The following is a 71,609-nucleotide window of genomic DNA, read 5'->3' as shown; positions in this document are numbered from 1 at the left end:
ACAGGATTTGAATCAAGCAATGTCTCACCCTGATGACATAGTTCCTTAATACACAAGCTGGGATTCTCCTTTCCAACCAGGGACCACCTGCCCCATTCAAAGTCTCTGTCCTCCAGATGTGTTTCCAGGTGTTGAGTTGGGGTGGGGGAGTTAGACCAAATGATGATGTCACTTCCCCTCCTTTATAGGTTCTTCCAGCTTGCTGGAACGATCTTTTGCTATGACGAGAGTCAAGCAGTTTCCATTGTCTATGTGCTCTCTCTGAGAGGTCTCCGTTGTATACAGTTCCTGGGCTAGTCCTTGTGAGTGTAGATTCCCCTTAATGGGCCAACATCCATCTCTGGCTGCTCCATTGTTGTAACTGAAAGGCTGGTTGTGTGTGTTCCCAACCTTGCACCATATTCCAGTAACACAATCCTGGCAAACTGCATAACTTCCCATACAATGACAGCACATACAATCCAACAGGATATTAATGTTCAACAGGTCAAGACTTTTAAAATGATACCTCACAAGGCAGACTTTGTAGAAAACACATCATAATTATATCACCATGCGGCATATGGGGGAGCCAGGGTTTTGCTTTGGGATACAGAGTGTCACAGATAGTCAATCCGGCAGAGGAGGTGGGCAGGGAGAGCCTGGAGGGAGAAGTGTCCGGCCACCTCCTCTCTTCCCCTCTCTGGGGTCCTGGGATGAGCCAGTGGCTGAACTGGCGTGGGGCCCAGGGTTTCGAACCTACTGCCTTTCATAGAATCATAGAATATCAGGGTTGGAAGGGACCTCAGGAGGTCATCTAGTCCAACCCCCTGCTCAAAGGAGGACCAATTCCCAACTAAATCATCCCAGCCAGGGTTTTGTCAAGCCGGGCCTTAAAAACCTCCAAGGAAGGAGACTCCACCACCTCCCTAGGTAACGCATTACAGTGCTTCACCACCCTCCTAGTGAAATAGTGTTTCCTAATATCCAACGTAGACCTCCCCCGCTGAAACTTGAGACCATTGCTCCTTGTTCTGTCATCTGCCACCACTGAGAACAGCCGAGCTCCATCCTCTTTGGAACCGCCCTTCAGGTAGTTGAAGGTTGCTATCAAATCCCCCCTCATTCTTCTCTTCTGGAGACTAAACAATCCCAGTTCCCTCAGCCTCTCCTCATAAGTCATGTGCTCCAGACCCCTAATCATTTTTGTTGCCCTCCGCTGGACTCTTTCCAATTTTTCCACATCCTTCTTGTAGTGTGGGGCCCAAAACTGGACACAGTATTCCAGATGAGGCCTCACCAATGTCGAATAAAGGGGAACGATCACGTTCCTCGATCTGCTGGCAATGCCCCTACTTATACAGCCCAAAATGCCGTTAGCCTTCTTGGCAACAAGAGCACACTGTTGACTCATATCCAGCTTCTCATCCACTGTGACCCCTAGGTCCTTTTCTGCAGAACTGCTACCTAGCCATTCGGTCCCTAGTCTGTAGCAGTGCATCGGATTCTTCCGTCCTAAGTGCAGGACTCTGCACTTGTCCTTGTTGAACCTCATCAGGTTTTTTTTGGCCCAATCCTCTAATTTGTCTAGGTCCCTCTGTATCCGATCCCTACCCTCTAGTGTATCTACCACACCTCCTAGTTTAGTGTCATCTGCAAACTTGCTGAGAGTGCAGTCCACACCATCCTCCAGATCATTAATAAAGATATTAAACAACAATGGCCCCAGGACCGACCCTTGGGGCACTCCGCTTGAAACCGGCTGCCAACTAGACATGGAGCCATTGATCACTACCCGTTGATCCCGATGATCTAGCCAGCTTTCTATCCACCTTACAGTCCATTCATCCAGCCCATACTTCTTTAACTTGCTGGCAAGAATACTGTGGGAGACCGTATCAAAAGCTTTGCTAAAGTCAATGAATAACACAGCCACTGCTTTCCCCTCATCCACAGAGCCAGTTATCTCCTCATAGAAGGCAATTAGGTTAGTCAGGTACGACTTCCCCTTGGTGAATCCATGCTGACTGTTCCTGATCACTTTCCTCTCCTCTAAATCCTTCAGAATTGATTCCTTGAGGACCTGCTCCATGATTTTTCCAGGGACTGAGGTGAGGCTGACTGGCCTGTGGTTCCCCGGATCCTCCTTCTTCCCTTTTTTAAGATTGGCACTACAGTAGCTTTTTTCCAGTCATTCCGGACCTCCCCCGATCGCCATGAGTTTTCAAAACTAATGGCCAATGGCTCTGCAATCTCATCCGCCAACTCCTTTAGCACCCTCGGATGCAGCGCATCCGGCCCCATGGACTTGTGCACGTCCAGTTTTTCTAAATAGTCCCGAACCACTTCTTTCTCCACAGAGGGCTGGTCACCTTCTCCCCATATTGTGCTGCCCAGTGCAGCAGTCTGGGAGCTGACCTTATTCGTGAAGACAGAGGCAAAAAAAGCATTGAGTACTTTAGCTTTTTCCATATCCTCTGTCACTAGGTTGCCTCCCTCATTCAGTAAGGGGCCCACACTTTCCTTGATTTTCTTCTTGTTGCTAACATACCCGAAGAAACCCTTCTTGTTACTCTTAACATCCCTTGCTAGCTGCAACTCCAAGTGTGATTTGGCCTTCCTGATTTCAATCCTGCATGCCTGAGCAATATTTTTATACTCCTCCCTGGTCATTTGTCCAATCTTCCACTTCTTGTAAGCTTCTTTTTTGCGTTTAAGATCAGCAAGGATTTCACTGTTTAGCCAAGCTGGTCGCCTGCCATATTTACTATTCTTTCTACACATCGGGATGGTTTGTTCCTGCAACCACAATAAGGATTCTTTAAAATACTGCCAGCTCTCCTGGACCCCTTTGCCCTTCACTTTATTCTCCCAGGGGATCCTGCCCATCTGTTCCCCGAGGGAGTCAAAGTCTGCTTTTCTGAAGTCCAGGGTCCGTATTCTGCGTCTCTCCTTTCTTCCTTGTGTCAGGATCCTGAACTCAACCATGTCATGGTCACTGCTTCCCAGGTTCCCGTCCACTTTTGCTTCCCCTACTAATTCTTCCCTGTTTGTGAGCAGCAGGTCAAGAAAAGCTCTGCCCCTAGTTGGTTCCTCCAGCACTTGCACCAGGAAATTGCCCCCTACACTTTCCAAAAACTTCCTGGATTGTCTGTGCACCGCTGTATTGCTCTCCCAGCAGATATCAGGGTGATTAAAGTCTCCCATGAGAACCAGGGCCTGCGATCTAGCAACTTCTGCTAGTTGCCCGAAGAAAGCCTCGTCCACCTCATCCCCCCGGTCTGATGGTCTATAGCAGAGTCCAACCACGACATCACCCTTGTTGCTCACACTTCTCAACTTTATCCAGAGACTCTCAGGTTTTTCTGCAGTTTCATACCGGAGCTCTGAACAGTCATACTCCTCTCTTACATACAACGCAACTCCCCACCTTTTCTGCCCTGCCTGTCCTCCCTGAACAGTTTATATCCATCCATGATAGTACTCCAGTCATGTGAGTTATCCCACCAAATCTCTGTTATTCCAATTGCATCATAGTTCCCTGACTGTGCCAAGACTTCCAGTTCTCCCTGCTTGTTTCCCAGGCTTCTTGCATTTGTGTATAGGCACTTAAGATAACTCATCGATCGTCCCTCTTTCTCAGCATGAGACAGGAGTCCTCCCCTCTTGCGCTCTCCTGCTTGTGCTTCCTCCCAGGATCCCATTTCCCCACTTACCTCAGGGCTTTGGTCTCCTTCCCCCGGTGAACCTAGTTTAAAGCCCTCCTCACTAGGTTAGCCAGCCTGCTGATGCTCTTCCCTCTCTTCGTTAGGTGGAGCCCGTCTCTGCCTAGCACTCCTCCTTCTTGGAACACCATCCCATGGTCGAAAAATCCAAAGCCTTCTCTCCGACACCACCTGCGTAGCCATTCGTTGACTTCCACGATTCGACGGTCTCTACCCAGGCCTTTTCCTTGCACAGGGAGGATGGACGAGAACACCACTTGCACCTCAAACTCCTTTATCCTTCTTCCCAGAGCCACGTAGTCTGCAGTGATCCGCTCAAGGTCATTCTTGGCAGTATCATTGGTGCCCACGTGGAGAAGCAGAAAGGGGTAGTGATCCGAGGGCTTGATGAGTCTCGGCAGTCTCTCCGTCACATCGTGTATCCTAGCTCCTGGCAAGCAGCAGACCTCTCGGTTTTCCCGGTCGGGGCGGCAGATAGATGACTCAGTCCCCCTGAGGAGGGAGTCCCCGACCACCACCACCCTCCTCCTCCTCTTGGGAGTGGTGGTCCTGGAACCCCCATCCCTAGGACAGTGCATCTTTTGCCTTCCAATCGGTGGAGTCTCCTTCTGCTCCCTTCCCTCAGATGGGTCATCTAGTCCACTCTCCGCATTAGTACCTGTAGAGAGAACATGGAAACGATTGCTCACCTGTATCTCCATTGCTGGTGCATGGACGCTCCTCTTTCTCCTTCTGGAGGTCACATGCTGCCAAACCTCTTCACCATCCTTCTGTCCCTGCTGCACCTGCTCTGAATCTTCAGAACATTGTGGCCGTAGAAGCATCTCCTGACATCTGTCCAGGAAATCTTCGTTTTCCCTTATGCAACGCAGATTCGATACTCATTTCTCCAGACCTCGAACCTTCTCTTCCAATATGGAGACCAGCTTGTACTTTGTACAGACAAAGTCACTTGTGTCCTGTGGAAGAAAGACAAACATGGCACAACCTGTGCAGGTCACAACAGCTGATCGCTCACCTTCCATATCACTTTCCTCTTAAGAGCTTCCTCAGCTGTTGCAGGAAGTACTCAGAGAAACCTGCAGATGAAAGCCTCAGTGAGCTCTCCCCAGGCAAACTCCCTCTGCTAGCCTCTGCTGTTCGCCGCTCAGCTGGTTCGCTGCTGACTGCCCTTATATACCAGTCAGGCCCACTCAAGGCCCACCTGGAACAAAGCACTCTCAATTCACACTTTTCAAACAAACAAGCAAGCAAGCAATCAAGCACACGGTCAAACCGACAAACTGTCCCAGCAACAGACAGACACTCAGATACTCACCAACACAGCCCCCCTAATGCAGCACTTAGCGTACCTCCTCTCGGACAGATCCCAGGCAAACTCCCTCTTTCTTAGCTGCCAACACCATTTGTGGGAGCACTGGCATGATCTCCTGTGCCGGGGACTAAGGGGCAGGGCCGCCAGCCCAGCCCTTCAGACACAAGAGGTTGACCTGTTGTCGGCAATTCTTTCCGGCCGAAATGGAGCCAGCGGGGCCCGTGCTCCCCAGCAGGCGAAGCCACACAAGAAGGCTTAAGACTCGGGCTGCAGCAGAAGTTGGGGAGGCTTGAGTCAACACCTCCAGTTAGTGCTGAGGCTTAAACGTTGGCCTCTTCAGTGCCAGGTCAGGGATTGCTGGACCCCGTCTGCCCACCGCTCAGCAGCAGCGCCCCACACCTGCTAAGGCCAGAAAAGTGTGAATTGGGAGTGCTTTGTTCCAGGTGGGCCTTGAGTGGGCCTGACTGGTATATAAGGGCAGTCAGCAGTGAACCAGCTGAGCGGCGAACAGCAGAGGCTAACAGCGGGAGTTTGCCTGGGAGTTCACTTGGGGAGAGCTCACCGAGGCTTTCTTCTGGCAACTAGCAGAAGTTGCTAGATCGCAGGCCCTGGTTCTCATGGGAGACTTTAATCACCCTGATATCTGCTGGGAGAGCAATACAGCGGTGCACAGACAATCCAGGAAGTTTTTGGAAAGTGTAGGGGGCAATTTCCTGGTGCAAGTGCTGGAGGAACCAACTAGGGGCAGAGCTTTTCTTGACCTGCTGCTCACAAACAGGGAAGAATTAGTAGGGGAAGCAAAAGTGGATGGGAACCTGGAAGGCAGTGACCATGAGATGGTCGAGTTCAGGATCCTGACACAAGGAAGAAAGGAGAGACGCAGAATACGGACCCTGGACTTCAGAAAAGCAGACTTTGACTCCCTCAGGGAACAGATGGGCAGGATCCCCTGGGAGAATAACATGAAGGGCAAAGGGGTCCAGGAGAGCTGGCTGTATTTTAAAGAATCCTTATTGTGGTTGCAGGAACAAACCATTCCGATGTGTAGAAAGAATAGTAAATATGGCAGGCGACCAGCTTGGCTAAACAGTGAAATCCTTGCTGATCTTAAACGCAAAAAAGAAGCTTACAAGAAGTGGAAGATTGGACAAATGACCAGGGAGGAGTATAAAAATATTGCTCAGGCATGCAGGATTGAAATCAGGAAGGCCAAATCACACTTGGAGTTGCAGTTAGCAAGAGATGTTAAGAGTAACAAGAAGGGGTTCTTCAGGTATGTTAGCAACAAGAAGAAAATCAAGGAAAGTGTGGGCCCCTTACTGAATGATGGAGGCGACCTAGTGACCGAGTATGTGGAAAAAACTAATGTACTCAATGATTTTTTTGCCTCTGTCTTCACGAACAAGGTCAGCTCCCAGATTGCTGCACTGGGCAGTACAGCATGGGGAGAAGGTGACCAGCCCTCTGTGGAGAAAGAAGTGGTTCGGGACTATTTAGAAAAACTGGACGTGCACAAGTCCATGGGGCCGGATGCGCTGCATCCGAGGGTGCTAAAGGAGTTGGTGGGTGAGATTGCAGAGGCATTAGCCATTATTTTTGAAAACTCATGGCGATCGGGGGAGGTCCCAGATGACTGGAAAAAGGCTAATGTAGTGCCCATCTTTAAAAAAGGGAAGAAGGAGGATCCGGGGAACTACAGGCCAGTCAGCCTCACCTCAGTCCCTGGAAAAATCATGGAGCAGGTCCTCAAGGATTCAATTATGAAAGATTTAGAGGAGAGGAAAGTGATCAGGAACAGTCAGCATGGATTCACAAAGGGGAAGTCGTGCCTGACTAACCTAATTGCCTTCTATGATGAGATAACTGGCTCTGTGGATGAGGGGAAAGCAGTGGATGTGTTATTCCTTGACTTTAGCAAAGCTTTTGATACGGTCTCCCACAGTATTCTTGCCGCCAAGTTAAAGAAGTATGGGCTGGATGTATGGACTGTAAGGTGGATAGAAAGCTGGCTAGATCGTCGGGATCAACGGGTAGTGATCAATGGCTCCATGTCTAGTTGGCAGCCGGTTTCAAGCGGAGTGCCCCAAGGGTCAGTCCTGGGGCCGTTTTTGTTTAATATCTTTATTAATGATCTGGAGGATGGTGTGGACTGCACTCTCAGCAAGTTTGCAGATGACACTAAACTAGGAGGCGTGGTAGATACACTAGAGGGTAGGGATCGGATACAGAGGGACCTAGACAAATTAGAGGATTGGGCCAAAAAAAACCTGATGAGGTTCAACAAGGACAAGTGCAGAGTCCTGCACTTAGGACGGAAGAATCCGATGCACTGCTACAGACTAGGGACCGAATGGCTAGGTAGCAGTTCTGCAGAAAAGGACCTAGGGGTCACAGTGGATGAGAAGCTGGATATGAGTCAACAGTGTGCTCTTGTTGCCAAGAAGGCTAACGGCATTTTGGGCTGTATAAGTAGGGGCATTGCCAGCAGATCGAGGAACGTGATCGTTCCCCTTTATTCGACGTTGGTGAGGCCTCATCTGGAATACTGTGTCCAGTTTTGGGCCCCACACCACAAGAAGGATGTGGAAAAATTGGAAAGAGTCCAGCGGAGGGCAACAAAAATGATTAGGGGTCTGGAGCACATGACTTATGAGGAGAGGCTGAGGGAACTGGGATTGTTTAGTCTCCAGAAGAGAAGAATGAGGGGGGATTTGATAGCAGCCTTCAACTACCTGAAGGGGGGTTCCAAAGAGGATGGAGCTCGGCTGTTCTCAGTGGTGGCAGATGACAGAACAAGGAGCAATGGTCTCAAGTTTCAGCGGGGGAGGTCTACGTTGGATATTAGGAAACACTATTTCACTAGGAGGGTGGTGAAGCACTGGAATGCGTTACCTAGGGAGGTGGTGGAGTCTCCTTCCTTGGAGGTTTTTAAGGCCCGGCTTGACAAAGCCCTGGCTGGGATGATTTAGTTGGGAATTGGTCCTGCTTTGAGCAGGGGGTTGGACTAGATGATCTCTTGAGGTCCCTTCCAACCCTGATATTCTATGATTCTATGAGAAGGGGGCACCCAGCGAGGCACAAAAGCAGCAGCCGCAGAAGGCTCGTACCAGGCCTCAGGCATTTGAAGGCAACATTGGTTTCTTTTTCTCCTTCCCCTTTTTTCCTTAATTCTCTAGAGGGGAAAGCATGTCTCCCCGCACCACTGAGACAGAATGCAGAGGCTTCTACTGACTAGTAGCCATATGCACCTTTCAGCCCTGGTCTTAGGCCCCATTTGGCCACACTCAAGTGGCTGCCTCTTCTGTACATGCCACAATGGCAGGCAGGGAGTAGTTAAAGTGACACTTGTGGGATCTGCACCCACAACCTTTGAAAGATTAGCCTGCCTCATTCCACACCCTGCCTTTTAGAAGGCTAATATGCTATCCATTACACCACAGAACCCTTGGTTCAATGAAATATCTCTCCTCTGTCTACTTTGCAACACTGCAATTGCTGTGGTAAAAGCAGGGGAAGAGCTGAAGAAAACACTGCTCTGGCTGGGAATCAAACCCAGATCAACTGCTTAAAAAAACAGCCATGTCAAGCACCACACCACCAACACTCCTTTGCCAAAAGCCCTTGAGATCCAAGAACATGTATTAACTAGAACCTTCCTTCAGCCAGAGTGCAGCCAAAGAGACACTGGCCAGGTTCAGACATCTATTCTGCTGGTTTATTCACTTCCCCCGTGAGGCCGGGGGCAAGTCCCACTGGAGAGGTTCTGGCAGCTGGTTCTGAGCATCCAGCATAGCATGGCTGCTGCCTGCTGCGGGGACAGTCTCAGGTGGACACTTTCACTGGGCACTACCCCAGCCAAATCCAAACACAGGTGTCTTAAGGTCCGCTCTGATGGACAAAACCTTCCGTGGAGCAGAAGGGCTAAAGCTGGCTTCATCTTCACTCTCAATAAAGAGGGGGAAGGAGGAGCTTTGGTGCCAAGCAGAGCAACTCCCTGGCTGCAATCTCCTGAGAATCAGCCTTTGAGACAAGCCTTTGCCTTTCCCCCCAAGACCTGCGCTCTAGGGGGTCCTCCAGCAGGTTGGAAAAGGGCCCTGCAGAGCCTGGCAGAGGGGGCTTCCCTCCTCAGGCTCCCTATGAGACACATGGCTGATGACCCTAGTGGGAAGGTCCAGGTGCTAGAGGCGGGAATGGCCACTCTGATGGGAGGAGGGTCCACTGGCAGAGGAGGTGGGCAAGGTGAGTCTGGTGGGAGAAGTGTCCAGCTATCACCTCTCTTCTCCTCTCTGGGGTCCTGAGATGAGAAGATGGCTGAATGGGCCTGGAGCACAGGGTCATGGGCCTGCCTCCCTCTTCAGCTGCCTCCCCCACATGTGGGAGCACTGGCATGAACTGCTGGGCCAGGGACTAAGGGGCAGGGCCACCAGCTCAGCCCTTTGGACTCCAGAGGTTGACCTTCTGGCTGCACCTGGACCCTCCTGCCAGGTTACCGTCCCTGCCTTCTTTGGGGAGCCCAAGCAGGGAAGCCCTCTCCACCAGAACAATGAAGGCAAGATATTGGAGATTGTTGTCTCAGGTGCACTGCCAGGACAGTCATGATTTAAACAGTGGAGGTTGAAACCCAGGTGTCTAATATTGAGATATCTCTTTAAGAGACCTGTTGGAGGGGTAGGAATGAGTTGTGTTTGGGTCATTGTTGCTAGGCAGATTTAGTCCTCCATATCCAGAAGCTTCTGGAATTGGGTGTGGTAATTTTAGGTATTCTCTAATACTCCATGAGGATCCAAAGCAATCAGGGCAGCTGCTTTACAAAGAGCCATGTGCTCTGTGAGTTAGGAGAATCTGAGCCCAGGAGCAGAAAGCAGGCTGTTTTCCTTAACTCTGAAGTATTTTGCAGCAGGGGCTTTTTAAAAAAATTCTAAATACTTAATTGAGTGGTTGGTTCATCAGTTAGCTGACTAGCTAACAGTGATTTCAGCAGAGGATGGGTCTGCATTTATTCCCACCGGCGATTCCTACAAGCAAGTGGAGGGAAGATGTTGCTTTTCATTCAGCAGACTATACAGATTTGGTGATCCAAGTCTCTAACTGAGACTCAGATGAATTCAACCTAAGCTTTTGGGAACTATGAGTTTCTTCTCACTGTTTATCTGTGGGGACTGACCTGTTTAGATATAATGTGTTTTCTTTATGTATAACAGTGAAGACAAGGTATGTGGGTTATAAAATAGGTTATGTTGTAAAAAATAAATAATAATTATTATGTTTCTTCATCATAAGATTTTATAAAGTTGTTACTTAATTAAATTCATTTTTTTTCTTCCTTTCTGGACTTGAATGTGGGGAGCTTGACTCTGTGCAATCCTTGCTGAAAATCCTTAGAGGCTGAATTCTGGGCCTCCAACTGCTCGTCTATGGGAGTTGGGTTTTTTTTAAGGCCCTGAAGAAGGACAATGAAGTGAACTCTAGCCCACCCAAAGGTTACATTTACACAGCAATTTTAGCACTGTAGTGCTAAAAGTCCTCAAAGACATTTAAGTGCCTAACTCCCATGGGAGTCACATCACCTGAGACTGACCAGCCACCTAGTATCATGTGATCAAAACAAGCCATATTACTCCTGTAGTGCTATCCTATCTCTTCTTCTCTTCTGTCTGTTTTGTTAAAGGCAGGAAAGGTAACCACTACTCACAGCCATCAATTCAAATAAAACCCTTTCTTCCACACTACGGGGGATTGTTTGTCAAAATAAAAGATTCTAATCGCTATCCTCTCTGAAAAAAGGTCCTTTGAAAAGTTTTGGTTACGTTTGGTTTGCAAAACCAGCCAATGGCAGATTCAAACTGATGTATGTCTTGAGCTGAAATTCTTTTTCCTCTGGTACATCTGATTCAATACATTTCCAAGCCTTGGCATGAATTTTCTAGTATTTTGCCCATGGGATTGAGCTGGCTAAGGTCTCTGCCCTCAAAACTCTGAACCACGTTTCACTGCTTAGTGTTGTACAAATGACAGGGTCACACTAACACCTGAGAGTCTCTAAGTCCTCTTATTCCACTGAAATTAACACAAAAGCTCTCCCGCTGCACGTGGGACTCGCTCGAGTTCGGCTCCCTTTGAACTCACTTAGATTCCCTTCGGAATCTGGAACAGAAAACTTTGTAATGGCCCCACCAGGGGGCTCATCAGATGCCGAGTCGCAAATAGCACTTGTTTTTAATAACACCCAAAGTCCCCAATTGCTGGATCCCCCAGCTGGAACCAGGAGCCAAGACGCTAACAATGCCCAGAGCATCGCATCCCGAAGCCTAATGAGGAGCCCTGGGATATGATGTCTCCAGGCACTGATGCTGCGAGGGACAATTGGCACCGAGCCAATCCAGACTTTCCTCTGTAACAAGCAGGGATTGGATCTCTTGTCATGAGATCTTTGGCCAGCCAGACCAGTACTCAGGACCAGGTCATTGTTCAGTTACTATAGTGCCCCATACCCTTCTGCACCAGGTCATTGTCCAGTTACTCCAGTGCCCCATAACCTTCTGCACCATGTCATTGCCCAGTTACACCAGTACCCCATACCCCTCTGCACAAGGTCATTGTCCAGTTACTGTACAGGCTAGAACAAGCTGATTCTTCAGGTGTGAATGGAGGTATCCAAAGATTTGTTCTATGTGGCTGGACAATGATACAATTGTTCCTCCCCTCCCAGGTCTGGTTATAAATCAGGGTTAAGCTTTTATTTACCAGCCCTCTAGCCTGAATTAGCTTTTCCCAGAAAACCACCAACCCTGGTTCCTGGGGCTGCACAAACCTCGCCAGCTGAGTGCCAGCCCCCTGGGGAGAATGCAAGAGAAAGCCATCCCATCACTCCCCCGTTCTGACACACATAAAGGGTTGTTTTCTTCCCCCCACACACAGCCACCAGGGCATGGGCAGAGGTAGGGGCAGGTGGAGGTGTCTGGCTATCCAGCCACCTTTCCAGCCATTCACTGTACATCTCTCCATCTATCCAGCTCTCTCCTCTTCTGTCCATCTCTCTTTCTTTACTGTCCAGCCTTCTCTCTGCCTTTCTCTGTCCTTCTACCAATTCACCTCTGACTTCCTCTCTTTCTAAACATCCATCCTTCTCTTTCTCTGACTCCCCCACTCTATTTCCATCCACCCATGCCTAGCCTCTGTCAGCCCACACATATTCAGTAACTCTCTCTCTCTCTCATCTCTGGCTTTTCTAATGTTCCCAGCACTGCAGTCTCTGGGCTTTCAGGAGTCCCTTCCCAATGAGACAGGCTTTGGGCATCCCCGCCCAGCTGGGGCACATGTAGTTTGAGGCTCTGTCTCATCCTCAGACCTCTCACTTGCTCACAGAGCAGGTCTGGTTGCCTGGATGGGGGGACTCCATGACCGTACTATACTGGCTCTGAATGCCCAGCTGATGCCTGCATTTGTCCCATTCTCCTCCCAGTAAGACCCCTGGAACCCAGCAGCAGGTGGGGTGATACCTGTGTCCTCTCGGTTTCCAGAGTCAGAGGTGGGTGTGCTGCCCCCCCCCAACCCCGTAGGCATTCAGCCCCTCAGCCTGGGGCTGCCTCCTCCCTGGGCTCTGCAAGCACGCAGGGGGTCTCAGCACAGTGGAGTGGGGACCGTGGCTAAGACTCTGCCCTGGCATTGGAGGGTCTGATCTGCCCGGAGCTGCCCAGGCAGGAGCGGTCTGGGGAGAGCAGAGCCGGAGGTGAATGGAGGTGAGTCTGGGGAGAAGGGGGTTTGAAATAGGCAGATCGAGGGAGTGGGGAAGGGAACAGCGCAATGAATGGAGACAGACAGACTGACCAGGGGAGATATGATGATTAGGGTGGATGGATGTTTCCTGCCACATCTCCAAAATCTGGGTTGTTGCCAGCATGGGTTTATCGATAGCACAGACGCTGTGGCCCCAATCTGAACTTGGATTCACCCGCACCAATGGCTGGACAGAGCCTTGGAGGGAGTCCAATGGGTGCGTGGAACTCCAGTGGTGGATCTCACTGAAGGATCTGGACTAGTTCTTCTTTCTATCTCTGCTAAAGTTTTCTTTGTCCCTCACAATCTCTCTCTTGGGCAGTTCCTCAGTGGGTGCCAACAAATTATATTATGGTTGAACCTAGAAGCCACAACAGAGATGGGGGCCCTGTAGTGTCAGGCACTGCCCAGACACACGGGGGAGAAAGTCTCTGCCTCAGCTGAGATCAGTGCTCTGTTTTTGCAGGCATTGCACAGACTCAGAGTGAGAAAAAGTCACTGCCCCAGATGAGATCAGGGCCCCATTGTGCCTGGAGCTGCACAGACACACAGCAAGAGACAGGCCCTGCCCCAGCTAAGATCTGGGCCCCATTGTGCCAGGCACTGCACAGACACACAGTAAATGAGGGACACACAATCCATGCCCCAATTTAAGTAGGCAAGACAGATAAATGGCAGATGAAAAGGAAGATTATTGTTCTCACTTTACAGATGGGAACCCAGACTCAGAGAGATGAAGTGACTAGCCCAAAATCATTCGGTTAGTCTGTGTCAGTGCTGGGTACTGAAGCCAGCTCTCCAGAGTCCTCAGCCCAGGACTCCCCCCCCCCCGACTTATCCTTGTGGGTTAAGTCTCCCCCTCACTCTCACTCCCTCTCCTTACTCTCTTCTAGATTCTTCCCTTGTCATCATTCCACTTGTGCTCCCATCCCCTCCCAGGGCCATCACTACATTGAGAAGGACTGAGGGTAAATTGGGCAGACAGCAATTGCCACGTTCGTTGTTTTCCCATCACTCCCCCCCCAACCCCTTTCCAGTTCTCAATAGCCAACAAACGAATGAGTTTAATTAATGGCTCTCAGCTGTGCTGCTGAGGAGTCTATTTCATTTCCACTTATCTCCAGTCCTTGTCTTTATCTTTCTGGCCACAAGCAGTTTTTTAAAAGAACACCCAAACAGCATTGCTCTCTGACAACCATCACCAATTGTATCTTCCCCCCATCTTCTTTCTCACTCAGACTTCTCTTCCCCGCCTTCTTCCCTTCCAAGTCTCACATGTATGGATGTAACTACTTATTCAGAGGTATAAAAGCCTCAGTAGGTGCCCATGCTCCTGTCAGGGAGTCCAATGTATTTGTAAAATTCTTAACCCTTTTGGGTGACACTGATAGAGTTAGAGGAGGGAAGGAGAGAGGTGGGAGAACAGGAATGAAGATGAAAGTGAGGGTGGGGGAAAAGTTGAAAATGTACAGCCTGCGGAGAGAAGAGACTGAATGAGGATGTGATGAATGCTAGATACGTACAGTGTTTGGTATCATATTGACCAGTGTCTTAGAAATGCAGACAGACAAGGTGGGTGAGCTGATATCTTTTATTGAAGCAACTTCCGTTGGTGTGAGAGACAAGGTTTTGAGCTTACATAGAGCAGGGAAATGTACTCTGAGTATCACAGCTAAGTACAAAGAGGAACAGAAGCCTATATAGTTAACACATATTTCAAAGGACAGTTCAAGGTAAAGTTGCCAATTAACACCTCTCCCATTATGTAGGGGAAGGAGCAGAGGGAGAAGCTGGAGGAGGGGGCTCAGTGGATCACAGATTGCTGTAATAAGCCACAAATTCAGTATCTCTGTTCAGTCCATGATTTTTAGTGTCTAGCAAAGTTATGAATTTACAACACATACTTGATGGGGTCCACATCCTGAAAGAAATCCTTCCTGAGTCCCTTCTTCTCGTGCTCAACCTCCCGCCCCCAACCTCGCCAAGCTCAGCTTGAGAAGCAAGCTCCCCACTGACCTTGACACATCAACTCAAAGCAACATCAGACCCTGCCAGAGCAACAGATGCAAAACCTGCAGCCCCATCTCCACTGCAACGATGATCAAAATCCATGGGTCCTACACATGCCTATCACAACATGTGCTGTACCTCATCCAGTGCACTAAATGCCCCAATAATGGCTTTGTGGGTGAAATCAGACAATCACTATGCTCTCAAATGAACTCACACAGGAAAACAAGAAAAGACAAAAACACCCTGTCACTGGTGGGTGAACACATGATCACTCTATATCTGACCTCTCAGTCCTCATCCTCAACAGAAACCTGCACAACACCTTCAAAAGATGAGCCTGGGAGCTTAAATTCATAACTCGGCTAGACACTAAAAATCATGGACTGAATAGAGATCAAACCTACATCCCACTAACCACGCCCCCTTTCACTTATTTCCCTCTCTACTTTCCCCCCATGACTAGAGGCATGTTACAGGGCATTTCACCCTTAATGGTCCTTTGAAATATGTTTTAACTTCTTGTGCTAAACAATCTGTTCCACCTTGTATTTAGCTGTGACACTGAGTACATTTCCCAGACCTGACACTTTGAGTACATTTTCCAAACCTGAAGAAGAGCTCCATGTAAGCTTGAAAGCTTGTTTCTCTCACAAATGGAAACTGGCCTGTTAGCCTGGATTTGAGGGGTGTGTGTACCCCAGAATGTGTTCAAGCTAGTTGCAATCATATTATGTGCATTCAGCCACTCTGAATTAATACAATAGAAAACCACATAGTTAAGGCTTTTAGAGGCAAGGTGAAAACTAGCTGGTAGTTTCTTTAGAATGAGAATCAGGGAAAGAAAAGTCAAGAAGTGAGACTCAAAACCTTGGTGGATGGATGACCTGGAGTCTGGGAACCTCTGATATTAGAAGTTTATTGAAAGTTAGGAAAAGTGATGTTTTTGTAGAGGTCATTATGACCTATGTGTTTTGTAGAAGTTAGTTATAAAAGACCAGTGAATACAGTGTATTCTGGAGCAGTCCTCTGAAGCCATTTTGAGAGATGTTTTTCTTGACACCTTTTCTCCCCAGTGGATAAGGAACTGGCCACTGAGAACCCACTGCTAATTACTCAATACCATTCCAGATTTTAGGTAAATATCTGGGATGCTCTAAACCTATTGCTTATGTCTGTATGTGCTTAAATCTAACAAACTGCAGGTTTAGATAGTGCCTGCTTACTTGTATTAATCTTTCATCAGGCAGAAATGCTGTATTCCCATTGAGTGAAACAGTTAAGTTGCCCCTGCTGTGGGTTCTGAAAACCGTTGGTAACAGGTCCAAAAAAAAAGATATTACCTCATCCGCTTCATCTCTCCAATATCCTGGGACCAACCCGACTACAACAACACTGCAGACAGACAGATGAGAGATTTCCCTGACCTTTGCATAAATGTATGCAGTGCTGCAGGTGGGTCAGTCCCAGGATATTATAGATTCAAGCCTTTCCCTAATCCATTCACTTATCACTTACCTGTCTTCTAGGATTAAAGGCTACCATTCCAAAAATACCCACTGCCAATCCCAGCACTAGCACCTATTATCACAAGTCTCCTTGCTGCGGGATATTTTTCACCCTTATTCTTTCTGGCCACTACAGGTGATGAGTGGCAAAGGGGCATGGGAAGATGGAAACCAAAGCTCCTTGGGGCAATTCATCCTGCTAGGGGTGTCTGACCGGCCACAGTTGGAGCTGCTGCTCTTTGTGCTCATCTTAATCTCATACACCATGACCTTGCTTGGAAACACTACCATCATCATGGTCTCATGGCTAGACCCCCATCTCCACACGCCCATGTATTTCTTCCTTAGCAACCTCTCTTTCCTGGACCTCTGCTACACCACCAGCATTGGTCCCCAGATGCTGGTGAACTTCCGCAGCGCCCACAAATCCATTTCCTTGGCCGGCTGCGTGGCCCAGCTCTACATCTCCCTCTCTCTGGGTTGCACTGAGTGCCTCCTGCTGGCTGTCATGGCCTACGACCGCTATGCCGCCGTCTGCCAACCGCTGCGCTACACAGCCATCATGAGCCGCCGCCTCTGCCTGCAGCTGGCGGCCACCGCCTGGTTGTGTGGCTTCAGCAACTCCATGCTGCAGACCATCCTGACTCTGCAGCTGCCCCGGTGTGGGCAGAACCAAATCGAGCACTTCCTCTGTGAGCTGCCAGCCCTGCTCAAGCTGGCCTGTGTCGACACCTCTGCCAACGAAGCTGAGCTCCTTGCCAGTGCATTTTTCTTTCTGCTGGTGCCACTAGGCCTCATCCTGGTCTCCTACGGCTACATCGGCGCCGCCGTGATGAGGATTCACTCTGTGAAGGGCAGGCTCAAGGCCTTCAACACTTGTACCTCTCATTTAGCTGTGGTGTCACTCTTCTATGGCACGGCCATGTCCATGTATCTACAGCCTCCATCCAGCTACTCCCAGGACCGAGGCAAGATGGTCTCCCTCTTCTACACCATGGTGACCCCCATGCTCAACCCCTTCATCTACACGCTGAGGAACAAAGAGGTGCATGGGGCCCTGTGTAGGGTGCTGGGGAGGATCCCGAACACCCAGGGGACCTGAGCTGGGTAAACAATTGGCACAGAACCATCTGTACCTCTCATGACTACTGTAACCTCTTCTGTGTCCATGTGGAGCCTTCTGCCTTCCCTACAGCACCAGTCCTCTCCATCCACACAAACCCTCTGTCCTCTCCCACCCCACAGAACAAACCTGCCCTACCCCCACACCCAACCTGTCTGGCCTCTAACCCCACACAACCCTTCTGTCACCCCACATGGCCCTCTTGCCCTCTGCTTTGCAATACAAACAAGCACCATCCTAGCTGCACCTCTAGGAACAATCCCTCCTCTCCTGCCTGACGAGATTATTCTTATTGCTGTCTATTGCAGTAGCAAAAAGGATCCGACTGAGATTAGGGTTGTACCAAGTGCTGCACAGACACACAGCGAGAGGCAGTCCCTGCCCCAGCTGAGATCAGGGCCCCATTTTGCCTGGTGCTGCACATACACTGAGAATCAGTCCCTGCCCTACCTGAGATCTAGGCCATGTTCCGTGAGACAGGAAGATATATAAGTTCAATCCCTTCTGAAAAAAACTATTGGACATCACAATCAGGGCTGGTTCCAGGGTTTTTGCCACCCCAAGCAGGGAAAAAAAAAAAAAAAAAAAAAGCCGCGATCGCGATCAACTCTACCGCCGCCACTTCAGTCTTCGGCAGCAATTCGGTGGCTGGTCCTTCGCTCCGAGAGGGAGTGAGGGACCCGCCGCCGAATTGCCGCCGAAGAGCTGGACGTGCTGCCCCTCTCCATTGGCTGCCCCAGGCAGCTGCTTGCTGGGCTGGTGCCTGGAGCCGGCCCTGATCACAATTGAAGACTGGATTGAGTCAGTGAAGGCAGCTCTATGGGTGTTGAGAGTACCTGAAGAAGATCATGTGGATTTTGTGGAAGGCCAAAATCTCAAAGGCCAGGCCAGATCCACAGTGAAGTTCATGGCAACAGCTGATAAGCCAGACATAGAGAAGACATTTCAGATTCTCTTAGAAGTGTATGAGACAACGTAACCATTGGAACCAGACTCAAAGAATTCTATGAGCTGACACAGAATCCAGGTGGGACCATTCGGGCCTATTCATATAAGCTCTAGGAGAGAATGAGCCAGGTGAAACACTGGGACCTACAACAAGTTCTGGACATGGATATGGTCCTGAAAGTATAGTTAGTGCTGGGGCTCCAGGATGATTCCCTCCACTGTGAAATGAAGAAGAGGTTTAAAGAAGAGCCCAGTAAGAATTTCCATGAACTCGTGTAAGCTGCCATTACATGATCTGAATTAGAGCAAGTTCCAGTGGAAGAGATGGCCAAGCCCAACCCCCATACACAAAGTGGAGGCCTAGTAAAGGAAAAAGATTCTTCCCCAAACACAGTTAACGCTGGAAAGTTTGAAAGAAGCTGTCCAGAAACTGGCCGGCTAACAGGGGGTGATGCTGAAAATGATGACTGAGATGATGAAAGATAAACTCTCCCCTAGGACGCCAAAGTATCAAAAGGCACTGGGATCCTGAAAATCCCCACCTTAAAGGCACCTGATTTTCAGAAGGCAAGTGCTCAGGGCTCCCTGAAAAACAAGCATTTAAAAATCATGTATCATGCTCCAAAAATCGTGAGATTGTCTTTAAAATTGTGAGATTTAATTACATTATAACTGTTGGGTTCTTTTTCTTTGCCTTCCAGTTTCTGAGATTTAGATCACACTTGTGTCATGTTCTGGGGTTTTTCTCCATCTCCATGAGGGCTAGAAATGTTTCTTTTTAATTGTAAGCACATTCTTCCAGGCGCTGCAGCTTTCAGGAGAAGAAGTAGCACTGTGAGACTTTCGTTGGCAACACTGCATCAAATCAGATACCTAAAATCACCAGTCACTTTTGTAAATCTTGGTCCATATGCCTCTCTAGTAGCCTGACCCTCACTAACTACAACAGTTTGTTACGGAAGCACAGCCAAGGAAGTTGCGCTTTTGGTTCAATCTTCCCTTTATGCTCTGATACCTCTGGGTAGAATTGTCATTCACTGACTTTGCCTGTAGCAGCCGACCTCACCTCTGCAACCTGAAGGCTGAGTGCCTGAGTTAATAAATATGCCTCCAGCTTCACTTCATTCTCTGGGCTCTCCGTTCTGACTGAAGTTTTAGATAGCTAGACCAGCAGGTTAGGAGGCTGGATAGGTAGATATATTTTACTGAGACAAGGTTAGTGAGATAATATCTTTTATTGGACCAACTCCGAGCTACACGGAGAAGTTAGTCCAATAAAAGATATTACCTCACCACCTTCTCTCTCTAACATCCTGAGACCAACATGGCTACCACAAAACTGCAAACAACAGGTCGGTACATAGATAGATAGAGGGGGTGTATGGGGATAGATAGATACATAGATACATAGATAGATAGCATCCGGATTTAGACCGATAGGTATTCAGTTTATTTTTAAGTCTGGAAAGTGCCCAGTTATTTGCCCAGCACAGACACCTAAATGGAACAGAATGCTAGGATATAGACACATGTCTGAGCCAATCCCCTCAACCTGGGGCTGGATCGGAACCGGAACCCCCTAGAGAAAAAGAGGCCCCATATCGCATTCCTAGATCACTGCTGAGCTCGTGGTTTTGAAAACGTCTTGGCAGGAGGAGATTCAGCACCATTGCCTGATGGTTTCATCCCTGGTTTACACTGGAAGTGAGGGAGGGAAGGATCAGTTACACTGGACAGTGTGGGCATGTTTTTGTAGAGGTGTCATTTCCTAAGGTGTAAGTCAATCATGGACTGATAGGGGTTAGTGAGAAATTTCCCAGCTGTCCACGAAGCGTGTGGTGACACTTCATCTGAAGCTGGGACTGGCCACCGTTGACGATGGGGACTGGAAGGACCCACGTGGGATCCAGTCTGGGGACTGGTATGTTCCTGTTAGTTGTCTTTGTGCTGCGCTTCTCCCCAGCACATGTAACGCTCCCCAAGGTTGGATCCCTCTTGACACACTTCGGTTCACTTCTCAACCTGGCATTGAAAAAAATGTTAATGGCCTGTCTGGCCCCACTGTGGGCTTGTCACCATTTTGTCACAAATAGCAAGCGTTTTTAATAAGACCCAGAGTCCCCTCTTGATGCAGCCTCCAGCTGTGAGTGGGAGCCGATGTGCTAACAATGCCTGGCATGCTGCCTCCCGACACCTAATGAAGAGCCCTGGAGCAACAGCACCCCACACCGGGAGGCCTAACTTCTCAGGGGGTGCTCCCAGACCTTCCCCTGTTGCAGGCAGGGGCTGGATCTCTCTGCACGGAGCTGCCATGGAACTGATTGAGGTGACACAGTGGAGAGTCCAGGGCTAACCAGCTAAGGGCCGGGACAGGAAGGAGAGAGGCTTGACTGAGATCACAGTAATTATCCACTGGGGCAAAAGTCCTCCCCTCTGCCTGTGCCAGACAGATCACTGGCCAGCTAGTCCAAAACTCCATATCCCTCTGCCCCAGATCAGTGGCCAGCTAGTCCAGTACCCAATACACCCCTGCCCCAGATCACTGGCCAGCTAGTTTATTTACTCTGCAATGAATGAGGCCATTGGCCTTCTCGCCCTGTAGGTCAGCTCCCTCCAGCCTCCACACAAATTCATAGGCTCACAAACCCCTCCCGATAATAGCAGATCAGATTTGTTCTCCATTTGCTGTCCGAGAGTACCTGATGAAGGAATATGCAAATATTCTGCTCTCCATTGTATTGATGGGGAAACTGAGGCTTGGGGGGGGGGCAGATGAGACTTGCCTAAAGTCAGGAGTGGAAGTGGGAAGAGAACCATGGGGCCCTCATGCCCAGTCCATCAATCTAACCTCTAGACCACACTGCCTTGCAGAAGGGCACACTTATCGGACTCAGGCCTGGACTATCCAATGTGCACTTGGTACACTTGCCCAGGGCCACCTGCAACTCTATGTACCAGGTTAAAACATCACTCACTCAAATTTAGCCCATCCCTCCCACCCTTCATCACCCCTGTCACAATGGAGGGTTTGGCGTGGGATCGTGTGAGTGAGGGCTAGGTGATGGGAGGAAGCGGAGTAGGATGGCCAGGTTGGGGAGAACCTCCCTTCTCTCAGGATGGGAAAAAACTGCTGAGCCAGGGGATATGCCAGTGAGTGGCCAGGAGGTGCCCAGTGGCATTGAGTGAGGAGCTGAGGTGAGTTGGGAGTGTTGGGGAGGGGCAGGAGGTGAGTGGGGAATGCTGGGGGCTGTGAGGGGAGTTGTGGAGGGGAATTTGGGATGCTGGTGATAATGGGGTGAGTGTGGAGGCTATGGAGGGAATGGGGAATGTTGGGAAGTGGGATGAGTTGGGGAGGAATGGGGGTTTTGGGGGGTGGGGTGGGATGGGGGGCTGGGATTGTAGAAACTGTGCCCGGGGAGGGGCCTGGGATGTTTGGGGATGCAGTGAATGGGATGCATGTCAGGGCTGCTGGGTGTTGACAACAGGGGGCGCTATGACCCCTGAAATGGATCTTTAATGGCTTCCGGTGGAGCAGATAACTGTCATACCAGTGAAAAAGGTCCACAGTAATTATCTTCAGTAGACAGCAGTTTATTGAGACGGAATTACACAAGTGGTAAAGGGTTATATTAAGCACCTAACTCCTATATTAGACATTAAGAGCTATACATTCCTCTTAATGAGTCTCTCTCTCACAAACACACACAAACAGGCCCTGTATTAGCCTCACACAGTTCCTGCCTAGCAAACAAGGAAGGTGGTTGCCAATTTTATAGATGGCTTCTTCTCTCCTGGTCTGTTCTTCTCAGACCTTTGGTCTGTCTTGGATTCCCTTGAGGCAAGGCCTTGGTCGCCTTGAGACACCTCTGGTTCACAGTCCTACTCAAGCTCACGGAGCAGAGTTTTGGCTACTCTGTCTGGCAGCATTGCTTCTCCAAGAGTCAATTAAGGAATCCCAACCACAGTAATTTACTTTGCTTGATTCTTATACTCATGTCTAAAAGCATGCCCAGTGGGCGTATGGTTACTAATTTTTACCTAATTAGTATTTTAGAAGGGGCTGGGGGTGTGGTACGGAACGAAGATCACCCCACGCTTACTCACTCATCAATCATTCACTCTGGCTCTCTGTGCGGTGTCCTTGCTGTAAGGTCACTACAACCATGTCGACCTGTGCTCCATGCTGGAACTTTATACATGTGATATTTACTTTTCCATGGCCCATATTTGCCGACCAATAGGTTCAATATCGATCGTACACACAGACTTTGCCAGTTCTTTATCATATTTACTTCTGCTTAAAGGGAACCTGATCCCAGGATCCTCTGCAGCCCTTCAGCCATGTTTGAGTCAGGTCAAGTTATGCTCACACCATTCATTCAGTATGGCCACACTGATTTAGCACCATCCCAACACTGGGCTATGTGTGGTGGCTGTCAGGGTAAGCGGGATCTGGTGGAGGGCTGTTGGGACATATGTGGGGTAGGAGGGGAATTTGGGGGTATTTCTGTGAGGAGAAGTATGTGGGGGGAGGGGAGGAAGGGGCATCTGGGTATCTGAGTGGAGTGAGGTCTGTATCAGGCGGCGCAGGAGGGGCATCCGGGGCTCTGTGTTTGGTGGAGTATGTATGGGGAGGGGGTCCCTTGCTGTTTAGTTTACAGAAGGTGGGGGGAGCCCCCAATTTCCATGGTGCTCAGAGCCCCAAAATTCTTCAGTCCAGGCCTGCTTGAACTACAACCCAAATGGCCCTTCTCTCAGTTTCAGCCTATTCACAGTTTTCCCAGGCTTCCCCCACACACATTCCTCTCCCACTTGTTGGGAGGACTGGTGGCTTTGAGACACCTATAAATGGTCCTCCAGGTTCCCATACCTGTTAGCAAAGGGAATTCTGGGTGCCTTGACCCCACCCATTCACTTCTGGGCCTGATATTAAGTCACCAAGTATTGTTCAAAATTGATAGCTGAAGAGAAGCCAGGAGTCCTGGCTCCCAGCCCCCTGCTCTAACCCAATCCCCTCCCAGAGGTGGCAAGAGAACCCAGGTGTCCTGGGGGTCAGAGCTGTAACTTCCAGATAATGTTGCTGTGCAGTAACCCCAGCATCCTGCTGTCAGCACTGACTTGTTCTGAGAACTGTCTCTGCTTGACTCAGATGGGAAGGGACAATCCCTGCTCCCTTGGCTGCTTCAACCTTGGCCCTGCAACCTTGGCTGCTTCACAATGTTTTGCTGTTGTAGCTTCCAAAGTGGGTCACTCACAAGCAGCCTGCCAGCATGCGGGTCACACCCTGAGGGCTTGGCTACACTTACAAGTTAGAGCACATTAAAGCAGCCCAGTGCGCTCTAACTCATGGTGCATCCACATTGGCAAGGCACGTAGAGCGCTCTGACTCCAGGGCTAGAGCGTTCATGGTAATCCACCTCAGTGCGTGGAATAACATTTGATGCGCCCCTGCTGGAGCACCACGGCGCCAATGTGGACGCCCTGGTCTGTTAATGCACTCTGATTGGCTTCCAGAAATGTCCCACAATGCCTGTTCTAGCCACTCTGGTCATCAGTTTGAACTCTACTGCCCTGCCCTCAGGTGACCAACCACCAGATCAGCCCTTTAAATTCTCTGGGAATTTTGAAAATCCCCTTCCTGTTTGCTCAGCAAGGCATGGAGGGATAGCTCAGGGGTTTGAGCATTGGCCTGCTAAACCCAGGGTTATGAGCTCAATCCTTGAGGGGGCCATTTAGGGATCTAGGGCAAAAATCTGTCTGGGGATTAGTCCTGCTCTGAGCAGGGGGTTAGACTAGATGACTTCCTGAGGTCCCCTCCAACCCTGGTATTCTATGAATATCTTTCGAGGTGACCATGCCTCCATGTGCCAGGCGATCCCCAGTATGGAGCAATGGCGAAGTGCTGGACCTCATCAGTGTTTGGGTGGAGGAAGCGGTCCAGTCCCAGCTGTAGGAATTATGATACCTTTGGCCAGATATCAAGGGACATAAAGGAAAAGGGCCATGACCAGGACGCACTGCAGCGTTAAAGTGAAGGAGCTTCAGAATCTCTACCACAAAGCCTGTGAGGCAAACTGCTGCTGCAGTACTGCCCCCATGACCTGTCATTTCTACAAAGAGTTGGATGTGATACTTGGGGGTGGTGACCCCACCTCCGCTCCAAATACCACCATGGACACTTCAGAGCCCAGTTCACAAAGCAGGAGGAGGAAAGTGGGAGTGAGGGTGCTGACGAGGAGAAAGACACCCCGGAATCCCTAGATGCATGCAGCCAGGAGCTGTTTCAAGCCAGGAGGAAGGTAGCCAATCGCAGCAGCCGGTGCTTGGGGAAGGTCAAACACCAGAGGAGGTTCCCGTAAGCGGCTTTTATTTTGGGAAGGAAGTTATTCGGTGCGGGCTCTTGGGGTGAGGAGGGTTAGGGCTGCATGCATGCCTAGTTGCGGAATAGGGCACTGATGTGCTCTCTCACATCACGGTAATTGGCCTCAGTGATCTCTTCAAAGGTCTCATCCAGAACTTGGGCAATGCGCTTGCACAGATTTCTTGGGAGAGCCACTGTGGTCCTTGTCCCAGTCAGGCTAATAATGTCCGCGCCACTGTGCTGTGAGGGGTTGGGGGACCATTGCTGCATACAGGTAAGCTGTATATGGGCAGGGCAGAAGCTGCATTGCAGTAGAAGACCCTCCCTTGCTTCCCAGGTCACCCTCAGCAGCGAGATATCTTCCAGGATGAACTTCTGTTGAAAATGTGGGGACAGTGTTCAGTACAGGGGCCCCCTGGAGTTGTTGGCTCTCCTCAAGGCACAGAAACCCGGAGGACAGTACAGCCCTGAAACAATCAGTCCCCCTTGCCCTTGTACTTACTCACCATTTTGGGACTCTCATGGGTTATGGGACGCTCGCTTTGGGATGGGCAAATTATGCTATTGTGTAGACTGTGCTTGCCCTCCTTAAGTACGGGGGAATCATTGCTCTATCTGGTGTGAACACTGCTGCCTCTGTTAAGTGTTGCATTTTGCTTTTACAGATGCAACCTTGAGCTCTCAGCCGTCCGTCTTATCACCGGCTGAGAGGCTGCAAAGAATCAGGAAAAGTCCATGTAGAAGCAAAGAAGACATACTGCATGAAGTAATACAGCAGTCACTTAATGAGAATCTAAAAGCGCAGGAGTAGCAGGAGAGTAAAAGGGGGATCCGCCAGCAGAATGAGGAGCGCCAGCACAAAAGCGCAGTGCTCCGGCAGCAAAGTATGGAGCGGCTGGTAAACATCATGGAGTGCCAAGCGGACTCTATCCAGGCGCTTGTAGCTATGCAGGCGGAGTACTACCGTGCCCGCCCCCTCCCTGCAGCCCTTGTCCCAAAACTCTTTCCCTTGTGCCCCCATGTCACCTCCAACCCACTTTCCCCAACATCCGGGTTATTATCACCACCAGCTGCCTCCAACACCTGTAGCTTCACCACCCAGCCTTGAAAACTACGACCCTTTTACCCACTGCACTCAACCCCCATCACTGTGCAGTATCGCCATCCTGAAGTGCAGCACTCATTGCACAGCACTCCAGACAGGAAGGCTGAGTATGATAACAGGACATAAGCAAATCTGTGATTGTAACGTTCCCCACCCCACCCACTTGCCCTTTCTGTTTCCCAAGCAGTTGTGTTTGTTTTCAATAAATGAATTTTCTTTTCAATAAATGGATTTTTTGGCTTTGAAAACACTCTTCCTTATTGCATAAAGTAAAAGATACCTTAGCCCAGGAAAGCACCAGGCACTGCAAGTCAGCATAGCAAACAGAGATTCCTACTAACATTGGAACCATTGCACTTCACTCCCGTGCAGGGCACCAAACATTACTGGTGGCTTTCAGCCTCAAATTGCTCCTTCAAGGCATCCCTAATCCTTGTAGCCCCACGCTAGGCCCCTGCTCTCTGGCTGTTAATAGCCCTGCTCTCTGGCTGTTCAAATTCAGCCTCCAGGTGTTGAACCTCCGAGTTCCATGCCTGAGTGAATCTTTCACCCTTCCCTTCACAAATGTTATGGAGGGTACAGCACACGGATATATCCAGGGGGATGCTGTCATCGGCCAGGTCCAGCTTCCCATACAGAGACTGCCAGCGGGCCTTTAAAAGGCCATAAGCACATCCCACAGTCATTCTGCACCGGCTCAGCCTGTTGTTGAACCGTTCCTTGCTGCTGTCAAGGCTTCCTGTGTAGAGGTTCATGAGCCACGGCATTAAAGGGTAAATGAGGTCTCCAAGGATCACAATGGGCATTTTGACTTCCCCTGGTGATCTTCTGGTCTGGGAAAAAAGTCCTGGCTTGCAGTTTCCTGAACAGGCCAGTGTTCTGAAAGATGCATGCGTCATGCACCTTTCCGGGCCAGCCTGCATTAATGTCAATGAAACGCCCATGATGATCCATAAGCACCTGGAGAATGATAGAGAAATACCCCTTCCGATTACCGTACTTGGAGGCTAGGTGGGCTGGTGCCAGAATTGGAATATGATCCCACCTATCGCCCCTCCACAGTTAGGGAAACCCATTTGTGCAAAGCCAGCCACAATGTCATGCACTTTACCCAGAGTCATGGTTCCTCTGAGCAGGATGCAATTAATGGCCCTGCAAACTTGCATCAACACGATTCCAACGGTCGACTTTCCTACTCCAAACTGGTTAGCAACCGATCGGTAGCTGTCTGGAGTTGCCAGCTTCCAGATTGCAATCGCCACCTGCTTCTCCATTGTCAGGGCAGCTCTCAATCTCGTGTCCTTGCGCTGCAGGATAGGGGCGAGATCCTCACACAGTCCCATGAAAGTGGCTTTTCTCATCCAAAAGTTCTGCAGCCACTGCTTATCATCCCAGACTTGCAGGACGATGTGATTCCACCTCTCAGTGCTTGTTTCCCAAGCCCCAAAGTGGTGTTCCACAGTGCCGAGCCTGTCCGTGAATGCCACAAGCAATCTCGTGTCTTATGCATTATTCGAGTTGATATCATCCTCAGAGTCCTCACTGTCAGTTTGGATGTTAAAGAGTAACTCAACTGCCAGATGTGACATGCTGGTGAAACTCGTCAGCATATTCCTCAGCAGTTCGGGCTCCATTCCCGCAGACTGAAAAGGGAAGACAGAGCGCGCCACACAAAAAAAACGTCGAAAGATGGCGCCAAATGTGGACTGAAGCAGAGGGATTGCTGGGATGTGAAGCAATGCATCACGGGGCATTGGACAGGACCCAGAATGCCCCGCACCCCCCGTCCCCTTCCCACAAGCCACAGTACCAGAATGGGAAGATATGCTCTGTGGGATAGCTGCCCATAATGCACCACTCCCAATGCCACTGCAAGTGCCGCAAATGCGGCCACGCCAGTGCACTTGCAGCTGTCAGTGTGGACAGACTGCAGCGCTTTCCCTACTGCACTATATGAAGGCTGGTTTAACTCAAAGCGCTCTACATTTGCAAGTGTAGCCATGCCCTGAGTGTCTGTGTGTAGCCACAGCCCTGGTCCACAAAAAGAACAGGAATACTTGTGGCACCTTAGAGACTAACAAATTTATTAGAGCATAAGCTTTCGTGGGCTACAACCCACTTCTTCGGATGCATAGCCCTGGTCCAGCAACTCTTACACCAGCAGCTTGTTTCACTGTAAGTTCCATTTTGTTTAGGCACTTTGCCATTTTGTTTGTAAGGAGTTATTGTTTGTCCACCATTTTGATGACTTTCTTCTTGAAACAATTGGCACCTTTTTCTCGCTAAGGCGGGGAAAAAACAATGGTCACATGGCCTGTGTTCTGCCTAGTAACTGGAGAGTATAAAAGACTGCCGCACCCGAGAAGAGAGGCTGTCTTTCCTTGTGCTATCTCAGTACATGTCCTAGCCAAGGGTTTGAGGGATCTATGGAAGACCACAGAAGAAGATCCAAACTCCATAGCTCCCGCTATCAGTTGCTAATTGATTCTTTTCTTACCTGAAATCCTGTGTCCTCACCTTGCTGTCCTGGTGTATTCTATCCATGCCCTCTGATGTGGGTCCATTCCTCTGAACCTGGTGTAGTATGCTGTGTACCACTATACCTTACCTGTAGTAAATTCACCTTTGCTCTCATGTGTTTGGGACCTTGACTTTATGTTAATATGTTGTGCCAACCTGTATGAATCAAGTATCAGGGGGTAGCCGTGTTAGTCTGTATCTACAAAAACAACAAGGAGTCTGGTGGCACCTTAAAGGCTAACAGATTTATTTGGGCATAAGCTTTTGTGGGTAAAAACCTCACTTCTTTGGATGCATCCACGAAAGCTTATGCCCAAATAAATCGGTTAGTCTTTAAGGTGCTACCAGACTCCTTGTTGTTTTTGTATGAATCAGAATATCAGGGTTAGAAGGGACCTCAAGAGGTCATCTAGTCCAACCCCCTGCTCAAAGAAGGGCCCATCCCCAACTATTTTTTTTGCCCCAGATCCCTAAATGCCCCCCTCAAGGATTGACCTCACAACCCTGGGTTTAGCAGGCCAATGCTCAAACCACTGAGCTATCCCTCCCCCTATTTGTGTATTGTTTTGCCGGGGGTCCTATAAGTTACTGTTTCCTGTTTGAGTCACTGTTTAATAAACCAGTTTGCTTTATAGTTAATTCTGTCCTTAGTTTTCTCTCCATTGATAGATGAGCTTTGGGGGCACGAGTCTGCTGGGTGGGGACTCTGAGGTGTGGAACCTAGAGTACATCCAGTTAACCATAGGCAAGATCTGAGCTCCTGGTTAATAGGGTGACCCCAACACATTCCTAGTCAAGAATTCCCCCTCCCCACCCCCCCAAGATGTTTGTTCTGCACTGCCCAGCCCTCTCCTGGGCAGTTCAGATATTTTAGGTCTGTTGCCCTGTGAGGGGAGCACTATCCCACAGTTTGTTACTTTAAATGGAGTTACTCATACAATTCAGTTTAAATGCATCAGTGGATCAGTTTGGATTATGGAAAAAACATATTTATTTCACTACAAAGAGAGAGATTTTAAGTGAGTACAAGTATAAGGCATTAAAGTCAGAAATGGTTACAAGAGAAATAAAAATAAATCTCTTCCTAGTACTAAACCTTAACAAAGTAGATTTCGTTCAAGGTGAAATCCCTTACCACATGCTCCCAGTAACATTGCTGAGCCAATTCTCAGGCCAGGATTGGCTCGCAAAGACTGTCTTGTGATATAGGAGAGCCAAGGAGCAGTGGGAAGTGGTAGAAGGGAAGTATATAAATCCTAGGTTAATTAAGGCGTGGTTCCCTGCAGATTAGGGAGGGTTGCTACAGGTTAATTGGAGCACCTGTAATCAATTAAGGCCCTGTTAGAAACCTAATGAAACCCCCTGCTTCAGGTAGTAAGGGGGAAGGAGAGAGGACTGGAACTTGGAGATGTGCTGTTAGGCTTGGAGGAACAGAAAACTGGAGTAAGGGAGACCCTGCCCCAGCAGGACTGAAGGTACCCCACCCAAGGGAGAAGAGGGTAAGAACCTGCAGGGGTTGAGAGGGGCTGGGACTCAGAGTGAGGAGCAAACCCAGACCCCTCCCCCGCTTCCCTCCTTTACCACCTTCCTGGGCCATTAGTGAGGCCCTTGGTGCCCCAAGAGCAGGGGTTAGGGGTGGTATTTTAGCCCCCCCACCAAGAAAAGCGCAGGACCCACCCTACTATATTCACCATCTTGTCACATACCTTGGGGTGTTTCTGACCCACACTTTTATTGTCCAGTCCCCCTTTGAAATGAATTTTATTGAGGGTTATGCCTAGATAAAGTACATTCCTGCTGTGAAGATGGAGACGAGGAGTCTCATGGTGAAAGATGTTCCAGACTGTTGTTTGTTTAAATGCAGATGGGGTTGTTCCTGCCCCCGTTCCTTGCCTAAGTCTGGCCACTTGATAGGTGATTGCCATCAACTTTGACGACACCTGGCTAGACTCCTTTGTGTTCAAGAAACTGCAAGTAAATGCATTTCAGACCTAATTTCAGCTTATGGTTATTACTTTACATAGAATGTTGCTACACACATTTTGTCATGATAGTATTGACAAGTGTCTTATTGGTTTGCAAAGCTCTCTCCAATAGACTTAGAACAGCTGAGCCAATGCAGCCTTTTAAGTGTAGACTTGCCCTTAGAAAATTTTCTTAATAACTAACCTGAATCTCTGTTAGTACAGGCTAAGGCCATTACTTCTTGTCCCACCCTGGGTGGAGATAGAGAACCATTGATCACCATCCTCTTTATAACAACTTTTCACATATTTTAACACTGTTTCCAGGTCCCCCTTCAGCCTTTTGTCCTCTAGACTAAACATGCAGTTTTTTCAATCTTTCCTTATAGGTCATGTTTTCTAAACCTTTGATCGTTTTTGTTGCTGTCCTCTGTACTCTCTCCAGTTTGTCCACATCTTTCTTAATTTATATTATTTATTAATTAATAGTAATACTAATTGAGAGAATCCTTTAGACAACCTACACAAATTAAATTCTTTCAATCTTTCCATGTAATTAATTCCTTTCAGCCATAGACTGTAGACAGATAAACAGAAATCTATTGACCTATCATCGAGTTTTTCAAAGTGATCTACAATGGACACAAATAGGTAGCTTACCCTGTAATTTTCTATGCCACATCAGGGGCAGAGTGCAGTTAGAAGTGCAAATTTAGCGTTTGATCGTGGGGATCCTGACATACATCCTCCTGCAAAAAATTACCACTTAAGAAGTGCCAGTGCTTATGTTTTCCTGAGCAGAACTGGGGAACAAACCATTTGCAGAAACCACATGAAATGGACGCCAGTGGACTTTCCTTGGGCTAATCTAGTGTCTCACACCTAGAACCAGATGCAAAATTGAATGGTTACAAAGTTATTGGGTTTATAGATTCTGGGTCTATAGATTGGTAGGGATGGCTGATGAAATCTCTGAAATTGAGGGAATGCAGTGTTAAATGAGTGCCCTAGGTGTCATCATAGCAATTATTAATGGTTAGTTGTTAATGTTTGATAATTAATTGACAACTCAAATAAGCTGAAAGGCAACAAAGATAACACAGATAAATGGAAATACTTTTTAACATGACCCAAAATTAACCTGTGTTAATCATACTCCATGACATTATCAGGGAAAGATTAAGCATTTATTCTAGATGTTGGTTCCTCACCGAGGTTGGTCTAGAGCTCCTTGGTAAATTAGAAGTTAACTTAATGACATACAATGTTTCTATGACTGCTACCAAAATTACTAATAAGATGCATGACAGTTACTAATAAGAGTTATTCAAAAATTTGTAAATTAATTTGTAAATTATTTTAAGGTCAGAGTTAAGATTACAATTTGAGTTAAAAGCATTTTTCTTTGACGTTTCTGAGAAGGGCATTGCATCTTGAAATGACCTCATCATATACACTATTGAGGATTCAAATGTTTAAAGAATATATGTTCCCATGATTCAGGGTAAAGGTCAGCCTCTAACTGTCTGCACTGAGGAAGAAATTTCTGTTATAGGTAGGTTGTCTCATTGCCTATCCCCTGGCATAGATATCCTAGAACTACCACCAATTGCCACGGCTGCACTTTTCCAAGACAACTTGTTTGAAGTATTGTTGTAGGCAGGTTGGTCCCAGGATATGAGCAAAGCAAAGTAGGTGAGGTAATCTCTTTTATTGGACCAATTTACGTTGGAAGCTTCAAAAGAAAGCTGCACAACACCTTCAAAAGATGTGCCTGAGAACTTAGTCTTCTTGTGACAGATTTATGTTACCAATTTGCCCGGGGTGTCAGGTGATCAGGCTGAGGCTGCAGTATCTTTAGGGGAGGAGATGGAGGAGCACACCAAGTGACTAAATTTTAAAGCTTTATTAATAAAATAATTAAAAAATAAAGTAACAGCGGTGAGCACTGGGAATGCTCCCATGTCTCTCAGCGGAAGAAAGAAAGCATTAGTGCCCTAGCCCTAACCCACTTTCATACTCACACCCATGCTACCCGAGGCTGGCCAAGTCTGAGTGTAATGTAAGAAGAAGAGGGGGAAGAGGTGGACGGGAGTTCTTGTCCTGTGCACAGGTCATCCAGGGTCCGCTGTTGATCTCCAACTTGCTTCAGCTCTCAGGAGGGTTTTAAAGTCCTGGGTTCTTTTGGGGGCATTTCATTCAGGGACCTCTGTTCCTGGTGCTCTTTGTACCAGTCCAAACTGGCCTTCCGTGGCTTTCTCAGCTTTCCCAAAACACACCAGCCTCAGGGAACTGAAAATGGTTGTTCCTCCCTCCCTCCCGCTGGCCTTCACTGTCTCATTCATTTTTGCAGCCCCTGCAGTCCTGTTCAGCTGAATCCTCCTTTCTCATGGCTAGTCAGGGTGGAATATGTCCCCATCTTTCTTGGCTGGCAGCTGAGAGTCAGATGTGTGCTGCAGCCTTGGGCTGGAGTCAGCGTCTTATCTTCAGACTGAGCTAGATGAAATGTCAAGTTAACCCATTCTCTGCTCTCTCCCTCCCTCTTTGGCCTCTCGCAACCTGCAAAAGAATTTTTCACTCCACACTCACACCTTTGACCCTTCCCGACATGCTTGGCAATGCCTGCACCAGCATTAGCAACATACAAGGCTGATCTGCCTCCCCATGGGACCCCCTGAGGGAGGGGGTCCTTGGGGCTGTGACATTCTGGACACTGAAAACCCTGGACTTAACAGACACTCTGGTTTATGACCCTGCAGTGAGGCCGAGTGGCCTCTCTCCGAGCAGGAGAGCGAGGCACCATTACACTCCCATTGGAGGATGGCTCCTAGATCACCCTGCCCCCCTCCCCAGAACTATTGGGGTGTGGCCGGAAATATAAAAGGCCAGCTCTGCAGCACAGTTGGGAGAGAGCTGCTGGAGGAGAAGGACGCTTTGCCTATTTGGCCGCGTTCCCGAGAGGAACATTCACCTGACTGTTCCTAATTCCTTCTTGTGGTTTTCCTGGTTTTGTACAGGTGGGGAACCTGGCCATCATCGCTGTCTCGTGGCTGGAACCCACACCCCTATGTATTTCTTCCTCAGCAACCTCTCTTTCCTGGACCTTTGCTACACCACCAGCACCGTTCCTCAGATGCTGGTGAACTTCCGCAGTGCCCATAAGTCCATCACCTGGGCAGGCTGCATATCCCAGCTCTACATCTTTCTCTCACTGGCTGGCACCGAGTGCCTCCTGCTGGCTCTCATGGCCTACGACCGCTACGTCGCCATCTGCCAGCCCCTATGTTACACAGCCATCATGAGCCGCCGCCTCTGCCTGCAGATGGCAGCCACTGTATGGTTGTGCAGCTTTGGCAACTCTATCCTGCAGGCCAATTCTGACCATGCGGCTGCCCCGACGCAGCCGGAACTGGGTCGACCACTTCTTCTAGGAGATGCTGGCCCTGCTCAAGCCGGCCTGTGTCGACACCTTTGCCAATGAGGCCCAGGCATTTGCTGTCAGTGGTCTCTTCCTCATGGTGCTGCTGGGCCTCATCCTGGTCTCCTACAGCTACATTTTCACCGCTATGCTGAGGATTCGCTCAGCCCAGGGTGAGCTCAAGGCTTTCAACACCTGCGTCTCCGACCTGGCTGTGGTGTCACTTCTATGGCACGGCCATTTCCATATATCCACATCCTCCATCCAGCTACTCACAGGACTGGGGCAAGATGGCCTCCCTCTTCTATGGCATTATCGCTCCCATGCTCAACTCCCCGATCTACACGCTGAGGAACAAGGATGTGCATGGTGCCCTAAGGAAGCTGCTGGGGAGGCTATTCTGGAGAAAAAGGACATGAGCCAGAGAAATGAGTTGGGACTGGCTGGCTTGGTTCTCTATGGGGCAGCAGCTCTGATCCAGCCTCATCTCAGGGAGGGAGACTGGTTGGCTCGGGGGCCCAGGCTATTGTATATGGAGCCTTTCCCATCTAGGAGCTCTGCATTTTAATCTCTCTGACCAAATGGTGCTGGGACTGGGAAACCAGAGGTCCGTCACCATGAGCCCCAGAAGGCAGAAGAGTGTGAAAAGGCCCAGCAGATGGTGTTGGGCATCGCACTGTGTCCTTCCTTGGCTCCATCCATGAACAAAGCTGGCTCTGCATGGAGATCACTAAGCAATAGGGGGAGGGATAGCTCAGTGGTTTGTGCATTGGCTAGCTAAGCTTAGGGTTGTGAGCTCAATCCTTGAGGTGCCGTTTAGGGATCTGGGGCAAAAATCTGTCTGGGGTTAGGTACTACTTTGAGCAGGAGGTTGGAGTAGATGACCTCCTGAGGTCCCTTCCAGCCCTCATATTTTATGATGTGGGCATCTGAGAGTTGTCTCTCTGCACCAGAGCCAGACCTACACTTAACATATAATCCCTCTGATTCTCTAATATTGATCTAAAATCCCCATCAACATTGCCTCCTTTCTATTTAATTCTCGGATATGGATAGTTTTGGGGCTTCTTCCCTCTTCTCATGTTAAACTGCAGCTACTTCACCACCTGGGAAGGATGCTCACCAGAGTCACCATTCTGCACCAGGTAATTCTGCTCTCATCAATGCTGAGCGGGCAGCCGTTAGTTCGGGGCTCAGGCCCTCTGGTGCAGGGACTGAGCAGACAAACAGCTAGGGAGCCCAGGCCCTGGATCAGGGCGGGGCACACACAGTTCTAGCCCAGGCCCTTGGTTGCAGGGGCTGAGCGAGCAAACAGTTCAGGAGCCCAGGCCCTGGATCAGGGCGGGGCAAACACAGTTAGAGCTCAGGCCCTTGGTTGCAGGGGACTGAGCGAGCAAGCAGGTAAGGCACGCCTAGGCTCCTGTAGCCGAGCGTTGGGTGAGGAGGAAGCCTGCCACCTGTGAGCGGGGGTGGCAGAGGGGAACGCAGGCCCACCCACTCCACTGCGTTCCAGCCCGGGGCCCTAGCAGCAGTTACTGCCGCTGCTGGTCAGTGGGGTATCCAGACCGCAACACACTGACATTGGCTCACATTCGTCTGCAGCCGGACCGGGGTCGGCTACCCCCGGGCTACTTCCAGGATCCCCCTCAGAGCCTACCTCGTTCGTCGCACCGGGCTCGTGCCAGTCCATCTGCATGGGCTCCTCTCGGCCAGGGCTTGGTGGCAGGTCCGGTAGCTCTGCCGGGAACTCAGGCCAACGGCACTCGGGCCCGCCTGGGATCTGCTCCATTCCATCTTCTGGTGGGAGGTGGCCACGCTACAGGACTTCATGCTGCATATTGACATTGTGAGGCCTGCAGGGTGCTAGGCCTGGAGGCACCAGCCTAGCTTCCACCAAGTGCAGGAGATCTGTAAGCTGGCCATGGAGGTCTTTGTGTACAGGCCAGTCAGCTCAGAGGAGGAATAGAAGGACCTAGCACTTCCTTGAAAAGAGATCAAGGCCCAGACAAAGGGATGGGTTTTTTTCTTCAATCTTCACTGAGGATTTGGAGCAATGGTTGGACACTTGGATAAGGAGGATCTGCCTCCCTGAGCAGAGAATCCACCAGGGAATAAGTCACACACTTGTCCAGTATTTCCCGCCCCCGCCCCCCCACAAACCAGGGGGTGGATGCCAGTGGTAAAGCCACAATGGGAATCTGTGCGGATCAGTCAGGAAATGCAAACCCAGTTACACACACTTCTGTGGAGCCACAGATAGAACCCCTTTCCTACAGCACTAAATACCCAAGACCAGTTCACCTACAAGCAATCTGGTCTGCTGCTAGATCCTTTATCCTCCCTGCAGACACCAGTTAGTAGACAGGACTGGGAGTCAGGGCTCCTGGGTTCTCTCCCCAGCTGCGGGAGGGGATTGGGGTCTAAGAAGTTAGAGCAGCATACTTGTCCTGGATGCTAAGACCGACCAGCTACCTCTTATCCAGAGATCAAGAAAAGCTGTACTACCATCCTATCTCTTGTGTCAGTCTCTTTTGTTAAAGACAGGAAACCACCAGTCACAGCCATCAACTGAACTAAAAACCTATGAGGGATTGTCTGACAAAAGAAGAGTGTCTAATCGCTATCCTCTCTGAAAGGGGCTTTTGAAAAGTTTGGGTTACGTTTGGTTCTCAGAACCAGCTAATGGCAAATCCAAACTGATGTATGTCTTGTGTTGAAATTCTTTTTTCCTTTTGTGCATCTGATTCAATACATTTCCAGACTTTGGCATGAATTTTCTAGTGTTTGGCTCATGGGATTGAGCCAGCTGAGGTCTCTGTCCTCAAAACCCTGAATCAGGTTTGACTGCTTAGTGTTATACAAGTGACAGGATCATGCTAATACCTGTGATCTCTGGGCCCCCTTATTCCACTGGAAATTAACACAAAAGCTCTCCCACTGCTCGTGGGGCTCGCTCAAGTTTGTCTCCCTTTGGATTCACTTAGATCCCCTTCTTAATCTGAAGCAGAAAACTTTTTAATGGCCCCACAAAGGGACTCATCAGAGACCATGTCACAAATAGCACATTTTTAATAAGTCCCAATTGCTGGAGCCAGGAGCCGAGACTCTAACAATGCCTAGTGCATCGCATCCTGAAGCCTAATGAGGGTGCTTACTCTACCAGGGACAATTGGCACCAATCCCAGACTTTCCTCTGTCACAGACAGGGGCTGAATATCTTGACACCAGATCTTTGGACAGCCAGACTAATACCACATACGCTTCTGCACCAGGTCATTGTCCAGTTACTCCAGTACCCTATTCCCTTCTGTACTAGGTAACGGTCCAGGTCCCTGGGGCTCTGCAAACATCACCAGCTGAGTGCCAACCCCTTGGGGATGATGCAGGGAGGAAACTCTCCCCACACTCTCCAGCTCTGACAAGCATAAAGGTTTGTCTCCCTCCCCGCACATGGCCCTTAGGAATCTGGGACGGAGATCCTGAGCTGTGTGGGAGGAGACACCTGCAATTTCAGAGACGGGGGCCCTTCCTGGCTCACCCAGACACATAGAGATACCATCCCCATAAGCTTGGAGACACAAGGACGGTTGTAGAGGGGTTTGGCTAGCCAGCCGTCCTTCTAGCCATCCACTGTACATTTCTGCATCTATCCAGCTATCTCCTCTTCAGTCCAACTCTCTATCGGACTCTCCCTCTCTATTTCCATCCACCCATGCCTAGCCTCTGTCAGCCCACATACACTCAGTAACTCTCTCTCTCTCATCTCTGGCTTTTCTAATGTTCCCAGCACTGCAGTCGCTGGGTTCTCAGGAGTCCCTTCCCAATGAGACAGGCTTTGGGCATCCCCACCCGGCTGGGACATATGTAGTAGGAGACTCCGGCTCACCTCCAGGCCCCTCACTCGCATACCGAGCAGGTTTGGCTGCCCAGGTGGGGGACCCCATGACCATGCAAAACTGACTGGGAGTGTCAGGCCAATGACCACATTTGCCCCATTCTCCTCCCAGTAAGACCCCTTGGGGCCCAGAAGCAGGTGGTCTGACACCTGCATCCTCTGTTTCCAGAGCCAGAGGTGGGTGTGCTGCCCACACGGCAGGTGGACAGAGTTAGCTGGTTTCCTTACCCCCCTCCTCCTAAACCCCTTAGACATTCAGCCCCTCGGCCTGGGGTGCCTCATCTTTGGGCTCCGTAAGCACAGAGTGGGCTTCAGTGAAGGGGAGCAGGGATTGCAGCTAAGACTCTGCCCTGATACTGGAGCATCTGAACAGCTCTGAGCTGTTCAGGCAGGAGCGGTGTGGGGAGAGCAGAGCCGGAGGTGAATGGAGGTGAGTCTGGGGAGAAGAGGGTTTGAAATAGGCAGAGCAAGGGAGTGGGGAAGGGAACAGCGCAATGAATGCAGACAGACTGACCAGGGGAGTTAGGATGATTAGGATGGATGGATGTTTACTGCCACATCTCCAAAATCAGGGTTGTTACCAGCATAGGCTTATCGATAGCACAGATGCTGTGGCCCCAATCTGAACTGGCTGGACAGAGCCTTGGTGGGAGGCCGGTGGGTGCATGGAACTCCAGTGGTGGATCTCACTGGAGTATCAGGAGCAGTTCTCTTTTTAACCAACCCTCTGTCCCACCTTACTTTCCTCCTAAAGTTTTCTTTCTCCCCCAGTCTCTCTGTGGAGCAGATCCCCAGTGGGTACCAACAAGTTATATTACAGTTAATCTAGAAGCTCCCACAGAGGTGGGGTCCCCGTCGTGCCAGGCACTGCCCGGACACACAGTGAGAGGCAGCTCCTGCCCCAGCTGTGATCACCGCCCTGTTCTTTTGGGCACTGCACAGACTCACAGTAAATGAGGGACACACAATCCATGCCCCAATCTAAGTAGGCAAGACCGATAAATGGAGGGTGAAAAGGAAGATTATTGTTGTCACTTTAGAGATGGGACCCCAGACTCAGAGAGACAAAGTCACTATCCCAAAATCACCCAGTGACTCTGTGTCAGTGCTGGGTACTGAAGCCAGCTCTCCGGAGTTCTCAGCCAGGACTCATCCCCCGGACCATTCTTGGGGATAAGATCCTCCCCTCCCCTCCCCTCCCCTCTCACTCACCTTAATCTCTTCTAGACTCTTCCTGTGTCATCATTCCACTCGTACTCCCATCACCCCATGCCATCACTACATTGTGTGGGACTGCAGGTAAATTGGACTGAAAGCAATTGCCAGATTCATTTTTTTATACTGTTTTTCCATCAATCCCACGGCCCCTCCCCAGCTCATCTCAGCTTTTTGGAAACAATAGCCAATGACCCAGCGAGTTTAACTAACGCCTCTCAACTGTGCTGCTGAGGAGTCTGTTTCCTTTCAACTTATCTCCACTCCTTGTCTTCATCTTTCTGGCCTGAAGCCATTTTTGAAAGAATGGCCAAACAGCATTGCTCTCTGACAACCATCACCAACTGTATCTTCCTCCCTGTCTTCTTTCTCACTCAGATTTCTCTTACCCCCCCCCCCTTCCTTCCAAGTCTCACATGTATGGATGTAACTACTTATTCGGAGGTATGAAAGCCTCAGTAGGTGCCCATGCTCCTGTCAGGGAGTCCAATGTATTTATAACATTCTTAGCCCTTTTGGGTGACACAGATAGAGTTAGAGGAGGGAAGGAGAGAGGTGGGAGATCAGGAATGAAGATGAAAGTGAGGCTGGGGGGAAAGTTGAAAATGTACAACCTGGGGGGAGAAGAAACTGAATGAGGATGTGATGAATGCTAGATACGTACAGTGTTTGGTATCATATTGACCACTGTCTTAGAAATGCAGACAGACAAGGTGGGTGAGCTGATATCTTTTGTTGGAGCAACTTCTGTTGGTGAGAGAGATAAGGTTTTGTGCTTACACAGAGCAGGGAAAGGTACTCCGAGTGTCACAGCTAAGTACAAAGAGGAACAGAATCCTAAATAGTTAACACATTTCAAAGTAAAGTTGCCAGTAAACTAGGGTTACCATATTTCAACAAGCAAAAAAGAGGACGGGAGGAGCCCCGCCCTAGCCCTGCCCCTGCCCCTCCCACTTCCCGCCCCCCCAGAACCCCCAACCCTCCCCCCGTTCCTTGTCCCCTGACTGCCCCCTCCTGGGACCCCTGCCCCTAACTGCCCCCCGGGACTCCACTCCGTATCTAAGCCTCCTTGCCTCTTGTCCCCTGACTGCCCCAACCCTTATCCACACCCCCACCCCCAGACAGACCCCTGGGACTCCCACGCCCCATCCAACCACTCCCCACCCCCTGACAGCCCCCCCCCAGAACTCCCAACCCATCTAAACCCCTCTGCTCCCTGTCCCCTGACTGCTCCGATCCCTCTCCGCACTCCTGCCCCCGACAGCCCCCCCCAGAACTCCCAACCCATCTAAACCCCTCTGCTCCCTGTCCCCTGACTGCTCCGATCCATCTCCCCACTCCTGCCCCCTGACAGCCCCCCCCAGAACTCCCGATCCATCTAAACCCCTCTGCTCCCTGTCCCCTGACTGCTCCGATCCCTCTCCGCACTCCTGCCCCCGACAGCCCCCCCCAGAACTCCCGACCCATCTAAACCCCTCTGCTCCCTGTCCCCTGACTGCTCCGATCCCTCTCCCCACTCCTGCCCCCTGACAGCTCCCCCCCAGAACTCCCAGCCCATCTAAACCCCTCTGCTCCCTGTCCCCTGACTGCTCCGATCCCTCTCCCCACTCCTGCCCCCTGACAGCTCCCCCCCAGAACTCCCAGCCCATCTAAACCCCTCTGCTCCCTGTCCCCTGACTGCTCCGATCCCTCTCCCCACTGCTGTCCCCTGCCCCCCCTTACCCTGCTGCTCAGAACAGGGTGTTGGGCTCTGTGCCAGCCGGACACATGGCTGAGCTCCCCTGCACAACACAAAACCCGGTCCCTGGCCCTGCACAGGGCTGCCGGAGCGGGCTGCAGGAGGAGGAGCTGCCGGCCGGCTCAGAATGCAGGGAGGGGGGGGTGGGAGGAGGAAGCTGCTCCGGAGTCCAGCCCGGGACTTTCCTGCAGCCCTCCCAGCCGCTCGCTCTGCCTGGGGGGAAATCCCGGACATTGTGAGTGCTTTACAAATTCCCCCCGGACGCTATTTTTAGCACACAAAAGGAGGACATGTCCGGGTAAATCCGGACGAATGGTAACCCTAAGTAAACTTGTCTCCCGTCATGGGGGGGGGAGAACCTGGAGGAGGAGGCTCAGTGGGTCACAGATTTGTTATAATAAGCCATATATCCAGCCTCTCTGTTTAATCCATGATTTTAGTGTCTAGCAATGTTATGAATTTACAGCACATACTTGATGGGGTCCACATCCTGAACCCCTTCTTCTGGCATTCAAACAACCCCCCAAGCTCACCATGCTCAGCATCATAAGCAAGCTCCCCACAGAGCAGGACACACCAACTCAAAGTGGTACCAGACCCTGCCAGAACAACAGACACAAAACCTGCAGCTATATTTCTATTTCTAGGATGATTAACACCATCCACAACACGGCTTTCAAGATCCATTACTCTAAAACATACCAATCACAACATGTGATGTATCTCCTCCAGTGCCCCAACAACAAATATGTGGGTGAAACCAGGCAATCACTATGCTCTTGAATGAACTCACACAGGAAAATGATAAAGACAAAAACACCCTATCATTGGTGGGTGAAAACTTGACACAAAGTGATCACTGTATATATGACCTATCAATCCTCATCCTCAAAGAAAACCTGCACAAAACCTTCAAAACAGCCGTGGGAGCTTAAATTCATAACTTTGCTGGACATTAAAAATCATGGACTGAACAGAGACAAAATCTATATCCCACTAACCTCACCCCCATCAGCTTATTTCCTGCACCCCTCCTTTACCCTCTATGACTGGAAGCATGTTACAGACCACTTCACCATGAATTGTCCATTGAAATATGTTTTAAGTACTTGTGCTGTAAAATCTGCTCCACCTTGCATTTAGCTGTGACACTTTGAGTACATTTCCCAGACCTGCAGAAGAGCTCTGTCTGAGCTCAAAAGCTTCTCTCTCTCACCAATGGAAGCTTGTCTGTTACCCTAGATTTGATGGATGTGTGTACCCCAGAATGCAATCAAGGTAATTGCAACCATATTATGTGCATTGAGATGCCGTGAATTAATAAAATAGAACACCACATAGTTAAGAGTTAATTGCAAAACAGGTTTTTAGAGGCAAGGTGAAAATTAGCTGGGAGTTTCTGCTAATCAGAATGGGAGGAGGGGAATGAAAGGTCAGCAAGGGAGATTGAAAACCTTGGTTGATGGAAGACCTGGAGTCTGGGCACTTCTGATAGAAGTTTATTAAAAGCTAGGAAAAGTGATGATTTTGTAGAGGTTATTATGACCTATGTGTTTTGTAGAAGTTAGTTATAAAAGATTAGTGAATACAGTGGATTCTGGAGCAGTCCTCTGAAGCCGTTTTGAGAGAGGTTTTTCTTGACATCTTTTCTCCCTGGTAGGTGAGCAACTGGCCACTGACAACTTGCTGCTAATTACTCAATACCATTCCAGTTTTTAGGTAAATATCTGGGATGCTGTAAATCTATTGCTTATGTCTGTGTGCACTTAAATCTAATAAACTGCAGTTTTAGATAGAGCCCGCTTACTTGTATTAATATTTCTTCAGGCTGAATTGCTGTATTCCCATTGATTTATTCCTGACACCACCTGGAGTGAAACAGTTAAGTTGCCCCTGCTGTGGGTTCTGAAAACCGTTGGTAACAGGTCCAATAAAAGATATTACCTCATCCGCTTCATCTCTCCAATATCCTGGGACCGACCCAGCTACAACAACACTGCAGACAGACAGATGAGAGATTTCCCTGACCTTTGCATAAATGTATGCAGTGCTGTAGCCGGCTCAGCACTGGAATTATTAGAAATTCCAGGCTTTCCCTAATCCATTCACTTAACACTTACCTGTCTTCTAGGATTCAAGGCTATCATTCCAAAAATGTCCACTGCCAATCCCAGCGCTAGCACCTATTATCACAAATGTCCTTGCTGCGGGATATTTTCCACCCATATTCTTTCTGGCCCCTACAGGTGATGTATGGCAGAGGAGCATGGGAAGATGGAAACCAAAGCTCCTTGGGGGAATTCATCCTGCTAGGGGTGTCTGACCGGCCACAGTTGGAGCTGCTGCTCTTTGTGCTCATCTTAATCTCCTACAGCATGACCTTGCTTGGAAATACCACCATCATCGTGGTCTCATGGCTAGACCCCCATCTCCACACGCCCATGTATTTCTTCCTCAGCAACCTCTCTTTCCTGGACCTCTGCTACACCACCGGCGTTGGCCCCCAGATGCTGCTGAATTTCCATAGCAGCCACAAATCCATCTCTTGGGCTGGCTGCGTGGCCCAGCTCTACATCTCCCTCTCGCTGGGCTGCACTGAGTGCCTCCTGCTGGCCATCATGGCCTACGACCGCTATGCTGCCATCTGCCAGCCGCTGCGCTACACAGCCATCATGAGCCGCCGCCTCTGCCTGCAGCTGGCGGCCACCGCCTGGTTGTGCAGCTTTGGCAACTCCATGCTGCAGACCATCCTGACCCTGAGGCTGCCCCGGTGTGGGCGGAACCAAATCGAGCACCTCTTCTGCGAGGTACCGGCCCTGCTCAAGCTGGCCTGTGTCGACATCTCTGCCAATGAGGCCGAGCTCCTCGCCAGTGCGGTGATTTTCCTGCTGGTTCCACTGGGCCTCATCCTGGTCTCCTATGGCTACATTGGCGCAGCCGTGCTGAAGATTCGCTCGTCCAAAGGCAGGCTCAAGGCTTTCAACACCTGCGCCTCCCACTTAGCCGTGGTGTCGCTCTTTTATGGCACGGGCATTTCCATGTATCTACAGCCTCCGTCCAGCTACTCCCAGCACCGGGGCACGATGGTATCCCTCTTCTACACAATGGTGACCCCTATGCTCAACCCCCTCATCTACACGCTGAGGAACAAGGAGGTGCACGGGGCCCTGCAGAGGGCACTGAGGAGAAACGTGACCACCTAGGGGGTCTGATCTGGGAGAGCAATTGGCAGAAAACCATCTCTACCTCTCATGGCTACTGTAACGTCTTCTGTGCCCATGTGGAGCCTTCTGCTCTCTCCACCCACACAAACCCTCTGGCCTCTCCCACTCTACAGAACAAACCTGCACTAATCTGCCCCACAACCTGCCTTCCCTTTCCCACCCCACAGAACCCATCTCTCACCCACACAACACCCCTGCCCTCTGCTTTCCAATTTAACCAGGGGAATAATCACTTCCCTTGATCTGCTGGCAATGCTCCTACTGTTACAGCCCAATATGCCGTTGGCCTTCTTGGCAACAAGGAAACACTGCTAACTCATATCCAGCTTCTCATCCACTGTAATCCCCAGGTCCTTGCTAGTGTGGTAGCAAAGAGGCTGCAACTGAGATCAGGGCTGAGCCAAGCATGGCATAGACATTGAGCAAGTTACAGTCCTTTCTCCAGCTGAGATCAGGGCCCCATTGTGCTGGGCGCTGCATAGACACAAAGCAAGGACAGCTGAGATCTGGGCCATCTTCTATGGGACCAGAAGATATCTGAGTTCAGTAGCTTCTCAATGAAACTAGCACACATCTGGATAGAAGAATGGATTAAGTCAGTGAAGGCAGCTCTATGGGTGTTGAGAGTACCTGAAGAAGACCATGCGGATTTTGTGGAAGAGCATCTCAAATTCCAGGCCAGATCCACAATGAAGTTCATGGCAACACCTAACAAGCCAGACGTAGAGAAGACATTTCAGCTGTATGCAGACAAAGTGAAACCAGACTCGAATTCTATGAGCTGACAGAATCCAGGTGGGACTCTTCGGGTCTACTCATATGAGCTCCAGGAGAGAATGAGCCAGGTGAAGCACTGGGACCCACAACAAGTTCGGGACATGAATATGGTCCTGAAAGTATAGTTAGTGCTGGTGCTCTGGGATGATTCCCTCCACTGTGAAATGAAGAAGAGTTTTTTAAAGAAGAGTCCAGTAAGAATTTCCATGAACTCGTGCAAGCTGCCATTACAAGGTCTGAATTAGAGCAAGTTCCTGTGGAAGAGATGGCCAAGCCCAACCTCCCCTACACAAAGTGGAGGCCTAGGTAATGCAGCTAACGGGGAAAGGCTTTTCCCCAAACACAGTTAACACTGGAAAGTTTAAATGAAAGTGGCCAGAAACTGGCCAGCAAACGGGGAGTGATGCTGAAAACAATGACTGAGGGAATAAAAGGTAAAATCTCCCTTAGTATGCCAAAGGATCCCAAAGATCCCCACTGAAGGATATACAGGGAAGGTACATTTGCTACACTTGTGAAGAGCCAGGACATACTAGCTGAGAATGTCCACTGAAAGAGTCCTGAGCCCCAGGTACTCCAAACCAAAGGGGCACCAGGAATGAGTGGCCCATCTATAGTAGAAGGCCAAGCAGTGGCAGAAGGATTCCTAGGCCTGTCCTTGATGGAAAATCAGTCTGCATACAGTGCTGATAGATATACTGGCACTGTCCGAGCTCCTATCAACCTGTGTGAGTGAGCATTTAGAGATTAACTGCTGAAGTACTTATAGCCAAGGTGAAGATCAGCTGTTTATTTGATACTGGCTGTACAAGGGTTAACTGGGGCTCGACCCTCTCCGGAGCAGTGGTGAGCCACACAGGCTCACTACACACAGTTGATGTTGGGGAATTAGTCTGGCCACTGGGTCTCCCTCGGCAGCCCTTGCTGTAACAGGAACAAATACTGTAAGCCCAGGCCCTGGGTCAGGGTAGGGCAACACACTGTGTCAGGTGCTCAGGCCCTCAGGCCGGAGCTGATCACTGGTACTATAAACAGTAGCAATAAGCAACAATGGATGGGGCAACAATGGATCAACACTCAGGCCTACAGTCAGGGCTGAGCAACACAGTACACTTATTTTGTGCAGGATAAGGCATGTGAGATATCTTTGGAAAGGTTATGATTTACAGAACATGATTATCCTACTGGAGCTGGATTACAGTCAGCACCCCCATAGAAGGGAAAGACCCTATATTCCATTCCCAACCCTATGTCAGGGCGGGGCAGTGCAGAGTCAGAAGCTCTGGCCCTCAGGCAGAGCTGAGCAACAACAGTAGGCCCCAAGCCTCCAACAGCCTTGGAGAGGGGGACGCAGGCCCTCCCACTCTACTGCCACAAATTGGGTGGCAGGGGGGACATAGGCCCTCCCACTCCACTGCGTCCCAGCCCGGGGCCCTAGCAGCGGCAGAAGACCCACTGCATAGTCAGTGGGGATCCTGGCTGCAACACACTGACATGGGCTCTGGCAGTGCTGCAGCCAGACTAGGGTTGGCTGCCCCCGGGCTACTTCCAGACTCCCCCTCGGGTAGTACCTGGGCCCAGGTGTTGTCCTCTGGGGGGTCCAGCACCATAAGCTCTTCTGAGTAGCGAGCGCAGGGTAAGCGTGGAGGGTTGGGAATGGAATATAGGGTCTTTCCCTTCTATGGGGGTGCTGACTCTAATCCAGCTCCAGTAGGATAATCATGTTCTGTAAATCATAACCTTTCCAAAGATATCTCACATGCCTTATCCTGCACAAAATACATCATAGTTATGCCATATTCATATCATAATAATATTACTATGAAGAATAGGGGGAGTAATGCGACGCTGAGCTCCCACTATTTTTTCCCATGGATGTTCCAACCCCCGAGCACCCATGGAATCAGCTTATGAGATAGATTTCAGAGCGAGGAAGTGGGTGAGGTAATATCTTTTATTGAACCAACTTCTGTTGGTGAGAGACACAAGCTGTTGAGCTACATGGAGAAGTTGGTCCATAGATAGATAGCATCTGGGGTTCATAGTATCATAGAATATTAGAGTTGGAAGAGACCTCAGGAGGTCATCTAGTCCAATCCCCTGCTAAAAGCAGGACCAACACCAACTAAATCATCCCAGCCAGGGCTTTGTTAAGCCAAGCCTTAAAAACTTCTAAGGATGGAGATTCCACCACCTCCCTAGGTAACCTATTTCAGTGCTTCACCACCCTCCTAGTGAACTGGTGTTTCCTAATATCCAACCTAGACCTCACCCACTGCAACTTGAGACCATTGCTTCTTGTTCTGTCATCTGCCACCACTGAGAGCAGCCGAGCTCCATCCTCTTTTCAACCCCCCTTCAGGTAGTTGAAGGCTGCTATCAAATCCCCCCTCATGCTTCTTTTCTGCAGACTAAATAACCCCAGTTCCCTCAGCCTCTCTTCGTAAATCATGTGCCCCAGCCCCCTATCATTTTTGTTGCCCTCCGCTGGACTCTTTCAATTTGTCCACATCCCTTCTTTAGTGGGGGTTCCAAAACTGGATGCAATACTCCAGGTGTGGCCTCACCAGTGCTGAATAGAGGGGAATAATCATTTCCCTTGATCTGCTGGCAATGCTCCTACTGTTACAGCCCAATATGCTGTTGGCCTTCTTGGCAACAAGGAAACACTGCTGACTCATATCCAGCGTCTCATCCACTGTAATCCCCAGGTCCTTTTTTGCAGAACTGCTGCTTAGTTAGCCGGTCCCCAGCCTGCAGTGGTTCATGGGATTCTTCCTTCCTAAGTGCAGGACTCTACACTTGTCCTTGTTGAACCTTATCAGATTTCTTTTGGCCCAATCCTCCAATTTATCTAGGTCACTCTGCACCCTATCCCTACCCTCCAGTGTATCTACCTCTCCCCCCAGCTTAGTGTCATCTCCAAACTTGCTGAGGGTGCAATTCATCCCATCATCCAGATCATTGATAAAGATGTTGAACAAAACTGGCCCAGGACCGACCCCTGGGGCACTCCGCTTGATACCAGTTGCCAACTAGACATCGAGCCGTTGATCACTACCCGTTGAGCCCGACAATCTAGCCAGCTTTCTATCCATCTTATAGTCCATTCCTCCAATCCATACTTCTTTAACTTGCTGGCAAGAATACTGTGGGAGACAGTATCAAAAACTTTGCTTAAGTCAAGATATATCACATCCACCACTTTCTCCATATCCACAGAGCCAGTTATCTCATCACCATTGCCCTTGGTGAATCCATGTTGACTGTTCCTGATCACCTTCCTCTCCTCCAAGTGCTTCAAAATGGATTCCTTGAGGACCTGCTCCATGATTTTGCCAGGGACGGAAGTGAGGCTGACCGGTCTGTAGTTCCCAGAGTTCTCTTTCTTCCCTTTTTAAAATATGGGCACTATATTTGGCTTTTTCCAATCGTCCGAGACCTCCCACGATTGCCACGAATTTTAAAAGATAACGGTCAATGGCTCTGCAATCACATCAGCCAACTCCCTCAGCACCCTTGGATGCATTAGATCTGGTCCTCTGGGCTTGTTCATGTCCAGCTTTTCTAAATAGTCCTTAACCTGTTCTTTGACCACTGAGGGCTGCTCATCTCCTTCCCATACTGTGTTGCCCAGTGCAGCAGTCTGGGATCTGACCTTGTCTGTGAAGACCGAGGCAAAAAAAGGATTGAGAACTTCAGCTTCTTCCACATCATCTGTCACTATGTTGCCTCTCCCATTCAGTAAGTGTCCCACACTTTCCCTGACCTCCTTCTTGTTTCTAACATACCTGTAGAAACCCTTTTTGTTACCCTTCATATCCCTTGCTAGCTGCAACTCCAATTGTACCTTGGCCTTCCTGACTACACTCCTGTATGCTTGAGCAATATTTTTTATACTCCCCTCTAGTCATCTATCCAAATTTCCACTTCTTGTAAGCTTCCTTTTTGAGTTTAAGCTCACTGAAGATTTCACTGTTAAGCCAAGCTAGTCGCTTGCCATATTTGCTATTCTTTCTCCACATCAGGATGGTTTGTTCCTGTACCCTCAATAAGGCTTCTTTAAAATACGGCCAGTTCTCCTGGACTCCTTTCTCCCGCATATTAGCCTATAGCTACTATAGTTTTGTTACCATTTTCAACAGCATACTTATGCGAGAAAGCATTTTCCTCATATGCATATCTGAAAACCAAATACAGAAGCAGACTTGGGTTTGCAAAATGTATCAGGGGGTTCTCAGAAAAAATTCTGTTAACAGTGGACAGAGCTGTCCCTAGGGACCCTGGGTGCACTGGCCGGCAGCCCAAGCCCCGTGGCCATAACTTCCTGTCAGAACATAAACTTCAGTTGGATCAGTGCACTAAAACCAATATAATTGCACACCAAAAGGACTTTGCAAAACATTCAGGCAATACTTTCCAGCTGTGACAGGTGATAATGACTAGATTTGCAACCCCTTTGATGATAGCACTTTCTCAATGCAGATATTGAGCACTGAGGAAAAAGAGAAATTCATTGAGATCTCCTGTGATTAAGAACTGAAAAGGAGTTTCAGAAGTCTCTCATCGATCAACTTTTGGCTGAGTTTAAGAAACGAGTCCCCCCTGCTTCCCTAAAAAGCTACTCTAGTTTTGTCACCATTTTCAACAACATACTTATGCAAGAAATCATTTTCCTCTTACGCACATCGGAAAACCAAATACAGAAGAACAAATTTAAGCTTTGTTGTAGCTGTGTGTTCTTTGCCTGGTCTGCTCAAGACCTGAATGCTTGTGGGAGGAACTCTTTACTTGAGTTGACTTCTTAAATACTTTCATGCTGTTTCATGTCTGGTACTCCTTGATGAAACATGTAGGAGCTTAATCGAAGTGATATGAGCTACAAAACTGAAATCTTGGAAGAGTGTTGCCATTTTCATAATGTAATAAAATTAATAATGTAATGATAAATAATAATGTAATAATAAATAGTGTGTAATAAGCATGTTATACAAAACCCAAATTCTTTCCAAGATCACTGCTTCTATAATTTATGCTTAGGTAAGGAAGAAAATCCCTGGAAATATTCATTTTAGGAGAGGGTTTGCAATATTTGATATTTTTGTGAAAGAGGTTTGCAGGTTGTTAAAGTTTGGGAACCACTGATCTAGACAGACAGGTAGTCACTTAATTTATTTTTAAGTCTGGAAAGTGTCCAGTTATTTGCCCAGCACAGACCCTAAATGGAACAGAATGCTAGAATATAGACATGTTTCAGCCAGTCCCCTCGACCTTGGGCTGGATTAGAGCCATAGCCCCCTAGAGGAAAAAAGGGCCCATATCCTATTCCTAGATCACAGTTGACCTCATGGTTTTGAAAACATCTGAGCATGAAGAAATTCAGCACCCCTGACTGATGGGTTTTATCCCTGATTTACACTGGAGATGAGGGAGGGAAAGATCAGTGGCACTGAACAGCATGGACATGTTTTTTGTAGAGGTGTCATTCCCTAAAGTGTACATGAATCACGGGCTGACAGGGGTTAGTAAGAAATTTCCCAGCTGTCCACTCGGAGTGTGTAGGCAGCATAGGCCCAATTTATAAAGGGATTTAGGTGGCTACAGATGTAGATGGGTGCTAGGGGCCTAACTCCTATTGGAATCAATGGGAGTTAGAAAATTCTTTGGAAAATTCTACTTGGTGCCTCTCATATTTAGCCCTATCTGAGCCCATAATCCCACTGAAAATCAGTGGGATTTGGGTGCATCATTCCTTAAAGCTCCTTTGGAAACCCCAGCTCTAACTGCTGGTAGGATCAGGGTCTAAATTATTATTATTGGTACAGGGATTATCTTGTTCCCTCCCTGCGTGTTTAGACTGTGGTCCCCGTCAGTTGCACAGAGAAGTACATACAAATAATAGATTCATGTTAACAGTGGCAGTAGAATCATAGACATGTAGGACTAGAGGGTACTGCCAGAGGTTATATGGTCCATACCTCCATATCGAGACAGGAATAAGATTAACTAGACCATACCTGTCCAGTATTTTTCCAACCTGTTCCTAAAAACCTCCCAGGATGGTATGGCATTCCGTGGTGCAATCCAGAGGGGTTGTCACCCCTGCACTGCAACCTTGGCTGCCTCACAATGTTTTCCTGTTGTAGATTCCAACATGGGTCACTCATGGATCAGCAGGCGGATCACACCCTGAGTGTCTGTGTGTAGCCACAGCCTGGTCCAGCAACTCTTACCCCAGCAGCTTGTCCGCAAACACCAGCCACACTGTGGCTTCTACCAGCCTGGGTTACTACTTGTGGGGTGACCCCAACACATTCCTAGTCCAGAATTCCCCCCCACCTCCAAGATATGTGTTCTGCGCTGCCCTGGACAGTTCAGATATTTTAGGTCTGTTGCCCCTGTGAGGGGACCAATATCCAACAGTTTGCTACTTTAAATGGAGTTATTCACAAAATTCAGTTTAAACACAGCAATGGATCAATTTGGATTAAGGAATAAAAAACGTTTATTTCACTACAAAGAGAGAGGTTTTAAGTGAGTACACGTATAAGGCATTAAAGTCAGAAATGGTTAAAAGAGAAATAAAAATAAATTGCTTCCTAGTACTAAACCTTAGCAAAGCAGACTTGGCTCAAGGTGAAATCCCTTACCACATGCTCCCAGTAATATTGCTGAGCCAATTCTCAGGCCAGGATCTGCTCCAAAGTCCAAAGGCTGTTTCTTTTGTCTTCTTAGGGGAAAGAGAGAGCGATGAATAGGGAGAGCTACCTTGGGGTGTTTCTGCTCCTCACTTTTATTATCCAGTCCCCCTTTGAAATGAATTTTATTGAGGGTTATGCCTGGATAAAGTACTTTTCTGCTGTGAGGACAGAGACAAGGAGTCTCATGGTGAAAGATGTGCCAGGCTGTTGTTTGTTTAAATGCAGATGGGGTTGTTCCTGCCCCCCTTCCTTGCCTAAGACTGGCCACTTGATAGGTAATTGCCCATTGACTTTGATGACACCTGGATAGACTCCTTTGTGTTCAAGAAACTGCTTTATCCAGACTTGTTTAGTAAATGCATTTCAGCTTATGTTTATTACTTTACGTAGAATGTTACTACACACATTTTGTGATGATAGTATTGACAAGTGAGTTATCAGTTTTCAAAGCTCTCTCCAATAGCTGAGCCAATGCAGCGTTTTAAGTGTAGACTTGCCCTTGGAAAGTTTTTTTAATAGCTAACCTGAATCTCCATTAGTACAGGCTAAGGCCATTACTTCTTGTCCCACCCTGGGTGGAGATAGAGAACCATTGATCACCATCCTCTTTATAACAACTTTTCACATATTTGAACACTGTTTCCAGGTCCCCCTTCGGCCTTTTTTCCTCAAGTCCAGTCTCCTGCCTCCACTAACAAGACCAATTTTTTCACCCCAAAACCATAAATGTCCCCTTCAAGGATTGAACTTAGAACCCTGGGTTTAGCGGGCTAATGCACAACCCACTGAGCTATCCCTCCCACAAGTCACTCAGCCTATGGCAAGCACAAGGACTTCAACACTTGAGCCTCCCACCTAGCCATTGTATCGCACCTCTATGGAACGGCCATTTCCATGTATCCACAGCCTCTGTCCAGGTACTCCCCGGACCAGGGCAAGTTGGTCTCCCTCTTCTATGGCATTATCGGCCCCATGCTCAACTCCCTGATATACACGCTGAGGAACAAGGAGGTGCACGAGGCCTTAAGGAGGGTGCTGGGGTGGCTATTCTGGGTAAAAGGACATAAGACACAAAAATGTGTTTGGACTGGCTGGCTTGGTTCTCTGTGGGGTGGCAGCTCTGATCCAGTCTCAGGCCAGGGGACCGGCAGGCTCAGGGGGCCAGGCTATCGGATATGGAGCCTTTCCCATCTAGGAGGTCTGCATTTTAATCTCTCTGTTCTTGTACACATATGGTGCTGGGACTGGGAAACCAAAGGTCACTCACCATGAGCCCTAGACAAGCTTGTCAAGGCCTGGTGGACGGTGTTGGGCACTGCACTGATTCCTTCCTTGGCTCCATCCATGAACAAAGCTGGCTCTGCATGGAGGAGGCAAAGCAATGGGGGCATCTGAGAGTCATCTCTCTGTACCAGATCCAGACATCCCCCCAACATAAAATCTCTCTGATTGTATATTGATCTAAAAACACCACCAACGTTGCCCCTTCTCTATTTAATTCTCAGATATGGATAGTTTTGGGGCTTCTTCTCCCTTCTCATGTTAAACTGGAGCTACTTTGGCTTTTGGAAAATAGCTGGTGTCAATCATTGCTCCAAATAGTGGACAGGGTTAGTGAAGGTGTTAAGCCCATTATAATCAACTTTCCCCTCAGATTTTGCCTCTTTTCTCTCTAATTACTGAATATTGATCTAAAATTGTCTCAGATTTTCTCTTTATTGAATATCGATATAAATTTCCCTCCATTTTGGGACACGTCGAATCAAGCACCTTTCCTGCTAAATTATGGAATATTGATATAAAATCCTGCAAGATTTGGCCATTTTTCTCTTTAATTGCTGAATATAGGGAAAGAAACTCTCTCACTTTGTGGTCTTTTTTTCCCCCTCCCATTTTAAAATGCAGCCACATCTGCTTTTGGAGGGAAACAGTGGGCTTGAGTTCTCTTCCCACATGATGAATGAAGCAAAGGAGGATGTTTACCCTCCTCTGATCAACTTTGTCCTCAGATTTGACTCAAATAGGGATCTCGCACCCTCTCAAACCTGGTCCCTTTTTTCTCCGCTGTTGAATGTTCATACGAAATGGCAGCAGATTTGGGGGTTCCCCCTCCATTTTATGCTGCAAGAAATTCTTCTGGTCTCAGGAAGAGGGGATTAGGCCAAATCAATACCCCATAGGGTGAATGATTGCGGGAAGAAGGTTAAACATCTCCGTGAACAGCTTTCCCCTCCTGTATGAGAATCAAATTATTTTCTCTTGGGTAAATAAAAAAAACAGTGTGCGTGTTGATTCATTTGACTTTCGCAATTCTTAAAATACATAAAGTTTAGTAATACAGGAAAAAAAATGACCCATGCTGTTTAAAATAGCAAAGCTTTCCAGCCCCTGGAGTTACCAAACCTGGGGACATGATTTACATAACTGGAATGTTAAAATCAATGGTTAGAACTTATTTAGGAACAATCAAGTGTACAACATGGGAGGGGGAGTGACACTCTAGGTCCAAAATAACATTACTTGATTAGACCTTTTCATGACAGATAAAAAGGAACTGATCACAGAATTGAAATTTAGTGGTAGCTTAAACACAAGTGATTTTGACTTGAACACATTTGTTATGTGCCAAGAGAATAAAGACACAACCAATACTTTAGATACTTGATGCTTTAAAAGGGCAAATTTCACAATTCTAAAAACAATTATGAAACAAATTAGCTGGGAGGAAGAATTTAAACAGAATAGTATAAATGATCATTGGGAACTGTTTAAGAACACAATCAATGAAAAAGGTCACACTGGTTTAAAAAACAGCAACAACAACAACATGGTCCATGGTTCTGAGGGGAAGTGAGATACAAAAAGAAGAAAATAATATGTAACAAATGGAAGAAATGGAAAGTTGATAGTAATGAACATAAATTAAAAGCTAGAAAATGTGGAAAATTGATAAGGTAAACAAAAGGACACTAGGAGAAATCTAGGGCCAGCAGGATTAAGAACAATAAGAAGTTTTTAAGTATTAGGAACTAAAAGAATCCTAATAATGGTATTAGACCATTACTAAATGGAAATAATAATATCATTATCAATAATAATGCAGAAAAGGCAAACGTTCAATAAATATTTCTGTTCTATATTAGGAAAAAAACCCAGATACTGTCATCATATCATATGATGATGAGACTTTCCAATAGTATCTTGTGAAGATGTCAAAGAGCAGCTACTAAAGTTAGGTGGTTTTCAGTCAACAGATGTGGAAAACTTGCATCCAAGAGATTTAAAAGAGTTGGCTGAGGAGCTCATTAGACCATTAATGGTGATTTTCTATAACTCTTGAAACACTGGAAAAATTCCAGAAGACTGAAAGTTTGCTTTAAAAAGAGTAAATGGGATCACTTAGGTAATTGTAGGCCTGTCAGCCTGACATCGATCTGGGAAATATTAATGGAGTGGCTGATACAGTACACTATTAATAAAGAATTAAAGAAGGGTGTGAAGGAGCAGAGAGATTGCTGCTGGGCACAGCATGGGTCAAAGAAAACCAGTGGGCTCACCTAGCCCCATCCCGTTATACCTGCAGCCAATGCCAGGCCTGGAGGGGGGAGAAAAGAAGAGAGTCTGGCTCAGTCAGGAGCTGACTGGCAAAGAGGCAGGAGCTCTCTGTATAGCTTTCTGAAGGCACAGACCAGCAACCGGTCTGCCAACGCAGCCACTGGAGGCAAGTAAGTCTTCCCCTGCCAAGGGGAACCTTCAGATAAGCCCCAACTGCATGAAAACTGGACTAGCAGGGCCACGCCCCAAACTAAAAGGACTTGCATGGGGAGCAGCTCTGGAAAACAGGTTCTGAACCCTCGCTCATGGATGGAAGAAAGGTCCATTTCCCCTGTTTAGGGGTTTGCGCGACACAGGTCCTCTTACAGCCCCCCAGCCAACGAGCTAGCCACTCGGCTGTCCGGCCACTGAAGGCCCTATCACAAATGGTGGAGAATGCAGGCACCGATCTAGTCCCTGCTGAAGGGAATAAAAAAAAAAAGTCCTGAGGACAAACCCTTGAATGGAGATGAAACAGCTGCTGAAATGGATGGCCGAGCAAAACACCCACCATTAACAGCAACAACAACAACTCCTGCAGTGGATGGCCATGCAGCAGTACAGTTAGTTCACGAATTGGCAGCCCAACAGCAGCAGCAGCTGGTCCAACAAGTCACATCCATTTTGCGACCCGCTGCTCCAGCCGAGCTGCCTAACCCTGCCCCTATTAGGCTTGCCAAAATGAGGCCCAACAATGATCCTGAGGCTTTCTTAGAGACTTTCGAGTGGGTGGCCACAGTAACCCATTGGCCCCGAGACTAATGGGTTGCAGTGCTGGCCCTATACTTAACCAGGGTGCCACAGACTGCATACCATGCGTTAGACCTCACCGCCGTTCAGGACTATGCCCAAGTTAAGGCAGCGATCCTCGACACCCTAGATATCTCAGAGGAAGCATTCCAGCAACACTTCCAGGGAGAGCGATACCTGCCAGGAGCCCGACCTTGCCTGTTGCCCAGAAGCTGCACAACTCATTCTGAAGATGGCTCAAATCAGAAGCAAAGATGGGGGTGCAGGTCACTGAGCAGGTCCTGCTAGAGCAGTTTGTCCAGATCCTACCCACTGGGGGAAGACAGTGGATGTTGTGGCATCACCCTGACACCATGACGGATGCCATCCAGCTCATGGAGAACTACCTAGCCAGCAAGTCCCCCATGATGATGCCCCCTTCAGGGTCAGCTGGAACCAAGACCCCTGTGCCCCTAAAGGATGGTACTACCCATGGACCCCAGGATTGTGAAGAACGTTGGCCTCCTCCCTCCCTACCAAAGCTCCGGAGGACTCGAGGATCTAGGGATGCCAGGGCTTCCCAACCCAGAGGTCCAGAGCCGTTTACCTGCACTCCAGCTCAGGAGACCACAGGTCCACCAGAGGCCCAGACAGAGCCCTTGGTTGGCCCAGAACTCGGGGAGACCCATCGTGACCAGACCAAATGAGTATCCAGGCAGGAAACCCCATGCGCCACCCAAGATCAGGACCGGTGTTTCACGTGTGGTCATTCTGGGCACTGGTTCAGAGACTGTCTGTACATGGAATGTAGCTTTGGGAAGGTCTGGACTCTGTGAGTATGAGCACCCCCCAGGGAACCAGCAAAACTGACCATCCTGCTGCGGGTAAATGGGAGAGAAGTAATGAATCTACTAGTCAGGGTGTGCCCAGACCCTGGTTCGAAGTACAGTGGTGCCTAATCCCAGCCCCTAAGTGACTTTAATGGTGAAGAGACGTGAAAAGCCTCCGATGGTCGGTCTGGCCCTGACACTGGCCTACCCTAGGCAGGGACTTGAAGTATTTTGGGGAATTGTCAGCCAAACTGGTGGGACCCTGTCCGACAGCCAAGGGCCCCTGCCTCTGGCCACCGGCCGGCCTGAAGCTGCGACCCTTGCGGGGGAAGGGGAGGTTGATGACCCTGCTGAAGGGACTTCCCAGTCCTCAGCGTCAACCCAGGCCAACCAGACCCCTTCCCAACCAGGAGGGGAGCTCCCCCCATTACCCGAATTGGAGATCCTGACTCACCTCTCTGACTTTGTGGAGGTGCAACAGGCTGACGACACCCTGAGTTGGGCATATGCCTAGGTGGCAGCGGTGAAGGAGGAGACTGTTGAACCTCACCAAGCAGGACAGTTCCCACGCTTTGAGATTCAAGGTGACCATCTGTCATAGAGAAAGACCAACCGACTGAAGAGGTTTGACATCAACTCTTGGTGCCCTGACCGTACTGGAGGGAGGTTATGCAACTCGCCCATGCCATACCCGCGGCTGGGCACCTTGGAAGGGAAAAGATGGTAACCTGGATTTTATCCCGGTTCTTTTGGCCAGGGATCTACCGAGACATGGCAGACTTCTGTGCCTCATGCCTAGAGTGCCAGCTCATTGCACTTCGGCCAGCTGAGAGAGCCCTGTTGATCCCCCTCCTGCTTGTAAGTGTACCCCTTTGCGGATACAATAGGAAACTAGAATGATACAAATCAAACCAGCACACATTAAATGGATTAAAAACTGACTGGGAGGTCTCAAAGGGTATGTCTATGCTGCAATAAAACACCCCTGGCTGGCCCAGGTCAGCTCACTCAGGCATGCGGGGTTAGGGCTGCGGGGCTATAAAATTGCCGTGTCGATGTTGGGGCTAATACTGGAGCAGAAAGGATTCTCTCTGGTTCTAAGAGAGCATGGCCGTCCCTCCCTGTCAATCTCCAAGGGAGGCCACTCCTCCTCGCTACACTGGGACATTGCCTGCATACAGCCCTGGAGTGAGCCTTTCTAGAAATCCCCCTGGCAAGAACACACCATTGTGGTCCTCTACTGAGGCAACCTGAGTACCTTTACTGGACCTGAAAAAGAGCTCTGGGTGGAAGTTTGTCTCTCTCACCAACAGAAGTCTGCCCAATGAAAGATATTACCTTGCCCAGCTTGTCTCGCTACATAACTCAAACAGAAAGAAGGGATCCCTGATCCCTTTAGGTATATCTGCACCTTGCTTCATATGGTAGTGTGAACTCTGGCCACCTGCATCTAGTCCTTCCGCCATTCAATATAGCTACATCTACCACAGTGAAGATCAGTTGTAATGAAGGCACATTACACAGGAAATGCAAATCTTTGGGACACTACACTAAGATAGATAGATAGCTAAATCAGTGGTCCCCAAACTTTTCAGTAGTTTCTTATGACACTACATATCAATATGGGCAGCGCATGGCATACACCCAGATCACTAAAAATACACTTAGCACTAAAACTATACTGAACATAATTTAATCTTTCCTTGCAGGGCCTCAGGGTCATCATTATCATCAATTATCATTGTAGGTGTAGGAGATTGGGCTGAATCTGTAATGACCCTATGACACACCCTGGAAGCTGGATTTTTGCATAAATCCCTGAGATCACTTTGCTTACTTGTCTTCTGCCTCTTTTGTGTAAAAGTAGAGTGCAGAATGTGCAATTGCATAACCTCCTGGGCAGTATATTAGTCCCAGTTACTAGATTGAAGATTTGTATTGAGAGATATCAGAAATGCCGGTGAATAGAGCTTTCAGGTTGATAAAGTGATGAATAACACAGTTTTCACTGTAGATAGATAGATAGAGAGATATAAGAATGACTGTGCATGCAACAACCTGTCTATAAATAGTTGGTTGCAGTTGCACTGATAAAAATAATTACTTATCAAGTACATTTTCCTAACCTGAATTTTATAGTGGTCAAATACATGTCATCCTGCAGTCTATTATCAACAATGGAGCATATGGAAATAAATCAGTATACTCAATGAATTGCTTGTTAGCTGTACTTTAAAAGTTAGGTACCATAATTTGCGGTAGTGAACACCTTATATAGGTAAGGCAGAGATAGCACCCTCATTGTGAGCTATAATCGAATTCCAGACAGCTTTGCCCTCCTCAAAAGGTTCTCAACAGACCAAATAAACAAAGATAAATATCAGAGGGGTAGCTGTGTTAGTCTGTATCCACTAAAACAATGAGGAATCCGGTGGCATCTTAAAGACTAACAGATTTACCCACGAAAGTTTATGCCCAAATAAAAAAGATAAATATATATCTGCAGTGTGGTAGCTGTGTTGGTCCCAGGATATTAGAGAGATGAGGTGGATGAGGTAATAGCTTTTGTTGGACCAACTTCTGTTGGTGAGAGAGACAAGTCTTCGAGCTTACACAGGACTTGAAGAAGAGCACTGGGTGAGCTCCAAAGTTTGTCTCTCTCATTGACAGACAGGGCCGGGTTTAGCAAGAGCGGGGCCTGCTTCCTGGGGGCGGGGCTTGCCACAAGCCCCGCCCCCAGGAATCACTCTGGCCGGAGCTCCGGCTGGGATCGTGGGGCTTGGGTCCGGCCTGGAGCCGCTCGGCGGCCGGAACCAAACCGGGGGGCAGGAGCTGAGGCGAGCCGCGGGGGCCGGGCCGGGGGGCTGGAGCCGAGCCACGGGGCCGGACCAGACCCGAGCCGAGCCGCGGGGCCGAACCGGGCCGGACCCGAGCCGCGCCGCGGGGGCCGGGCCGGACCCAAGCCGCGCTGAGCCGCGCCGTGGGGGCCGGAGACGAGCCAGGCCAGAGCCGCTAGGGCCAGGGGTGCTTGGCCGGGGCCGGGCCGGTACGCTTAGCCAGAACCGGGGCTGGAGGGAGCTGCTCGGCCGGGGCTGGACTGGGCCGTGTCACGCCGCGCCTCCCCGGAGCCCTTCTCACGCCCCCCCCCAGCTTACCTGGTGCTGCCTGTCCTCCCCTGCTTCTTTTCAGACTTCCCACGAACCTCTGATTCGCGGGAAGCAGGGGGGGGGGAGCAGGGGGGGGGAGCATTCAGGGGAGGGGAGGAGGAGGAAGTGAGCTGGGGGCGGTGTGGAGAGCTGCGGCGCAGGGCCCTCTTAGCGCGGGGCCCAATTCAGCCAAATCGGCTGAATCGGCCTAAAGCCGGCCCTGCTGACAGAAGTTGGTCCAATAAAAGATATTACCTTACCCACCTTGTCTCTCTAAAGATAAGTATGTTTATTGGGGTTCTAGCCTACCATATAAGAGGGCTGGATTTAAACCCCTGCTCCAACCCAGGCTTCCTTTGTACGCTTGGACAAGTTTGTTGGGGTATGTCTACACCGCTGCTGGGAACATGATTTCCAGCATAGCTAGACAGACTCACATTAGCTTCGCTCAAGGTACCACACTAAAAATAGCCACATGGCCATTGCGGTTCCAGTGGAGACTCTAGCTACTCATCCAAGCTCAGATCCTGGGGGTTAGGCAGGTTTGGACTTGGGTGCTAGCTGGAGCCTGTCCTGGTGCTGCAATGTCCATACTGCTATTTTTCATGCACTAAAATAAGTCTGTCCACCCATGCTGGGAGGCTCACTAAGGGTATGTTTCTATTGCAGTCACAGGATATGACTGAAGCATGAGCAGACCTATCTGAGATACCTTTCATCTAGCTAACTCAGGTACCGGAGCACTGAAGTCCCGACATTGTGACCTTCAGCATGGGCTAGCCCGGTGAGTAATGTCCCAGGGTTCCATCTGGCTTTGTACAGTCTGTGCTGAAACTCGCCCTGCTGGGGCGTCACTGTTCTGAAACCTGAGCTAGCCAGATTGAAGCTAGTTCAGGTATGTCCGCTCGGGCTGCATTCACACCTTGTAATTGCGGAACAGACGTACTTGCAATTTCTCTGTTTTCTGGTTCCCAATCTGTAAAATGGGGGTAGTAGCACTTCCCTACATAACAGCGATAGTGTGAGGATAAACACATGAAAGGTTGTTGTGAGGTGCCCAAATATTATGGTCAAGGCAGCCATACAGGTACTTTAGATCCAAAGTTAGAAAATCTGGCTGTTAAAAATACTGAATAAAATCGTTTTGTTTTATTTTCCTGGGTTTCTTTCTGCTTCAGCTGAAAACCCCAAAGTGCCACCTCCAACTTTTTGTGTAACAAGAATGTTCTTAGTAACCCTTAAGACATAAAGTCTTCAGTAAGGCTCCACCAAGACCTAATTATCGTTTGTTTAACTGTATGCCTCCAAAACATTGACGTTACTAATACTCATGATTATTTATTTGGACTCAGCCAACTGCATTATTTTATTCACCAAACAAAAGCTTCACAATGGAAACTCTGTAGAGAGTGTCCCAGTTAATGAAATGTTAGTGGATGTCCTTTGTGAGATAGCTGCCCCAGGGGAATCTTTGGGATAGTTCAAGTCCCTGACAAATTTACATCCAATTGCCAAGTTATGACTGGTTTTGTTTTTTTTAACTTGATTAGATTAGCCAGTGATTTTTTTTTGGCATGGAGTGATTAACCCTTTAGCTACTGCCCCTTCTAACAAGGAGATGTTTCCTTCATTCTAAAATGTAAAGAAGCCAAAGTTCGTAGAATCTAAGTGGGACTCAATCTCCGGGGCTCAGGATCCATTGTAAACCTTGATGGCTTGTTGCAACACAGTAAACAGCTTTAGTGCAAAAAACATTTGGCTTACTAAACATTTCTTCTCCAGGGTATATATTATCTATAATAATGTAATAAATACTAAATAAGTACACCATGAGTAAGGCTAAGATATTTACATGGTTATTTTTAGTAAAGGTCAGGAACAGATCACGGGCAATAAACAAAATCACGGCTCCCGTCCCATGGAGCTGGCTGGTCTTGGCTCCCCGCTCCAGGCACTGTGATCTCCAGGGTTGGAACATGGCTCGGGGTGGGTAGGCCCAACCTGAGCAGCGCTGCGACTCCCATGTACCATTTTGCAAGGCCTGGATTGGGGAGCCGAGACCAGTCAGCACTGTAGGATGGGAGCTGCAGGAGGTGCTGCTGTGGGGTCAGTGCAGATCGGACCCTCTCTGCAGCTCCCCATGTTACCCTTTGGCATGTTCTGGCAAGCCAGTTTTTGGTCATGACCCAGGTGGTTGAGAAACTCTGCAGAATCTGTCCTTGGACACTGCAACCTACTCCTTCTATCCAGTCACTTTGCTGCCCTCATGCGGTACCTTCACCTAAATCCTTCAAAATCAGGGTTCTCCAAACCTGTGATAACACAGACATCTCCAGAGAAGCGCTGTCCTGTGGACTTGTTACTCTCCCACTTGTGATGCTGTCCACGGTGGGGGAGTGTGGAGAGGTGATATGTCAAACAGAGGGAAAGAGCTCCAAAGTTTCACGATGGATCAGTGCCCTCCCGTGCTGCAATTCCAATGGACCATTCTACTCCCCCCTCCCTGTCATCAGATGTTTGGCTGCGTGTGTGTTCATCTCTGCGCAGGCAGCTGGCACAGCAGGCCTCGAGTGAACTGCCCAATGACCACAAGATCCATTGAGTACGAAGGCACCCTGCCAGGTTTATTGTTGTCGAAGCATGGTATAAATATCCTGCAGACTCTACGGGGATACTAGACATGTATGCCCGTGACTGTGGATGCGGCGCAGTGAATGACGGGACTTTCCATTCCCCCCTCAGCTGGCCAAAGACACTCCCTCTGAGACCCCTCTTTATACACCGATACAAACAAGTTACGTATTGCTCCTCTGACATGGCAAGGTGCCACCCTCAGACGTATTTAGGTGACACCCATTACTTTGTACATGTTGGTTTGATCAAAACATCTCTATCAATCACACTGTCTTCCTGACCTTTTCTTTAGGATGGGGCAGGATGCTCCTGTTCTCTTTGGGGAATGGGTTGGTATTGAGGTGTTCTAGTGCCACCCTTCTGGAATGTGTTTGCATCTGTGTTTTGTGCCTAGCACCTCTTAGGAGTGTGTGTTTCTGCAATATCAGCCCTGTTCTTAACAGATTCTGTGAGTAGGGCCTGCCTCTTGCTCACAGCCTGGCTTTGCTTTATATCAACAAAGCTTGCACCGCTACTTTAGCCTGGGCTGCAGGCCTCATACCAGACCTCTGATACAAGGGCTTATGTTTGAGGCCCTCCCCCCCACTCCTCTTAGCTCTCTGGATATGGCTGAGAGACACTTGGTGCAGAACCTGAGAAGGTGTATTGGTGGGGGGGGGGGGTTTGCATTATTCATAGATGCATCTATGCATAGATTCCAAAGCCAGGAGGGATCACTTTGATTGTCTAGTCCAATGGTTCTCAAACTTTTCAATAAGGCGATCCCACAACTGCATTTTCTCTTCTGGGGGGATCCACCTGTGACAGTGTACCCCATAAGGCTTTATGGGGAGGGGGTGCTTATAAATGTATGTATGACATAACTGGAATATGTTTTGTGCTGCCTGTGCCATGTAACATATCTCCGTAAGGGTTATGATCTACTATATCTATTCATCCTATTTGTACGTATATATCATTTTCTACTCGAGCTTAAGAATATGGGCTGTATGCTTGCCTGATTTCTAAGTAAGCTTTGTGAGGCATTTGGTCAGCTTCTTTAGGAAGGAATTTGCCAGGTTAAGTACCTGATCAGGAGACACTTAGGGAACAATGCATCTTGGAATGCTCCAATCCACATGAGAAGTCTTCCTGGAGACATGCAAGATGCCATGTGGACAATGCAAAGACTGAGTCATGCAGGGGCATGTGACTTGCCCAGGTGACTCCAAAACTCCATCTTGGAGCTGGGCTTTGCATAGGAGGGAGGTCTCCACCCACAAGAGAGAGTCTACTTAAACCTGTGGGAGACCCCTCCATTTGGTCTTCAGCTGGCTAAAGAAGGAGCCTCTCCACCCCCCCCAGGATACTTGAAGGAGACTGAAACAAAGGACAGTAACTACAGGGGGTGTGAGTGATTGCTGGACCCAGGCTAAAAGGAGATTAGCCTGTAAAAGGGAGCACTCTGGAACTGGTGAGGAAATTATCTATATTCAGTTTGATTAGGCATAGATTTGCGCATTTTATTTTATTTTGCTTGGTGACTTACTTTGCTCTGTCTGTTACTACTTTGAACCACTTAAATCCTACTGTCTGTATTTAATAAAATCACTTTTTATTTAGTAATTTACTCAGAGTATGTATTAATACCTGGGGGAGCAAACAACTGTGCATATCTCTCTATCAGTGTTATAGAGGGCGAACAATTTATGAGTTTGCCCTGCATAAGCTTTATACAGGGCAAAACGGATTTATTTGGGTTTAGACCCCATTGGGAGTTGGGCATCTGAGTGCTAAAGACAAGCGCACTACTGTGAGCTGTTTTCGGGTAAACTTGCAGCTTTGGGACAAGTGATTCAGACCCTGGATCTGTGTCTGGAGCCAAACAGGAGTGTCTGGCTCAGCAAGACAGGGTGCTGGAGTCCTGAGCTGGCAGGGAAAACAGAAGCAGGGGTAGTCTTTGCACATCGGGTGGCAGCTCCCAAGGGGGTTTCTGTGATCCAACCCGTCACACCACCCTTACCCCTGCTCCCCCCTCTCCAGCCCCATATTTCCCCCTCCCCTCCCCTCCCCAGCCTCCTGCTTCCCCTGGCCCAGCCTCCAAGCCCTTTGCTTTCACTCTCCCAAACCTGCCCCTTCTTCCAGCACCGGCCTGATCCTCTCTCCCCATGGCCAGGGCCGGCTTTAGGCCAATTCCCCCGATTCCCCAGAATCGGGCCCCACGCCTAAGGCGCCTTTTTAATTTTTTTACTCACCCGGCGGCAGTCCGCTCCGGGTCTTCGGCGGCATTTTGGTGGCAGGGGGGTCCTTCAGTGCCGCTGAAGACCCGGACCACTGCTGGGTATTCGAATCGGGCCCTGCAGGTCCTAAAGCCAGCCCTGCCCATGGCCAGGCCATGATCCTTACCAGGCTGCCAACCGTCCATGTGGCTGGCTCCAGCCACTTCCTCCACACTGCTGCAGCTGCCCAGATTCTGCTCCCCACTCCAGTGCCTGATGCCCAGGGGAGGTGAGAGTGGGGTCCAAGGCAGCCAGAGCCAGTGAACGGACAATCGGCAGACTGTCCCCGCCCTGCATGTGTCCCAGTGGTGCTTCCCCCCCCCCCCCCTCCCCGATCCACATGCAGCAGGTAGCAGTGTGGGGAAAGGGATTCAGGCAACAGAGCACTGCTGCCTGCTGCCCAGGGAAACTGAGAGAGCAGGGGGACAGGGGACTGCCCCTGGGGCATGCATGACCCACCTAGCCCCTTTCCGTGGAACATTGATCTAGTCGGACTACCTGTAGAACACAGGCCAGAGAACTTCCCCCAAATAATTCCCAGAGCAGATCTTTCCGAAAAAACAAACCATCTTGATTTTAAAATTGCCTCTTTTAACCCTCCCGTTTTGTTATTAGTTTAGCGTCTTCCTGACAACTCTGGCCAGGCTGTCCCTGAGTAGATTAGCTCCCCTTTTGCTATTTATCCTGCCTTTGTGCTTCTCCATCCCAGAGGCATAAATTAAAATAAAATCATAAGAATGGCCTTACTGGGTCAGACCAAAGGTCCATCTAGCCCCATAGCCTGTCTTCCAACAGTGGTCAATGCCAGATGCTTCAAAGGGAATGAACAGAAAAGGCAATCATCCAGTGATCCATCCCCTGTTGTCCACTCCCAGCTTCTGGCAAACAGAGGCTAGGGACACCATCCTTGCCCATCCTGATGGACTTATCCTCCATGAACTTATCCAATTCTTTTTTGAACCCTGTTATAGTCTTCACAACATCCTCTGGCAAAGAGTTCCACAGGCTGACTGTGCGTTGTGTGAAAAAATACTTCCTTTTGTTTGTTTTAAACCTGCTGCCTATTCATTTAATTTGGTGACCCCTAGTTCTTGTGTTGTGAGAAGGAGTAAATAACACTTCCTTATTTACTTTCTCCACACCAGTCATGATTTTATAGACCTCTATCACATCCCCCCTTACTCGTCTTATTCATCCCAGCCTTATTCATCTCTCCTCATATGGAAGCTGTTCCATAGCCTTAAGAATTTTTGTTTCCCTTTTCTGAGCCTTTTCCAATTCCAATATATATATTTTTGAGAGGGGGGCAACCAGATCTGCACACAGTATTCAAGATGTGGGAGTACCAGGGATTTATACAGAGGTAATATGATTATTATTCTTATTACAGCAGCAGCTTCAGGGCTATTCTGAGCTATGCCATCTGCTATGCTTCATAGGGCTGGGGAAGGCATTCTAATGGCCAAGGTCACCAGCAAATAAAGCATTCCAAACCTGAGACCTCTTAATCCTAGAATATCTCCCCACTATGGTGGGGAAGAGCAGGAGAGGATGGTACAAAGTTGGTCAATTTGGCTTGATGCCACCTGAGAATCCCTGTGCATGAAGACAATTCCAGTGAGAGCTGTGTGAGTAACTGATTTTTTTGGTTCATTGGTCATTTTGAAAGATTGGGGGGAAAACATAGTTTTGGATCATCCCAAAATGATATTTCAAAAAAATTGGCAAAATAAATAGTCAAAAAATTTCTTTTGGGTCAAGCAAATCATTTCATCTGACCCCAAAACCAAAATGTTTTGTTTTAATTCTGATCTTATTTTTTTAACACTAATTTTTTTTGAAGGGATCTTTGAAACAAAATCTCATTTTGAATCAAAAAATCATTTTGAAACTATCGAAACAGAATTTGATTTTTATTCAGTTTTTTTCTTAATGTTGTAGTCTAGGTTTTGTGGTTTTGAGTGAAACAATTTGGCAAAATTGACATGAATATGCAAAATGTTTCACTTGATCCAAATTGTTTGTTTGTTTTTTTTAGTGAAAAAGAGTTTTGTCTGAAAAATTTTGCCTGTGTCTATCACCAGAATGCTATCATACCAGCTCTCTGGCCTTTTGGCAAGCATCTGTTGTGAAATGCTGGCAGCAATGGGAGATGAGATTTCTCACATTTTTGTAAGATCTGTCCCCATAATTTCTTGGCAACTGAAATTAATTAATAATAATCCAGAATAAACGTAAGTAAAAGTAGATTAAAGAAAAACCCCTTTGAAGCAGGATGGCATTTTGGTTAAGACACTGGGCTGGAACTCAATAAAGCTGGGTTCAGTAAGGAATATAAGAACTGATGCACTGAGTGAGACCCATGGTCCATCCACTCCTGCATCCTCTCTGCCTCCAAATCCCTGTGCTACACTGAGCAAGTTACTCCATCTCTTTGTGCCCCATCTCCCCATCTGTAACGTGAGGATAATAGCCATCTCTTTTCCTGCCTTTTCTTTGTCTTGTCTATGTAGACTAAGATCTTCAGGGCAGAGACTAAAGCAGGGCCCAGCCCAGTGTGCCTTTAGGTGTTACAATAATCCATATAATAAATGGTAACCAGACAATACTCTTGAGTGGTGTCATAATTTAATTTCATCTTTCAACTCTTTCTCCTCTCCCACCTTTTGTCTGTTCTGCTTATTAAACTGTAGTTTCCCAACACAGGGACTCTGCTCATCATCATCATCATCATCTGGGTTTGTACAGTGGCTTTTACAATGGGGGTTTGCTGTTGATTAAGAACCCTGTTCCACCGTCTCTCTGTGCCTCAGTTTCCCCATCTGTAAAATTTGGATAATAATCCTTACTTACCGAGCAGGTAATGGTGAAGATAAACACATTAGTATGTTTTAAGCAGTCATATCCTGGGGACATGGGGCGCAGATAAGTAACTTTTTACATTGTGTATATTTTCAGCTAACAAGTTTGTTTTAATTGAATGGCTAGAGGACAAAACCCCTGAGAGACCTGAAAAATAACAAGTTGTTTTTGCCTTTGTTGAGTTTATTTAAAAACAAACCAAAGAAAGGCCTGGGATTTAAAGCCACCTTTGAAATATCTCAAACCTTTTTGCAGGCAACCCTTGGAACCTTTGGGTTTATTCATAGAGCAGTGGACCTGAGAAGTGAACGAATCACTCTTAACCCTTATTCTTTTAGTTGATTGATCTTTTCCACACAGTGTTATATGGACATTTTTATTATTTTAGCCTTTGCTTATGTCCAGTGTATTGTGTTTACCTTTTTGAAGCTGGACAGTGAATCAGATTCACATCATGGGACAAACAGCAAATACTCTGTAATCTGCTGAAGAAAAATAAATTAACAATTGCTATGCATGCATACACGACCAAAACTGTGGCTCACAAAAACTCCAGCCCATTTATAGTCTAACCTAGTGAAAATCTGTAACGATGTAGCATTGTAAATTCATGCCTCCTATATCATATCAGTTTCAGTTCGAAACACATTTTCATTAAATTTATCATACACTGGCAAACTATTTAATTTATCTTTGTTTTATTCGTTTTTTCCCCCACACCTGGAGCCAGTGAGAGGTACCCAAAAGTCTTCTACAATACCTGGCACTGTTCTGCAACTTTGCCTGAGGAATTAGCTTAAGTGATCCTTTTGATTAATAAATCCGGATCCTGTACTTTTACAACTAAAGACACTATGCTGTTCTCTCACAAATGAAGGTAAGTGGATTTTATAATGAATGTTGTGGTGATGAAAATACCACACTGAGGAATTTGTATATATATTGGTGAGAATTAATGACCAAATGATTGGAAAGGATATAAACTCTCAAACTTTGGAACCTAAACTAACTTCTAAGTCTTGGGGTTTAGGAGGGAAACTTTCCTTGTGGGCTGGTAATTGCATAATTAACCACTAGGGGGCTTCCTACACTTTCCTTTAATTCAAAGCTGATACTGGCCACAGCTGTAGATAGGTGATTGAAGGAGATGGACAAGTAGTTTGTTACAGTCTGGAAATGCCTATGTTCCTAGAAATAAGAATTAAGAGACCGGAACAAATGGACTACTGGTTAAATCCAGAATGAGGGGAGGACTAGAGAAGGTTTTGTGGCTAAAAGAACAGGAGTACTTGTGGCACCTTAGAGACAAACACATTTATTTCAGCATAAGCGTTCATGGGCTAAAACTCACTTCATCAGATGCATGCAGTGGAAAATACAGTAGGAAGATATATATATACCATACCAGGCACTGGACAGAGATTCAAAAACAGAGATAGAAAAAAACATGCATAGACGCAGCCCCTACCCCAAGAGCTGAAATGTGCATATTGATGCCCCACAAACACACACTTTTGGATTATTTGGGAATCTATATAAAATACTACATAATACCAGGGTGGAACTGATGTCCTTCTTTAGCGATCACTGTTTAAATTGGCAATGTATCAGATTTAGACTGAGATTTAATTTTGAGCTGTTGCATTCTTCTCTGCTCCATCGTGGGCCATATTAATAACTTCCTCTCACTGGTATGTTCCTGGCCAAATAAAAGAACAGTGTGCACCAGACTCACTGGTACGCTAGGCGTGCTTTACAGCACTCTGCAGCAAAACGGGGAAAGCAGCCAAGGAAGCCATACAGCTCGTTCACCTGTCTGTTTAAGCCAGGTTGATGGCTGCTTTGCACGACTGGACCAACGCAGCTCTGGACCCCACAGCATAGCAGTAAATCTGGGGAGGTGATTGTTCCACTCTGTTCAGCGCTGGTGGGGCCTTGCCTGGAGTATTGCATCCAGCTTGGGCACCACAGTTAAAGAATTTGTGAGCAAATTGGAGAGAGTCCAGAGGAGAGTAATAAAAATGATAAGCTGTTTAGCAAACATGAGCTGTGAGGAAAGAACTGGGCATGTGTAATCTAGAGGATAGAAGTCTGAGGTGCAGGTGGAGCATACATAATAATGGCCTTCAAATATGTAAAAGGCTGTTACAAAAAGGACAGTGATCAGTTCTTCTCCACATCAACTTAGGATAGGACAAGAAGTAATTGGCTTAGCTTGCAGCTGGGGATATTTAGTTTGGGTATCAGGAAAAGGTTTCTGGGGCTATGGCTACACTACAGAGCCTACAGGGGGTAACAGCAAGCAGCTAATGACTGCAGAGATAACTGCGATGCCAAGTGGCACCAGACTACAGCAGCAGCAGCATTGGTCAATGTCCTTCCCCTCTCATTTTCAGGGATGAGAGGTGAACACACCTCCGGATCTTTGCTGACCAAGGACAGCCAACCATGAGCGGGGTGCAGCGGAGGGAAAGGGAGTGGCGTGTTAAAGGGACTTTCGTTGGTCAGATTTTCTCTCCACACAATTGGAAACTGAGGCAGAAGATACTGCCCAATGCACTGTGAGGTGGGAGTTTGCTTAGGGTTACATGCTTTGGAATCATGGTTGTGGGTGTTTCTCAAAATTAATTCCAGGTTCCCTTTCCCTTGTAATAAAAGTTCTCTTTTGTTACACACAGATTCATTGCTTGCTAGTGGGGCAGTTATTGCCTTTTAGAAGTGCCCAGGGGTAGCGTTTAGTTTTCTCAGATTATTGGGTGGGGGCTGGAGCCAGCTCTGTTTTGTATTGTTAAGAGGAACCTCTAGATAGTGCTGCCAACTCCACCTGGTAGAAGGGTTACATGTACAAACAGAGCCTAGTATGATGCTGCCCTGATGTTATCTGGTTAAAGAAAAGATGTCCTTAAGTAAATGACTTAATCTACCTTTTGCCTCAATTTCCCCAACTGTAAATGGGAGATAGTGTCTGCTTCCTTCATGCGCAGGGCTGTCATGAGGCTAAAATCCATTGCTGACTGTGAGGCGCTCAGATACTACTGTGATGAAGATCACATATGTGTGGAGATAGATGGAACCTATGAACCTTCTGTGCTTTATCCCCCTTGAATGTGTTTTTTATCATTTGTCTCTCCCCACCCCATCTCACCCCCTGTCATGTAAGACATGATGAGAAATCTTACATGGCAGAACAGAAGCTCCGTGTCAGAGTTTATCCTGCTGGGATTCTCCAGCCAGCCCGGGATGCAGATGCTGTTCTTTTTGGTCTTCCTGGCCATCTACCTAGCCATCCTCTTTGGGAACAGCCTCATCTTTGCCCTTATCAGGATCGACTCTCGTCTCCACATGCCCATGTACTTTTTCCTGGCCAACCTCTCTTTCCTGGACATCAGCTACACCACCACCACTGTGCCGCAGATGCTGCTCCACCTCCTCTCCAAAAAGAAGAGCATCTCTTACACAGGCTGCATCATCCAGATGTACATCTTCCTCTTCCTGGGGATAACTGAGTGCATCCTCTATGCTGTGATGGCCTATGACCGGTACGTGGCCATTTGCCACCCGCTGCACTACACCCTCATCATGAGCAGGTCGGTCTGTGTCAAAATGGCCGCCAGCTCTTGGGTGGGTGGTTTCTTCTTTGGCATGGTGCACACTGGCATCACCATGAGGCTGCCCTACTGTGGCCCAGATGAGATCAACCACTTCTTCTGTGAGGTGCCAGCCATTTTGAAGCTGGCTTGTGAAGACACACGGGTCACTGAGGTGGTGCTTTTCGTGATGGGGGTGATACTGCTCATGACCCCGGTCTTCTTGATCCTGGTTTCTTACGTGTTCATCCTAGCGGCCATCTTGAGGATCTCCTCAGCGGAGGGGAGGTTGAAGGCCTTCTCCACCTGCACTGCGCACATCACCATGGTTACACTCTTCTATGGTGCTGCCATGTTCATGTACATGCGTCCTGTCTCCAGCTACTCACCTGAGAGGGACAAATACTTCTCTTTGTTTTACAGTGTGGTGTCTGCCCTCCTGAATCCTCTCATCTACAGCCTGAGAAACAAGGATGTCAAAGGAGCTCTGGTCAAATTGATGGGTAAAAAATGACCTTTGCATCAAGGGGGAAGAAGAATTGTCATGTGGTTCAGGACTCCTGGGTTCTGGTCCCAGTTCTAGGATAGGAGTGGGGGATAGTGGTTACAGCCAGTAGGAGTAGAAGTCAGGACTCCTGGGTTCTTTTCCCAGCTTTTGGAGGAGAGA

At 48.4% G+C, this 71,609-nt stretch overlaps 3 protein-coding genes and 1 pseudogene across 3 annotated transcripts; all 4 read left to right on the top strand.

Annotated features, from left to right (window-relative positions):
- The first annotated feature begins 16,578 nt into the window (after positions 1 to 16,578).
- On the top strand, positions 16,579 to 17,415 carry LOC101944178 (putative olfactory receptor 2B8). Its single transcript, XM_005312867.2, has one exon. It carries the CDS (start codon positions 16,579 to 16,581, stop codon positions 17,413 to 17,415), a length of 837 nt encoding a protein of 278 aa, XP_005312924.2.
- Positions 17,416 to 24,387: 6,972 nt separating this feature from the next.
- Positions 24,388 to 34,171, top strand: LOC101943922 (olfactory receptor 2B2-like; annotated as a pseudogene).
- Positions 34,172 to 42,859: 8,688 nt separating this feature from the next.
- On the top strand, positions 42,860 to 44,242 carry LOC101943649 (putative olfactory receptor 2B8). Its single transcript, XM_065563292.1, has one exon. The coding sequence runs from the start codon at positions 42,976 to 42,978 to the stop codon at positions 43,801 to 43,803; it is 828 nt and encodes a 275-aa protein (XP_065419364.1). The 5' UTR covers positions 42,860 to 42,975; the 3' UTR covers positions 43,804 to 44,242.
- A 26,338-nt stretch (positions 44,243 to 70,580) lies between these two features.
- Positions 70,581 to 71,456, top strand: LOC101943368 (olfactory receptor 2D3-like). The gene has a single exon (XM_065563294.1). The coding sequence runs from the start codon at positions 70,596 to 70,598 to the stop codon at positions 71,454 to 71,456; it is 861 nt and encodes a 286-aa protein (XP_065419366.1). The 5' UTR covers positions 70,581 to 70,595.
- The last annotated feature ends 153 nt before the right edge of the window (positions 71,457 to 71,609 follow it).

Source organism: Chrysemys picta, chromosome 12 (genome assembly GCF_011386835.1).
Source record: "Chrysemys picta bellii isolate R12L10 chromosome 12, ASM1138683v2, whole genome shotgun sequence".
Lineage (NCBI taxonomy): Eukaryota > Metazoa > Chordata > Testudines > Emydidae > Chrysemys > Chrysemys picta.
The sequence above is the reverse complement of the archived record's forward strand: the minus strand, read 5'-3'. Positions and strand labels throughout refer to the sequence as shown.

Coding starts and splice junctions, on each gene's coding strand:
- LOC101943649 (XM_065563292.1), top strand. CDS start 42,976: ATGACCTTGCTTGGAAATACCACCATCATCGTGGTCTCATGGCTAGAC.
- LOC101943368 (XM_065563294.1), top strand. CDS start 70,596: ATGCAGATGCTGTTCTTTTTGGTCTTCCTGGCCATCTACCTAGCCATC.
- LOC101944178 (XM_005312867.2), top strand. CDS start 16,579: ATGACCTTGCTTGGAAACACTACCATCATCATGGTCTCATGGCTAGAC.